This window comes from Protopterus annectens, chromosome 2.part1 (genome assembly GCF_019279795.1).
Source record: "Protopterus annectens isolate FY-2018-M chromosome 2.part1, PAN1.0, whole genome shotgun sequence".
Lineage (NCBI taxonomy): Eukaryota > Metazoa > Chordata > Ceratodontiformes > Protopteridae > Protopterus > Protopterus annectens.
The window spans coordinates 456,514,832-456,586,920 of NC_056729.1; positions in this window are offsets into that span (position 1 = coordinate 456,514,832).

Sequence of the window (72,089 nt, forward strand, 5' to 3'; positions counted from 1 at the left end):
ATAAATAAATAGATACAATCTATTTAATAGCTAACCATATTATCTCCAAAGCCAGAAGAGCTATTGCTAAAAATGTGCTTATACCAAGACTGGAATATGGATTACCCGCACATACAATGCACTCAGCTCAGCACATTAGCATAATGCAGGCAACACAACCTGTTTGCTCATCAGCCAAGCCTCTCACTATGAACATTACTGCATCTCCCTTCATAAAGCCAGTTGCCTGCCTGTTTAAGCCAAACCTACTCTTTTCCTCTTTGTACTTCCCTACAAAATTCTCGATGAACACCATTGACCCACCCTTAGAAACAAAGTAGAAATTATACACTCCTACTATGCACTCAGAAGCCAAGATAATAATGTCCTCGTACTAGTCAGGCCCTCAATCAATCTGACACTCAGAGAAAGATGCTTCAGCAAAACTATTCCTACACACTGGAACAAAATCCCTCTATAAAGCAGACACCTTACTGATCTAAAATAGTTCCAGGGAAGGTCTGTGACACATAACATCATTGAATATTTGGCATGTTGAAAGCCTGATTCAGATGTCTGAATACATCTAGGATTGCATTGCAGTACACATCACAGAGTGGGCAGAAATTACTATGTACCTTGTTGCAGAGTATGATAACAAATAAGCTTGGTAGCTTGCTAACTGAAGGTGTAGGTGATCTACCCTAACAACACCCAGCAGCTGAACAGGAACAACCAGAGGCACCACCAGATGATCAGGAAAATACAGGTGAGTTACCACCATTATATATATATATATATATATATATATATATATATATATATATATATATATATATATATATATATGTATATATATTTATATGCATGCACAGGCAAAAAAGCAGCATCTACTTCAGAATACGTTGTCCAGTTTGGGGCTGAGAACAACTTCCCCACGCAATGTGTACTCTGTGATATAGATTGTGCCCTGTGTGACTGCCACATCATTCTGTGCTGCAAGGTCAGTAGAGAACCTTGTAGAGAATGCAGTGTACAGAGGAGTTGAAATGTGGGAACACACGATATCAATTACAAATGTGTGGCATGCATTACAATACAATATGAGTATACAATGCAGATTTGTATAATCAGAAAAGGATTGTGTACTTACATTGACTGATGTCAGCAGATATAGCAAGACTGTAAGGGTTTGAAATTAAATATATGTTGGCATAACAGCAGCAAGTGTACACTGCTGTTGTATTCAGACAAGTAGAACCACATTACCTCGTCTTTCTTCATCAAAGTATATGTCATATGCTACTGCACACACACTACTTGTAACATGAATAATATGTGCATAGCATATGCACATTAATATCACAATAGCCAGGTAAGTCAGTTTGAGCTACTTAAGCAACTTTATTGATTGTCTGGGGACAGTAACCTCAATGCCCCTGTAGAAATTAACCTGTCTACTGACTAATAATGAAGGCAGGCCAGATACTCCCCTATGTACGATAGAGTCAGTTGTTTTGTATCACCACCAGTGGTGTCCTGGTAATTTTTGTAGATATGCAAATGCCTTGCTGCTCAGTCATATTCATACATCTTCTTGCTGCAAGCTTATACAGTCCTGCCATGGTCACCCACTTGTGAATGATGTCCTCCTGTACATGGTACCTCCAGTTGGCATCACCCTCTCTTCCAAGCAACACACAGCCATGTTGCTGCATAGCCTCTACAAAGACTTCATCTTTTCTGATAGTAAAACTGTTCTGCCTGTACTGAAGGCCTAATGTCTGCAAAATATAAATTATATGTACAATGTTATTACCAACAGCTTGTGCAATGTACATGATGTTACACAATCCAATATCCGCATTTAGGTATGTTTGTGTATGTAGCAATGTAAAACAACTATGGCATACACACCCTTACCCTGATGTGCAGCTGGTAGTCACTGTACAGTAATGACATGACAATGTGTTTGCTAAACTTACTGCAAAGGAAAGCACAGATAAGACATGCATATGCAGGGCAGCAGTTATGTATCTTGCGGTATTGAACTCTGGCCAAAGATTAGGATCTTAGATGATATGGCATTGTATGGACCCATTATGCATATACTGCAATGTTATGTCTCTGGAGAGCAAGATGCCCCATGTATAATGGACAGATATGCAGCTTTATACAGTGAGGCTCAGATATTCTACACACATACATATGTGATAGGATAGAATGTTGGCATAGTATTGTTATCATGCATGTTAGTAGAATGCCATCATATAACAGACACACAAATGTTTAACCTGTGGGTCTTAGCATTTACATAGACACATACTGGTATGTGCAGGAAATGTAATGGCACAGCATTACCTATATAAAAGTACCACCCATCTCAAAAAACTACATGAATGTTAATAAAACTGTAAACATTGCAATATGGTTATGTAAAGTAGTGGCATATGAGTGGGTATTGTAACTACGGACACATATGAGAACACTGACACATGCATTTTCAGATGCTTTGCAGATGTGCATGGATAGACAAGTATCACTACATACCAAGGGATCCCACAAATGCATGCATACTGTAGAAACAAAACAATACAAGAACAAGAGACAAACATATGTGGATGAAGAAATGTATGCAGGGACACATATAAACATAATGACACATACATTTGTGGATACCTTGCAGATGGCTATGGATAGAAAGTCATTCCTACATGCCTACACAAGGTATCTAGAAATGGATAAATGTGCTTGGAAAGTAATATACATAAGGATACATAGGAGAACAGCGATATACACGTGTGGGCACTTTGTAGGTATCCATCGACAGTCAAGCATTCCTGCATGCTTATACAAGACATGCAGAAGTGAATGTAAACAGTAACTGGAGAAATGAACTGGGAAGGTATCACATATATTTGCAGACTGCAATCACGTATCTATTGGTGAGCATCCATGCTTAGCCAGGATACTACAATTATGTGAATGATATGTACATAAACATACTAACCTATCATGAAGCATTAAAAAGAAAAAAAAAAACACCAACAGTTATCAATGGACAAACCTACATAGTAAAAAAGAAAAAAAATGAAAGTACTCACAAAAGCTGTAGTATCACAGTATCCTCCACAGCTGTAGTATCACAGTATCCTCCAGTATCCTCCACAACTGTAGTATCACAGTATCCTCCACAGCTGTTAGTACCACAGTATCCTCCATAGCTGTAGTATCACAGTATCCTCCACAGCTGTAGTATCACAGTATCCTCCATAGCTGTAGTATCACAGTATCCTCCACAGCTGTAGTATCACAGTATCCTCCAGTATCCTCCACAGCTGTAGTATCACAGTATCCTCCACAGCTGTTAGTACCACAGTATCCTCCATAGCTGTAGTATCACAGTATCCTCCACAGCTGTAGTATCACAGTATCCTCCACAGCTGTAGTATCACAGTATCCTCCACAGCTGTAGTATCACATTATCCTCCACAGCTGTATCACAGTATCCTCCACAGCTGTAGTATCACAGTATCCTCCACAGCTGTAGTATCACAGTATCCTCCACAGCTGTAGTATCACAGTATCCTCCACAGCTGTAGTATCACAGTATCCTCCACACCTGTAGTATCACAGTATCCTCCACAGCTGTAATGAAGATTGCCAAGGTTCTGGATGTGGTAAAGCTTTGTTTACAGATGCACTAAGCCAATCAGAATTCATTTATGCTAATTAACATGAACAGTTATGAATTCACATCAGAGTGCAAAATGTTAAGTCTTTTAGTGAACCTGGTCGGTGCCAGGTAAGATGTACATACTTGCAGGTTTGTTTGCTAGGTGAATGCACATCTGTTTGATGTCTGTGCTGAGGCTATGCCCCATTAGAAGATCTGAAATTTAAACACTGGTAATCGGAATAACTCAAAGTAATTTCATACAGTATGACTATGTGGGAAATATTTTTTCATGAACTGAATGATAGAAACTGTGAGATGAGTGTGCTGAGTCATAGAGCTCAACTGAACATGATATGAGACCCTGCATATTCCCAATGATTGACCAGTTGCCAAGTATCTTTGATGTTATATAGGAATCTACCACAGGACCATCAAAGTGAGGCACAGATATGATGACTTAGAGTGGGGGCTTCATCGGGAGTAGGAGTGGCTGGACAAAGTGCAACTTGGACAATTGGATGGGAAAAAAGAAATTCATCCCTGTTTTGGCATGTATGTCTCTGATGCAAACAGGTAACCTGTAAATGGTTTATCTCCCAGGCCTATGCTTACACTTATCAAGGGCATCAGAACTCATCAGAGATATGGGATGCATGGCTAGGCTTAAAAAGGCCCTTGTGGTCATTAGCCTAGTAAACACTTATGAACCTATGAACCTAAGTGTGGTGCACTCCCCCCAGAGGAGTAGAAGAAGTACAATGATTCCCACCTGAACACCTGAGTTTGATGCATATAAATATGTTCTGTAAAAAAATGTATTATGCTGGGAAGTATGTGTTCCTTTTTAGATACATGACTACATAATGTAGCTTTGTCTACATTACACACATTTGATTACATTCATTCTAAAATTGTCATATACTTGTTTATGTAGTATACAGCTGAGGTATAATAAATGAAGGTCTAGTTATAGACTGAAGGCTTAGTTATAAATTGTAAGGTCTGCAGTGACTGGAAGAATGGCAAAATTTAACATAGCCAGTGATATATACTCACATATATACAGTGTGTGTGTGTGTGTGTGTGTGTGTGTGTGTGTGTGTGTGTGTGTGTGTGTGTGTGTGTGTGTGTATATATATATATATATATATATATATATATATATATATATATATATATATATAGGCAAAGGCTATATGTGGCTAGCAAATAACACATATTTACAGTTAAGCAAATATGGATGGTAGGCTGCAAATACACTCTGTATGTGCATGATGCAGTGTGCTATAATGGAATGGGATGGCATGCTAATGCTGTAAATGTAATTCATTAGATTCAGATGTACAATAATTATGCTGTTTTTGGCACTATAATATGCTTTTCAGCAATAAGTTCATGAGGCATGTATTCTGCCTGCTTATAAATGCTAGTTCTATGTGAGCCCCAGCTACTACTGCAGTATCATGTTTGCTTCTAGATATATGGTCACTGCCATATGAAAAGCCAAGCTGACATATATTCACTATAATTACACGACTCCCTATAAATATTCAAAAACATGCACGCTGACTGGCCCAGCCCAACCAGTGTGCCCACTGTAAATCCCACAATATACCAACGGAAAAAGGTCCGGACTTTTTTCTGTTGGTATAAAGTGCCCCGAAACCTTTTTTTTTTTTTTTTTACAATTAAAAAAGAAAAAGAGAACACAGAGCAATGGAGATTTTCTTTTCTCCGTTGCTTCCATTTCAAAGCATTGATGTACTCGGTATTTGTGGGAATGCAAGTCCCATACACATACGCAGTACATCAAAACAAAGAAGCAGTATACCACAACCGGCAGAAGAACAGTAATCCATCGTTATACAAAGACATTATTTAAGAAAAGTAAGTATTTTTTTTCTTAAATAATGTCATTGTATAATAGTAATAATAGATTCCGTGGTTGTGGTATATTGAAGATTTACCCATGGTTGTCTTTGTTTAATCACTCAGGCTTCACCCTCGTGATTAAACCACACCAACAGTGTGTAAATATTCAATATACCACACCACATCATCGGTTATTGCTTAATTATACTCTGCCAACTGTAATGTCAGTAATGTCTATTGCTTGTTACAGTCTAATACAATACTATGTGCAATAACAAACACCTGAAACAGGCAGCATGGTAATTGGCTGATCCCACATCAGTATAAAGAGTGACAGTTAAAATGTTCAGTCATAAACAGTCACAGCCTGTGACACATGGGAGTATGCATGACTTACCTACAATTATTAGCAGTCCTTAGCCTACACAATGCAAACATCCTGATGATGCTTGCTGATTATAAAATGTTGCAAAGAAATGTCAGTTTGTGCAAGTATCCACAAACACAGGAGACAAGCATATTGTAACACAAATGCCTAGTGTTGTCAACAGATGCAATACCATTGTTAAACTGAAGGGCATGTCGCACCGTCTGCAAAAGACAGTGAACACTATCTCAGCAGACACCCATTCAGTTTGTGAATAGGCAGGCTATGCACTACAGATTAGTCACTGAGAAACATCCACACATAACAGTGTATCAACACATAGCCTGTGACTGCAAGACTTGGATTGCTTCTAAAATCATATGGCCCACAAAGCTGATACAAGTGTATATATATATATATATATATATATATATATATATATATATATATATATATATATATATTGTTTGCATTTGCTCTGTTCCAGTGATATTTAATACTTATGTGCTGCATTTATTGATTTATTTGAATTTATCACTGTTTTTCAGTCTGTACTTGTTAAAGAAATGCCATCTGTTTGTTACTGCACTCCAGATTGTTTTAACAATAGTCTGATATTTTCAAACCTCCTCTGATACTGCAAAAGCTGTTCTGAGTGACTCTGCCAAAATATTTCTAAGTTTTGCAAAGTGTTTGTGTCTTGTGAACATTTCTCAGGGTTAGTGAACTTATTTTCAAGGATTCCTCATATTGCAGGAATTCTTACTTCTGTTGTGAAGCATTTGTTACCGCACTTGAGCTCAAAGCCAGTTTGGTTTACATAGGAGGGTTCTTTTGCACTCTGGTGGGAGCAGACAGCTAAACACAGCCCATCCAAGGTGGGAACTATTGGTCAATAGCTTATTGTGTTTTTAACTGAAGGTGGGAACTATTGGTCAATAGCTTATTGTGTTTTTAACTGAAGGTGGGAACTATTGGTCAATAGCTTATTGTGTTTTTAACTGATTGGCCTGAGGGTTTAACTTTATAAAAGTGTTTCATTCTGCCCGTATAAAAGAATTACATTTTTCTGTGATAATGCTCATTTATTCAGATCTTCTTTGCGCCTAGGTTATGTTTGCAAGATCTGGATTGCTGTTAAAATCATCTGGCCTACAAAGCTGATATAAGTATATTTTTTGCATTTGCTTTGTTTCAGTGACATTTAAGACTTCTGTGCTGCATTTATTTATTTGGTTGGATTTATCACTGTTTTTCAACCTGTACTTGTTAAAGACAATCCATCTCTTTGTTACTGTACTGCTCTTAGATTGTTTTAACAATATTTTGATATTTTCTAACCTCCTCTGATACTGCAAAACCTGTTCTGAGTGAGTCTGTCAAAATATTTCTAAGTTTTGCAACATTTTTGTGAGTTGTGAACATTTCTCAAGGTTAGTGAACTTATTTCCAAGCATTCCTGATATTGCCGGAATTTTTACTTCTGTTGTAAAAATGTGTTACTGCACTTGAGCTCAAAGCCAGTTTTTTTGTCATTGTGAGGGTTCTTTTGCACCCTGGTGGGAGCAGAAAGCTAAATTCAACCCATCCAAGGTGGGAAATACTGGTCAATAGCTCACTGTGTTTTTATTTGACTGGCCTGAGGGTTTAACTTTATAATAAAGTCTTTCATCCTGCTCATATAAAAGTCTTGTGTTTGCATGATGTACAAATGCAGTTCCCTGTGCTTGCATATAAGCAAATCTCTATAGTTTAAAATCCTCTACAGGAAATGTTGTCCATAGTCTCCCTCTGTTCACAGCTGCTTGAAGAGCTGCCAGTTTGTGCAGATGGTGGTACCACTGCAGGTCATCTAATAGTATACTAATAAAAACTCTCACTTTGACCTTTATGTGACAATCCCTTACTCCTCCCCATTTAGAAATTGTGTTATTTGCCTTACATGGCATAGGGTAGATTCAGACTTGCTGTGCTCTTCGACCAGCCATCATACATTAAGAGGGCCTCTCTGCACCCTTGTGGCAGAAGTGTGTAGCTCAGTACCCATCTGAGTTGGGGATTGCTGGAGAAAGGCTCAGTTTGGAGCTTTCCCATTAGTAGTGGTGTTAAAACTGTTTACATTTGCCTGTATATAAGCCTTGCAGTTGCAAGGGTTTATGCTCAGTTTACAGGAGCTGCTCAACCTTTGGCAACTTTAGCCAGAGGTTTGGAGTGCATCTGCTCTGAAATCCAAGGTGTTCACTGAAAAAAATGAAAAATAAGTATATTTTAAGCCAGCACTGCACTTTGTTAACTATATTTAATTGAATTGTTTCTTTTTTGCTGTTTGTGACTGAGTCCAACTAGCCCACGTCCTTCCCAAAGCACATTCATAAAACTCCTGCCACAATGGACTGGCAGTTTCCCATCAATTCTTCTTTCAGATTGATTGATATGGGCATCTTGAGGCAATGGAGCAATTGCTTCATGTATACTGACAACCATTCACTCCTAAAGCAAACTAACACACTATGTGAGAAATGCAAATACATTGTGAAATTGGAGTCAATTCTCTCATGTAAAAACAAACTAGACATCAAACAGGTTGTCAGCACACAGTCTTCACCTTTCACACAACCTTCATCTCTCATACAAAATAAGGTCATGACACATAAACCCATATACACAGAGGTACTCACTAAAAGCCTACCAAAGGAACAGAGACCTCCCAAATGCACACCACTCACACACTCACCACTAAGCATAAAGAAACTACTGCAGATATCAACACACACCTCTGAGTCTCAATACATAAGCCCCTAAGCCAAAACACATCAAATGTTTTCGTCATAGGCAACTCCATAGTGAGGCACACAGATGTCCCCCTCATCAGACTGGACAAGATCACAGTCAGCTGCCTGTCAGATGCCAGGATCCAACAAATCACACATGCACTCAAGTCACTCAACAAGTACCGTTATGACACTGTCATAGCCCATGTTGGAGTGAATGACTTGAGATGTACCTCTCTGGACTATATGAAGAAAGACATGACAGAACTCTCTGATTATGTGTCCCAGACAGGCATGTCCCTAGCCCTAAGCAGTGTCTTACCCTCACCCAGGATGATGCCACAATATAAACAAAAAATGATTGACTTCAACAATTGGCTCAGCTTCTGGTGTCAGTCCTGGGGGATCCAGTATTTGTCAGCCTGAGAAAATATGGCAGACAGACTTCGCTGCTTTGTTAGAGATGGTCTGCACCTGTCCACCTAGGCTTTTGGATACTGGCAAAGGCCCTTGCCTTCTCCACAGTGCCTTTTTTAGGCAATATCAAAACATCAAATTTTCCAAGGTAACAAAATCTAATTGAGACAAACTCAGGGTCGTGCTGCTTAATGCTAGGAGTTTAAACATGAAACTGCACCCCAGGAAGCACTCCTCACTGTGGAGGATGCTGACATCTGTGCAGTTACCAAGACATGATTTAAGGCCACTGAGAGCACTCCAGCCATGCAAGACTACAATGCCTTCCACATGTTCAGAACTCAAAATGAGAATCAAGGAGCCAAAGGTGGAGGTGTATCCATCTTCATTAAAACCAATTACACTTTGAGACTGGTCAAACAGCATGACTCTCTCAAACTACGCCATGCCCAATTAACTATTGGGAAAGTACCATACCACATCATTGCTAGCTATAGATTCCCCCACCATGAACCAGAATAAGCACACCACCTACCTTTATTTACTGGAATCCCTTGCCATACAGCCCAACACCTTAGTCATGGCAGATTTCAACTATCCTTCCATAGAATGGGGGACATACACAAGCAAAAACACACTTGCCCAGAGGTTCCTGGACTTTGTTAACACAAATGCACTGGAGCAGATTGTCTTCACCCCCACTAGGGGCTCTAATGTTCTGGGCATAGTACTCACCAACATGGGGGGTTTACTGTACTTCCCCAAGCGTGATACCCTCCCTGGTTAGGTCAGACCACAAATCATTCTTGTTTGAAGTAACTGCTGGAACTGTCACCCTCACAGGAACAAAAATGATAAAAAACTTCACCAAAGCTAACTACAACGTACTAAGCAATGGCATAAAAGCTTCATACCACCAAAAATCATAAATACCAATGATCACTATGCAGAAGTGTACACAAATGTCCTGTACCAATACTTATGTGACTGCATAAACTCTGCTGTACCTGACAGGATCAAAATTAGGTCTTCCTGTAAAAACAAGCCATTGTGGTGGACTTCAGGTATAAACAGATTATATAATCTCCTGTCTACTTCCTTCTCTTCCTAACCCTTATAGACCTACCATTGAACCAGTTGAGACATTCAGGTACTCTCGCAGCCTACCTTAATATCATACCACCACTTATATCTGCAACAATATCTACCAACTTTGCTGATTCCTGCAATAGGACTCGTATAGCCTATCGCTCAGCTATTACACCTCTTAAATGTGTGAAAAGTTTAAGTACCCAGTCTCTAATTAATTCCTATATCTGCTTTGCACCCACTTCATGAGGTGTCCTATATAAATTTTGCTAGCTGAAAACTGCTCATATGGAATGTTCTCATGTATATACTCTGTATTGCTTGTACAATATCTTTGATTTGAGAATGATTACTTATGTACTTTTTTTTTCACCAATTGTATAAGCTGTCAATAATATGTACTAAATGTCTTTATTAATGTAAATTCTGTATTCTATGTGAAATGTCTTATATGTGGAGCTTTTGTCCCTGGGACTCCACTGAAAATGAGCACTTCTTGCCCAGCTGGACCATCCCGGTAAACAAATGCAAAATAAAATAAATAAATAAAATAAATATAACAAGAGGAAGAAACTGTTGTCCAAAACCAAGAGGGATATCACTCTGCAGAGGACAAGTTCCCTCCTAAGCTTAAAAAGGAAAATCAGAAATACCCCTGCATAACAGGGGACCATCAACTGATCCTGGGACTACAGACCCATACATCTAACCAGCCTCATCTGCAAAGCCATGGAAAGAATTATCATGGACCTTATCGACAAGGACATAGGTGACCTCCAAATGCTGGACACAACCCAGTTTGGTTTTGTTAAGGCTGGATCATGCTTATGAAACCCGGTAGACTTCTTCGAGAATATCACTAAAGCCATGGATGAAGGTAAGACAATGCACACAGCCTATCTCAACCTTGCCAAGGCTTTGGACACAATTCCCCACTCTGGCATCATTAAGAAACTCTCCCAGATAGGGATTATCCCTTAAGTTGCTAGATGGGTAGCCAATTATCTCGCCAACAGAACACACTCTGTCAAAATTGGTGGCTTCACCTTCACCAGTAGAACCGTCACCAGTGGAGTACCACAGGGGTCTGTGCTGAGCTCCTAATTGTTTGGCATCTATTTCTCAGAAGTCCAGGGTAAAGTAGATGGCCTTTGGCTCAACAATTTCGCTGATGATTGCAAACTGGGAGCAAATATTGAGTCCCCCAACGATGTGAACATATTACAGGAAAGGCTAACATAAACAAATAATTAGCGCCAAAGCCATAGTTTAAAACTAAATGCAAAAAAATGCATCATTATTCCCTTTGGCAAAAAGGAATTCCCTACAAATTACAATATTGACAGTAACCCCTCCCCCCCCCGAGTTCCAGCCCAGTGGTACGAGAGATGGGAACACAGGTTGATAGCAATCTGAACTTTGACCACCAAGTTTCCACAGTGGTAAGGAAAGCCTTCTACGTAGCATCTTGGTCAAGGGATGTTGTAACTCCACTGTACTTGACCCTCATCAGACCACTAGTAGAGTATAATGCATCCTTTTGCATGTATCTCATTAGACACCTGCAGCAGCTGGAGAGACCTCAGAGGTTTCTCACTAAAAAAATACAGGAACTCCAAACCATTAACTGCATGGACAGGCTGAAAACCCTGTCACTTCACTCTGCATCTTATAGGCTGCTGAGAGGTGACTTTGCACCTGGCCTATACTTGATTCTGCAAACTACACAAATAAGAACAAATGGGGATATTTGCAATTAACAAGGTTAAATTTATAAAGGCATTATAGCCACTAGCCTAATAACCTATGAATTACAACCAACAGTCAAATCATTACAGACTTGTATATAAATCATTAACCTTAACATATATATAATCCGACTGTCATTTAGGTTGTGTGCTACATTTCAAAAACTATCCTCAGAAAACATGGCTTGCTGGTAATGATACTTCAACAGATTTATATTTCAATCAGATCAGTAAGCACAGGTATACTGTGATAAATGCACTTACCTTACTGATGCATGATGGGTATTCTGGCATTCTAAGCAATATACATGGTAATAGATGGGCCTGTAACAAGGATCAGATACATTTTATTTAATAAAACAAAAAAATTAAGCAACTACCTCTAGCTCTCCCTGCTCTTCAAGCCTGTGCATCTACTAGATGTACAGTGCATGATTTCAGGTCAGATCCTCATAGCCTGGAAAAAGAAAAGAGCAACTATGAATGATGTTGCCCTCAAATAACACAATATACATTGCACAGATCAGGTTCTAAAAAATGTACTTTAGAAGAACATGAGAGAATAACCATATATATTTTTCAGTGTTGCACACACACACAGACCTTTACATCCTTGAACAAGATTGGAGGACATGAGATTCAAACATGCAATTCTAATCTATGCCCACACTCTATCCCTGATACCTCCCTGCCTAGCTAAGCCATCTTGCCTGCAAGTGCATGTTATGAATGCAACTTGGAGTTATGAATGTGCAGGGATGCGATACTAATGGATCATGGCTTAGGATTTCAAAAAATGACCACATGCTGGGCATGGAGATAAACTTGTGGATTTGTGCAGCAAGAATTAATTCATGTCAGCACCTTGGTCACAACCAGTAACAGCAATTGAAAAATGTTTTTCCGCAGACAGTGAGACAATGTCATGTATCACATAGCTGCTTTTAAGAGAGACATAAAAGGTGTTGTACACCAGGGACACAGTAAGGAATGTGGGAGGACTACATTTAGACATATTCCTTGGCAAAGTCCACACCACATATCAAATGCATACATCACTGTATCCCCCTGATCTGCATTTCACCTGTAAGTGTGACCATCTGACTCCCTCAAAAGATAAGATGTGGTTGCTGAAGTGAATGTAATAATAACTGACTAAACCACACTTGACAGCACTTTTGAAAATACCATATTCCACAAAACTGTTTATTTTATTTTATTTTATTTTTATTTATTTATTTGAAATTTGTTTACTGAGAAAGTCCGACTGGATCATCAGAACTTGTTTTCAGTGGAGGCCCAGGGAAAAAAGCTCCACATACAGTAGCATATAAAACAAACATACAGTAGTATAAATCATGTGTGCTATAACAATCTGTTGCAAGCTTTATGCATAATCCTGTAATTAGAGAGATGCTGTTAACAAAACATTATGGATTACAAAGATATTTGGTGGAATTTGATAAATAACTGAGTTATTTGTAACACTGCACAAAATAAATGCTAATATCAATAAGCAGTTATGTATAGAAGAATATTCGGCAATATGCGAAATACACAAAGGTAACAATATAATGTTTCCACTATGTGGAGTTGTACCCCACAGCACTCCAAAACATAGGCATGCTGGCCAGTTTCTGTACAGAACAAGCTAACAGGCAGCACATTTCTTCTTAACAAATAGGCACTGTGTGCGTGTATCTGTATTCCTGTGGATAATGGATGAACACATAAACTTCTTACACTTTATTGGCCATTATATTCTAAAGAAATAATAGCTATCAACACATAACTGAAAACATATGTGTAAGCAGTCAGACAGACATTCCTCTTGGCTTAAACAAATGGGACTGTAGTAAGAATGTTCACTTTATTAAGCAGAATGAAGTAAAGATGTTATTTATGAATTATTATTCACACAAATACAGGTAGAGTAGGTGAAACTTTTGTAGTATAATGGATAACTATGAAATGCATAGTGATCAGCAGCCTGGCGCTATGGACTATAATGAATGTGTGAAATTATGTCATTATATGTTGAAAAATAGCTGTACATCTACAACGATTAGTATTATGAATTTTATAAACATTAGTAAATAAACAGCATGGGAGTAGAACCCATATTTATATATGGGAAGCATTCACCATATCTTCTTAATTATCCAGATGAACTAATTGTCAGAACAGGTACTTAATGGTTAAAAAACCCATATATCTGATTTATTTGGGAAACAGCTGGATCACAAAATTCTGTAGGAATGCTTAGGTTTACATTAGTATTATGATACTTACTGTATGCATTCACCGGCTGCCTCCACACCTCAGCTACCCTCCGATGAAACTCCTCTGTGTCCCTCCAATGCAGGTCATGGTAGCAGTTGTGTACATGCAGTTCAGTCTGGTAGATCTGTACATTGTTGCTCCCTTGCAATCTGGTTCCAAATATCAATCATTGTGAAGTTCCTTGGCCTGGCTCTCATCCGTTGCTGTACTCCAGCAGAGACGGTCAGCCTCTGGGTAGCCTCCACTTCATCAAATAAGCCAACGGTGTAGATAATTCCCAATAAGGTCCAGACAAGATGTTGTAGTATAAATAACACTTTAATTAAAAAACAAAAAATGGTCAAGTGCTTTCGTTCCCCAAAGGAACTTCTTCAGAACCATTTTACAAAATAAAACCATCATTTAAATAGCATTTAAAATTGTCATGTGACTTATTCAATGTTCCCTTAAAGAAACAGTGGCATTTCACTAAATAGATCATAAAATCATTGCTTTTTTCTTTAAAACAGGCAAGATAGATATGTTCATGAATACCAGGCAAAGTTGTTGCATTCAGCCCTAGTTGCCATTTAAGTTCACATTCCTCTATCCTATTCTCCCAAAAGCCTCCCTTGTCATCCCTTTTAACTTTTACCAGAATGCCAAATATGAATTTTGAATCAGCCACAATATTTTGTATGCTTATATAAAGCGTTTTCATCTCTGTTTTTAATGGCATACAAATGCGTGTATATACGTATACGTAAACTGCTAACAGTTTTCCCAATGTAGACATCATTACATTTGGAGCAAGTTGCAATGTATACCAGACCAGAACTGCCACAATTTCCTGTGTCCAACCTAACACGCTGTTCCGCATTGCCTACAGACACTGTTTTGTTATGTAAGATTTAACTACAATAATTACAGCTTCCACATTTTTAGTTCCATTAATCATTTTACTGTTCACATTTGTGGGATGTTCACAATAGTTTTTACAAATTCTGCCCTGTTTTACACACAAAAGTAGGATTTTGACCCAAAATGTCAAGGGTCTCAGCATTACTTCTAAACATTGCCCAATTTTTTGTTATAATGTATCTCAAGGTAGTGGAATCCCTACTGTATTGTAAAACCATAAAAATTGGAAATGAAATGTCAACAGGAGTAGTTTTCACTGTATTTTCTTCATTAGCACCCAACAAAGCGATGTAATCACTCACAATATTTTTTCCAATATCAAATAACAAACTCTCTGGATATCCCCTTTCTTTGAACATAGTAATCAAATTTCCTAACTCTATTTTGAATAAGGAAATATCGGAACACATTCTTGCTGCACGTACAATCTGCCCTTTCAGTATGTTCTTTTTAGTATAGAAAGGGTGCTGAGTTCTGTAGTCCAGGCAACTGTTGGAAAATGTTTTTCTGTAGAGTTTGGAACCAAACATTTTTTCTACCTGTTTTTTAAATATAGTTACATCTAGATAGTTCGCACAATCATCTGTATGGTCACAGGTAGACTTCAGAAAAGAGTTGTTGTCCAGATTGAGGTAGGCTGTATGAACTACCTTGCCCTCATCCACAGCTCTGTTGACTGACTCAAAAAAGTCAGCCAAGTTGAGCAGGCATGATCTACCTTTCACAAAACCAAATTGCGGGGGATCTAGTGTTTGGAGATTCCCTATATCCTTGTTAATTAGGTCCATGATGATGTGCTCCATAGCCATACATATCAGACTCACCAGGCTAATGGGGTGATAATTCCCAGGGTCTGTAGTCGCTCTTCCTTTATGGAGAGGGATGACTGTAGCAGTGCACCATTTGGTAGGGACAAAGCCTGAAGTGAGGCTGTGATTGAACAGGGCATACAGATGTGGTGCCAGTTCACTTTGTAGTTCATGTAGAACACATCCAGGGATATTGTCGGGTCCCGTGGAAGCTGTTTTCTTGGTCTTGGACAATGCAGCTTTAACCTGTGCTGCAGTAATGCTGGGTACCTGGCATTCTTCCAGTATTGTGATTGGTCCTTTGGGGGTGGGCTAAAGTTGGCACTGAAGCTGTTGGCCAGTATGTTGGCAATATCTGTTGGCTCAGTATAGGAGGTACCATTGTACAGTAACTCAGAGCAATCCTGGGTATTGCCATGGAGATTCTTGATATAACTATAGAAGGCTTTGTGGTTGTTTTTAGTGTGTGTCACAATTCTGCCTTCATACCTGACTTTAGAGGATTTGATGAAGGATCTCAACTTTTTGTTGAAGCTAATAAGGGAGTTTTTCCAGTCTTGGGATTTCATCTTTTTCTGCAACAGTTTCTTCCTTTTGTTGTAGAGTTTATTAATGGGGACCACCAGATTGGCTTCCTTTTTTGGGAGGAGACAGCCTTGGTTCTGTTGGATATGGCTAGTTCCATGCATTTATGTACGTGTTCGTACAGTGCATTGGTGTATGATTCGGCTGTCATGCATCTATTTTCCATTGACATGGATGCCATGAAGTTAGCCACCTCTGTTTTTAGGAGCCCACAGTCAGCTTTGGAGAAGTTTTTCATGGTGGTTACCTTTGCAGGGAGTGTGGGTGAGATGTGGATTTCTATGGTGATTAGTTTGTGGTCGGATCTAACCATGGAGGAACTGACTATTGGTGTAAAGCAATGGTTGCACATGTTAGTAATAACCAGGTCAAGGATGTTGCTTCCTCTAGTGGGGGTAAGAATGACCTGGTCCAGGGCATTGGAAGCGTTGGGCCAGTGTATTGGTGCATGAGTAGTTTTCCCAGTTGATGAAGAGGTAGTTGAAATCACCTAGTATGAGAGTGTTAGGTTGGACCCTAATAGTTTCCAAGGTGCTTAGGAACATGGATTGAAAGTCTTGGGACATGGTTGGGGACCTATAGCAGGCTGTATCACCGTCTTACCCAATGTTAGTTGTACCTGACGTACCTCGGATGCGTTATGCTGGGCTAGTAGTCTGGAGGTGAGTATATCTTTTATGAATATGGAGACACCACTGCCTTTGGAGCTTAGGTCCATGTTCTGGGTCCGAAAGGTGTGGAATGAGTTATAGCCTGGTAGTCCAAGGGTGCTTTCTGCTTCTTTAAACCAGGTCTCCATTACAGCACAAATATCGATGTTCTCCATTTTGAGGAGTGCTTCAAGCAAGTGCATCTTGAGATTTAGACTTCTAGCATTGAGCAGCATGACCCTCAGATTGCATTTATTTATAGCTGTTACAGTGTTAATTTGGTCTTTGGCACATTGCCTAAAAAAGGCATTATACGGGTGGTAATAGCCTTTGTCAGTATCAGGAAACCCAGGGGTAACAGATGCAGGCCATCTCTGGCAAAGCATTGAGGTCTATCAATCATGTCATCCCAAGCAGACAGATATTGGATCCCCTTAGAATGACACCACAAACTTAGCCAATTGTTGAAGTCAATCATTTTCTGCTTGTACTGTGGTATCATTCTGGGCAATGGTAGGATGCTACTCAGGGCTAGGGTCATACTTGCCTGGGCCACATAATCTGAGAGCTCCTCCATGTCTCTTTTCATGTAGTCCAGAGAGGTGCATCTTAGGTCATTCACACCCACATGGACAGTGACAGTCATAGTCATACTTGTTGTGGAGTGACCTGAGTCCATGTGTTATGTGCCAGATTCTAGCACCTGATAGACAGCTGACTGTTACCTTTTCCTTATTCAACCTAGTGAGTGGGACATTAGTGTGCCTCACTATCGAGTCACCTATGATTAATGTATTGGGCAAGCTGTTTTGCCTTAGGGGCTTAGGTTGAGGGGCACACTGTGTAGGTGAGCTATGTGTCTTCTGATTTGTGCTGTGTTGTGATGGTTGAGTGTGTTTCTGCCTTGGAGGTCTCTGCTGTTTGGGTAGATTACTATTGAGAGCCTCTGCGAAGGTGGGTGTGTGGTTTGTGTTTTTATGTGAGAGCTGTGATAGTGGGCATTCTGGAGGGCTATGTGTTGCATGTGGTGTGATGCAGGTGTTGACCTTCTCCTCTTGACCAGCTATTCCGGTCTTGGCTTGAGAGTGCACTGCTTTCAATTTGGATATATAAGTGCATCTCTTACAAGTCTGAGTGTTGGGAGGTAAGATGAGAGGGTTGTCTGTGTAGATGAGGAAGTTGCTACCTTGCCTCAGAATGCCCAAGTTCACAAGGTTAATAGGAGGAAGCACAGGGAACTAATGCTTAGACATGCCAGGAGGGATGGTCATTATTACTAAGTACCGGAGCTGGTTTCTTATATATTCATTTTACAGGAAAAGGGTGTCTAAGTCTGTACAGAGCACTGCCAAACACTTGAGTGGAAACTAATATGCAGACCATGAAAATTTAAGGATGAAGTATTTAGGCAGATATTCTGAAGTTAGGAAGAAATCAAGCAGTACTTACTGAAAATAAAGAATTAGCTTGTCAAGAATGATAAAAAGAGGGGAGTCACATGAATGGCTACTACTAATGCTGGTCTCAGCACAGCTTCACTCTGTTGGGATACAATAGTCCTTTGCTTCTTCTCTCACCAGAAGCAAAATGTTAGTACCGATCCCAAGAAGAGAAGCAGGCCATGCCCTGTTGGTGATCCACAGTCTTGTCCCAGATGATGCAAGGGTTTGCAGGCTTGTAGCCATTGTCTGGTAGATACCTCAAATAGCAACCAGACTAATCAGGTATGTTAAGCACAGACACTCACTCTCCAACCAGAAAGACTGGGGCTCTTTCCATTTATCTGCACAGTGCATATATGGAATCCCTGCTTGCCGGTGATGTAGATGTATCCACCTGTATTCATAGTGGTCAAGCCTACAACCCTCCATTATGTCACAGATATATTGTATTGCAGACAATTTTGCCAAAGTGACTGCCAACATGAATAAATACATTTATAAGGAGTAATAACACGATAGGTCTTTAATAACAGCAATGTATCCTATTACAACAGTAACGACAGGTGCCAAATTACCTTTGAAGTTACCTGTAAGTCAGGTATACCTTAAAGACCAGCTATGTGCACACAGCATTTAAGTACTACTTACACCATACATAAATAATGAGGTTCATTATCATTCAAGGTTTTGGACTCCTGTTTGCACATGTCCATGTAACTTCTAATTTAGCGCATTAACCAATAGCATGGTGTAAAGGTGAATGTGCTCAATTCAACTGCCTGATAGGTATTGTTAAACAAAACCATCTGCAGTATGTTCCTGTTACCCTTCAGTGATCTGTTACCATCCTATAAGCTGGACTTTAAAATATGATTGTGATACATTTACTGCTCGTACGATTGCTGCCTGCAAACTGAGTGGGATCAGTAAACAATTTTCTGAAGACTTTTTTCCTGATCCGCATCAAGTTAAATAACTACTACAAGAAGGCTTTGGTGTGTCCAAACATCAAACTGGATCAAGGAGGAGACCACTCAAATACTCACCGTCTATGGTGGACTTAAGCAACTATGTGAGCATGGCCCATGAACTTTGCAATGATCAACATTTTCTTCTGGATTGTGAGGGAGCACCAACAATGGACAGGGATCTACTGGATTTGAGTGCTGATTCTCTACATCTGCAATGACCTACACTGGAGGGATGTAGAGGATCTTCAACATAAGGTCACTGAGGTGAGCAGACATGTTTTTCTTAAATAATGTTTGTTATCTATATACTATTAAACATAAGACTTATGTTTGTTTGACAAGTTATACAGTACATTTATTTACCCATTCAACATGGCCTTGTTTCACTGACACCTGTACTACATAAGCTATGGATGACTACCATTTCTCCATTATCCATAATAGTCCAAGTCTTTCACACAGTATACTTCTGTATGTGTGAATGCTGAGTCGTACATACCTACATTATTCTTCTCTGCTTTAGAAAACATACAGCATCATTAAATACATGTCTGTTGTACACATGATCATGAATGTAGGAACACTGCAGGTCAGCATGTCTACCAAATGTTAGATTTTGTAAAATGCAATGTAGCCTGTGTGTTACACATCCTGATTGTGTGTGGAGCATGAAGGCCTATAGTGCTTAGGTGTTGGATGGGTGCATATTCCTCCATTATCTGCAGGAATATAAACACATTCAACAGTAGTTTAGTAAGAGGGAAGGCATTGAGCTGTCTCTTAGCTCAACATGTTAAGCAAGAGGCCCATATGCATCTATCATGGATACACATGGGTTTGAATCCATATATGGGTAGCTTAAATTGCATTTTGATATGTCTGTGTTAATGTTTGTAAACTGGCTGTAGAGATACTTGCTTGTTAATGTATACAGTTAATTTGTACACATGCAAACCTATAGCTTTTATTTGTTGGATTACTATGAATATTTCTATTATCCGTACATTTTCTGGAAACAGCATAGCAACGTCAATATAACTATATGTGTAAGTCTTTGACCACAGAGGTATCCAATCAGGGATACATCTCAACATAATCTCATCCAATCAGGGATACATCTCAACATAATCTGAGACAAATCCAGAAATTCTCAGTGACAATCAGGGGCACATTTTCTGTGTTAGTACAATTAATCTGTGACAGGGACAGAATTCAGAAATGTGAAATAATATACATTTGCTGAAGTTAAGGTAGTCTATACCTCTGCTTATTGTGATTAGTTAAGTACAATTCAATCCTAGTGTTATTGGGAGGGAGTGAGAGGGAGAGCTATATTTTGAGTCATGATCAGGGACATCACTGAATATCAGGGACATTTGGGAGGCAGGATTTGGTAAGTCACAATGCATTGTTGTTAGACATTGCCTGCCTTCCTAACTAACCTACATTTTGATGTATGACCTACTAGTGATGAACATGAAGTCCTGTTAAGTGCAACCACGTATTATATTACAGTGTTTGAGAGTCTGAGCTATGAAATGTTACTGTTGTGTATTATTGTTGTGACCAGTGTGCTGACATGCAGTTAGGCTTGCATGTTTTAGTTTACAAATGCTGAGCACATAGGACACATTGGACTTTAGTTTACAAATCTTGTAATATGGAAGCCCTGATCTGTGTTTTTACTCCTTCCCTGTACAGTCACACCTTTGAGTTGTTCAACTGCAGTTACTCCATGCAAACATAGACAAGATAGGTTAGCTAGGCAGGTAGGTGTCAAGGTTGGGTCTATATCAGAAGACCAAAAAATCATAACTGTGGATGCTAACAATGTTGAAAAGACATTGAAGTGCTTTGTGTCTGATCGCGGTACAGTGAAGATTGGAATATTTACCCTTTCCTCACTGTAGTGCAATCTCAGAGTTGGAATATATATTTAGCAGGGGGTATGGGGGACACAGCCCCCCACAATAGCAAGTTTGAGTTTCTGGATTTTTCGATGTTTAAGCGTTCGTGGTTATGATTTTTCGGTCTTGTAATATAGACCCATCCGGGTTATAGTGTGAATGTAGTTGTGAGTCATAGATTTGAATCTCATGTCCTTCAGTTTGCATTCAATACTTTTCCAATGTGCAAATTATTTAGTGTGGTACAGCAATAAATGAACAGGTAAAATCTGCAGTAGTATTCCATGTCAAAGCTAGAGAACATGTGCTGCTATCTGAATTTCACTATTATGTTATAAATACCTATCATCATATATTGACCTTACACAATCTGTCTGTGGCATTCATACATGCTTTGTATTCGCAGGTGATGAAAATCACACCAGAAATCAGGTACTGTGCATCAAGCTGCAGCAAAGGGGTAGCGGTATGAGTTAAATATTTTCACATTATTTTACCTAGAATAGATCATAACATTGTTAGAGGATTGGTTTGGCTTGCAACTCCATGCACAGTAATATTAATACAAGACTACCCATCATGCATCTGCAAGGTAACAGCAAAAGTTATACGTTTCCTGTACTTAACAGTATATATTTAACTAAAAAGTTTACTTTTGAGTTCAGAGCAGGACATGTTTGCTGAGGGTAATGTTTTTGATTGCATGTCACAACATAGATGACAGACAATTATGTCTAACTGTCACAGTGCTTCTAAGTATGATAATTTATAAACAAGTTAATTGTATTGTTATTGTAGTTTGTATAGTAGGTGGTTCTCACTGCTTGTTTTGTTGTGCATAATCTGTCTTTTCTCATACTGAGTTGGTGTCTGCATTTGGATTGCTATTGGCAGGCTATGTTTACTATGTGCTTCTGTTCAATGTGGCTAGTGTTTTTATCTACAAAACTGATAATACATTGTTTAAAACACACTTGTATTCTGTGTTTAGCAATTGTTGTGTTGCATTTGATTGATGTTGTGCCAGCCAGTGACTATGCTACATTGTTCATCTCATTTGCATATATATTTTATGTTTCCCACTGATTGTTCCTCTCACTATATCTTCACAATATACATAGGTTATTTGGAGGCTGTTAACATGACTCTTACTTACACAGAACTTTGGATTACAGCTGTGAGGGATTCACATATTGACACCTCAACGTAAATGTCTAAGGTACACATACAAGATAGGGAACATGAAAGTACTAGCATTCTTTCAAATAGTGTGCTTGGCAATGTAGGGAGGTAAATTGTCAATGTTATTCTCCGGTTTTCTCCCACATTCCCAAAGACATGCAGTAGGTGGATTGGCCACTCTAAATTGGCCCTAGGTGTGAGTGTGTGCATGTGTGTGCCTTCTGTGGAAGGTTGGGCACTGGGCTGGCAACTCGACACTGTAAAACTCCACTGCCAATCATGAGTGGACGGGTGATCCGTTGTGGCGACCCCTAACTGGGAAAAGCCAAAAGAAGAAGAAGAAGATTCATTACTGGCCATAGTTGTTATGTTGTCAGTCTCACTGTGATGCATATTAGTACTGCATGCTACGGTGTTACGATATGTATGTGAGCTATCTGTACCCATTTTTGTTGGTTATGCATTATGATGGCTGTTGACATTCTGTGAGAATATAGTGCTCCAAACATGGGCCTCTATTGATGTCATCTGTACATATTGATGAAAGGACATTGGGAATGTATCATGATCATTACTGTCCATTTGTTATCCTTACTTGCTTTTATTATACACACTCTACATACTCATTAGCTATATCATCTGAGAAGTAGGTTTTAATGACACATGTAATGTATGTGATATACTTTGTATCTCATATGCAGGGATCATGATAATGGCATACTAAATGCTGTCTGTAACTATGCAACATTCTTCATGTGCACATCAGTTTGTGTTTAATGACAGCCATGTCTTGAACAGGAATGTGGGACTGTTAGAGAAGCTGTTTTCCTCAGTATGCTTTGGATTCATGATGTACATTACATACATAAGGGGACACATTGCATTGCCTATGGGCATACCTTACTGTATTATGTCATACTGAAGATTTTCTGCCTGTGGATTGCATCACAATGGGTATGTTAAGTACTCATATAGTTGCTGAAATATGTATTATGTACTGTCTGTCTTGTTATGTGTTTCACTTTCACAGAGTGTGGGACTTGTGGCTACTCTCCTATCCATCACTGGAAATGGGAACATGTGAGACCACATCCTGAGTACTCAGAGTCCACGAATGATTATGATGGGGCAATGATGATGATGCTAAGGACAGACCTGAACCTGTATGTGCCATCAGGGTCGGCCTTAGGTCAAGTGTTGCCCTAGGTAAAAGGGCTCCACAGTGCCCCCCAACACCACCTGGTGCCCCATCCTGGTCTATTTACACCATTCAGTTTACTGGAAAAGCACTCTTGCTACAGCAGCACCCTAGGCGGACACCTAGTTGGCCTATGCCTAAGGGCGGCTATGTGTGCCATCATCCCTGCTGCTCCCCATAGGAGATGTTCACCACCACCACCACAGGGAGATGATTTTTGGGACTAGATTAGAGAAGTTATGACTGATGTATTTCAGACTCAGATGAGAAACCTGATGGGAAATAGTCAGTGAGATCATTCATGATGTTCAGCCCCATCAGTCTCCCCTCAGGACCGTAAGTCTTATCTAGTTATCCAATTGTGTACCACTGCCACCAAGGTACTTGCAATATAACCAATTGTACTGTATAGGCACACTTGAGCATGCATAGCATATTGCTGTCATGCATGTTTAATACACAACTGGCCATACAATGCAAATGCCATGTGACATTTTGCATTATATTGTACCAGGAGCATGGCACATTACCACATTAAACAAGCAATACTCATGCTGATGTCCATGAAATGCTGTACTTGATGCATACAATGCTCCATGTGGGCTGATGTTTTACTCCTTAAGTCTAGTGTATGTATGTACTACTATGCATGCACTGCAGCAAAGTTTTGTTATAACCAATTCATTGTGGCCCTGTATGTCACACTTATGAATTTTGCAGTTAGCATGCTGCTACTGACACAAGACCTCCACTTCATATATTTTTTTGGATGACAGCAACTCACAAACAGCATTTCCCCCATAGATAACAAATAAGTCAATGAGATGGTAAGTTTTGTGGGTTACTGTGTCATGTCTCTTTACCAACATGACATGTCCCTGCCCCTGTGCTTTCTATGACACTGTTGTGTCGTGCTATCACACTAGTATACTGGCTTTGTGTGTGGCATGTATTGACTATGGTGGTGCCATGTTGTATCATATTACTGTGGCTGCTATATATGGGCAGTCTTCCTTCACATACTGCATACTGCATAGACTGCCACTGTATCATTCATGTATACACCATGGAATTACCACTTTATGTAGTGACATTCCAGAATACAATCTCTGTCCTTTTGTTATATTACAACATGCATCAATATGTTTGCCAACATGCCGATATTTTGGCAATTGGTGTATATATGGAATGATTTATATACATATACATGTCTCTGCACATATTCTGATCACTATAGAAACCACACTGTACCTTGTGAGTGTGTTCATTCATTTAATCCACAGGATAGTCCCTTGCTCAGTCATACCCATAGTTATTTTAATATATATATATATATATATATATATATATATATATATATATATATATATATATATATATATATATGTGTGTGTGTGTGTGTGTGTGTGCGTGTGTGTGTGTATATATACCACCACAGATGTTTTTGCCTTTTGCAGTAAGTTGGCATGACAGTATATGTGTGTATGTGATACTGGTTCTTGTTTTGTGTATCTATGCCTCTTGTTGTTCTTGTTGTTTGATGACTGCACATTATTGTATGTACAGAGCCATGTTTAGTGCCAACAGCAATACAGTCTGGCCATGTGACATACATTTGGGTTTTGCTTCAATGCAGCTTATGGGGATTTCCACACCAACCTATGTGGTGAACACATGAATATGCAATGTACCCCCTTAGATATTGTTGTCCTGCTTTATTGTTTATCTACTTTGCTTTGCTGGCTTATAATCTTTGATGTGGGCCTGTATTGTCCACCTCCCTTCCACCTTTGTAAGTCTGGCATATATCTTGCACATATGCATGTTATACATTAATCTTCCTTTGCAATATCATCCATTACCATATAGTTATATTATTACAATGCTACCTTCTGCTAACTCTTTGGCCATTATACACATACAGGACATAGGCACACAAGTTGCTCGCTATTGATTGCATTACATCCTTGTTTCTCTTATACTTGTGTATTATATATTACCTGGAGTATTTGGTGATAGAACATCTACACAACCTGACATTCATTATATAGCATTGTTTGTACATTTTCTACCATTTATTATTCCATGTCATTGGAGTGTGTGCGTGTGTATGTGCATTGACATTGCTTTTTGTTAGGTTCCTGTTAAGCCACTGAAGGTCATAGATATATGTCAACACCTCTTTGTAGCCTTTGACATGGCATATGTGTTCTATTTCATGAATTTATTTGGGTTGTTTACACTTATTTGAGTAATGAGCAGCCACTTTGCTACAGTACTGCTGTTTGGCACTCTCCTTGGTTGTTTGCCTGGTCAGAGGTTCTTTTCTGTCTTCTGCTGCTCTTCTCCAGCATTTCTGTGGCTGTATTTGGTCATCTGTGTTGTTGCTTGGCTTACATTTGCACAGCTGACAGACCACTTGGGGATTGGATTCCATATTCAATGTGTACTGTGACACCTATTTCTTCCCTTACAAGATGCACCTGCCATCACTCATACTCATTCAGGTACGACTGTCACATAGTTTGCAACACATCAGAATGTAATAGTGCATAGGTACATAAGCATTTCTGCATTTCCCCATGGCTGGTATGCATCCCTACCCTTTTTATCTATTTTCCATTGCCTATGTTGTAGTGTGTGCTGTCTATGTACCTTGCTTCTCCTTTATGTTTATTTCCAGCCTTTGTCTGTCATGTTTTTTTGATATTTGTTATATATTTATACCTGCTGTTTTGTCCTTTTATCCTCCTCTTCTCTTTCCTTTCCTTTCCTTCTCCCATAAACAAAAAAGGAGGCATGTTTTCATCCTAAAAAAATACCCATGCCCCTATGACTATCCTTCAGCACTTCCTATTCCAACATATCTCTTGTGTGTCCTTGTTCTTCACCCGTACCCCACATCTGCTTTTCTATATCTCTGCTTCCTTGGGTGTGTGCATTACCTGTGTTCCCATCACATGTTCCGCACCTATTGTTAGCTACTGTTAGCACTGGTGATGTAGATGTGATTGCCCTTCACATTCATTAATTTTTTACTGGAAATTTTATGGATTCTGTTGGATTCTGTATTTTCAGTGAATGCATTTTATTGGTGCATGACCTAGCATCTGTAGTTGATTGTGGACCTTCTGGATGGATTTCTACTGCCTATAAGGAACTGTTCACAGAAACCCTACACAAGAATGTTAATAGCTGCATAGAGACAGCTGTACCCACCAGGAAGAAGTACAGAACTAACTCAAAAAACAAGCCACCCTGGTGGGATCACAACATCAATAGGCTGTATAACAGAAGGAAAAAGTAATGACAATAATTAGGAGGTGCAGCAGCCAGCAGGATAAAAGCACTCTCATCAAGCTAAGCAAACAATTCAGAGAACAAATAAAGTCTACCAAAGACAAATTTGAGGTAAATTTGGCCAGCCATGCCAAGGACAACCACAAAGCATCATTTAGCTATGTCTGCAACCTCAAAGGAAATACACAATTGTGTGCGGAACTCATTGTTAATGGTGCCACCTATACTGAGCCAGAAGATATAGCAAACCTACTGGCCAACAAATTCATCTACAACTTTACCCCTTTCTCCCCCCTTAACCTTCCCTCAGGAAATACCATCAAATATCACTCCACCTGCTATCACTCAGGAGCAGGTGTTTAATGGCCTCTTTATGGTCAAGAACACTGCATCAGTGACGCCCAATGATTTCCCAGGATCCCTTTTAAATAGCTGGAAACATAACTTATCTGTCTTTCTGGAACTGTTATTTAACTATAACCTCCAAACAGGCTTCATGCCTTGTGAATGGAAAACAGCTACGGTCACCCCTTTGCACAAAGTTGGGCCATCTAAAGAACCTGGAAACTACAGACCCACGAGTCTTACTAGTCTCATATACAAAAGCCATGGAATTAATTATCATGGAAATGATCAGTAATGACATAGGAAACCTCCATGCACCAGACCCAACCCAATTTGGTTTTGTAAAGGGCAGGTCATGCCTACTCATCCTTGTGGACTTCTTTGAGAATGACACCAAAGCAATGGATGAGGGTAAAATGGTTTACACTGCCTATCTTGACCTAGCCAAGGCATTTGACATAATGCCCTACTCAGGCATTGTTGATAAACTCAAGAGGTTAGGTACAAACCATTATGTGACCTGGTAGATATTTATCTGGATCACAGACAGGATCAAGAAAGTTAGAACTGGGGAGTCCACCTCTACAAAGAGGCCAGTGACAAGTGGAGTCCCTCAGGGACAGGTCCTTTGACTGCTCTTTTTCAGCATTTAGTTCTTTGAAGTCAAGGACAATGTCAATGGCATCCATCTGAATAACTTTTCAGATGATTGCAAATTAGGAGCAGTCATAGAAACCTCCACTGATATAAATGTTGTCCAGAAAGGGCTGATACAGACAAATAACTGGTGTTAGAGTCATGGACTAAAACTAAATGCCAAGAAATGCATAATAGTATCCTTTGGAAAGTCATCCACCCCAGTGTCTATCATATTGACAACACACCGTTAACAGGTGACCCAATAGTCTGGGACTTGGACACACACATAGACAGTAATTTAGCATTTGACCATAATGTGTTTACAGTAGTGAGGAAATCATTCTATGTTGTGCAACTTATAAACAAAGGTATGGTATCTAGTTTCAAGGATGTTCGTGTTCCACTGCGGTAGGCATTCATCAAACCTATTGAGTACAATGCCCCCTTTGGTATGTACTTAACCTGGCATATTCAACAATTGGAATGTCCACAGAGGTTCCTCGCTAAAAGAATACAGGGTGTAAGTAAAATGTCCTCGCGTTCTGTCTCCTACAGGCTGTTGAGGGGAGATCTATGCCTGGCATACAAGTCATTGTCAGACACCAGTGTGATGGACCTCCTGGGTATCCACAAAACAAACACCACCAGAATTACCTGTTCTAAAGAGTTAAATCTTGCCTGTTATATAAATAGGACCTGATTTACAGACAGGTATGTTTCCCAGAGACTATCCATTCTCTGGAATAGGCTTCCTATCCATATGAAGCAGATTTCATCATTAACTCAATTAAATACAACTTCAACAATTGGATGTAGAACAAGAAATGTATCCCTGGTTTGGCACCTATGTCTCTAATAGACACAGGCAGCCTGCAAATGGTTCACCTACAAAGCACTTGCTTGTAAATGTTTCATCTCCCAAGCCCCTGCTTACACTTATCAAGGGTACCAGAACTTAATTTGGGATGTATGGCTAAGCTTAAAAAAGCCATTGCGGTTATTAGCCTAATAAACACTTATGAACTTATGAACCTATATGTGTTTCTTTAAATGCCCTGCAACTTGCACTGGGCTTGCATAATTTCTGTAGCTTTGGCAATGCACACTATGATTTATGATACACTTTTCTTGAGTTATGGATTTGCTCTGACTGCTAGACAGTGTGCTGATTTTGCTGGGCAATTCTGTTTTGCTTTGAGATATTTTCGGTTCACTGAGGCATATTTGCATATTATAGGTTATCATCACCATTTGCACAGATATCAGTGAAATGCACCAGAGTCTGTGAATCTTGCAGAATCCGGCTCATGAGGTCCCAGCTGAATCCTTTTTAAGTGAGATTGTTTTCAATGCCAAACAAAAGGAGGTCTGAAATTATTAAACCCATGTTTTAGTTTCACTGAGTATGTATCATTTGTCAATGAAAGTATTTAAGGGGGAAAATAATTAGAAATATGAATGAGTATGAGAAGGTATTAGGGTGTTTAAAATGAAAACAAAAAAAGAATGGAGATAAATGTAAAATAACATTTTATCAAAAATAAATTTTGCAATGGAAGATACAAGTACTCGTGTCAATAAAATAAAGAATTTTAACAAAGAATACTGACAGTTTTGGGGCATATGCATGGTAGGTGAGGGAGTCACAGAAAAGTATCAAAAGAAGAAGAACTAGATCTGAGACAAGAATACAAATGAATAGACATTCTTTGGGTGCTGTCCATAGATTTAAAGATAACATGAAGTGTCAGTGTCTCAGAGAAAGATTATGTAAAGATGAAGGGTGCAATGTTGAAGAGGCAACAGCACGTGCATTTTAAAATGTAAAGACAGACATAAGATGGAATGTTTAAAATGTGAATATGGATATATTACATAGAAGGGGTCTATATTACAACGTCGGACTCACAGGAGTTCGAACATTGTAATATCGAACCGTAAAGTTCGAAACCCAATAACAACGAAAACACAGAACAGCGATTTTTTTTCCCAGGGAAAAAAATGCTGTTCCTTAACAAAACAAAAAAAAAACTTACACTTTTAACTTAAACTAAAGTGGGGGGCTGTGCCCCCACACCCCCCTACTTAAATATACCAACTCCAAGATAGCACCACAGTGGAGGAAATAGCTAAGCCCTGAAAACGGCCCACAAATTTTTTTCCCTGGGGAAATAAAACAGTGTGCCATGGCTTCACTATTTTCATATTTTGGACTTTTGGGTTCGATATTACAACATTCAAACTTCTACAAGTTCGACGTAATATAGACCGCATAGAAGTAATGAGGTGGAAGTTGAAAGGAAAAAAGGATACTTATGACTTCCTTGTGTTTTTTGTAGAAGGAAAGATACCAAAAAGTACTGTATAATAAGCAATGGGTATTTGAATAGAGACAGAGTCTTTAGGTGATCAGTATAAGACAGGGTATACATGCCCTGAATTCTTCTAGTGAGAAACCTTTGTGGGCATTCCAGCTGCTCCAAGTGTCTAGTTAGGTAGATGTCAAAGGGTGCATTGTACTTAATGACAGGTCTGACAAGTGCCAGGTAGAGTGGTACTATAATTTCCTTGGACCTGAATGCCATACCCTTACCTATAAGCTGGATGACATAGAATGATTATTTTACCATCTTAGCTACATGTTGGTGAAAGGCCAGGTTACTGTTTACATCTGTTCCAGGATCCTTACTACAGGGTCAACTCTTAGGGGTTTTTTTTGATGGCATAATTAACTTGGGTTGATAGTTTCCCAAGGGACATTATAATGCATTTTTTTCACATTGTGTTCTAAGCTACAGCTTTGGCACTAGTCCTTTGTCTATGTTAAATCCTTGTGCAAGATGTTGGTATCTTGGAGGAAACTATAATTGCTCCTAATTTACAGTCATCTGTCAACTTTGTGATCCAGAGACCTTGAATGTTCTGAAAGGTAGATGCCAAACAGGAAAAGGCCCAGCACAGAGCCCTGTAGTACTATGCTGGTGACCAGTCTCTTGGTGTAGGTGGTCTGACTGATCCTGACTTATCGGGTCCTATCTGTGAGCCAGCTGGCAATCCAGTGAGTTATGCAGGGATTTATGCTTATCTTGGAGAGCTTGTCAATGATGTCTGTGTGGGTTATGTATTGAATGCTTTGGCCAAGTTAAGATATGCAGTTTGCACTGTTTCTCCCTTGCCTGTTGCCTTGGTGACTATCTCAAAGAAGTCTATCAGGTTAAGTAGGCATGACCTTCCATTAACAAAGCCATATTGGGATGGGTACAGTGTCTGGAGGTTGCCAATGTCCTTGCTTATCATTTCCATGATAACTCATTCCATGGCTTTGCATATTAGGTTCCTTTTGTAATTCTAAGGACTCTTCTGGAGACCCTGAGAACACTGAGACTGAAACTGCAAATAAAGCCAATATATATGAAGTCCAAGACTGCAGTACCTCAGAATATTTCCCCTAGTTCAAAGCACAGTTTTTTCAAAGCTAGTATATTTACATAGCAGAAAGGCAGGAGACGTAGCTCCCAATTACAGGGAGAGGTGTAGGAGTTTAATGGCATTATATTTTAGTGGGTCTCACAATTACATGTCTAAGATTTCTTGTAGGGGGCCAAGTTCAAACCTGTTATGTGGTTCTACGTTGTCAGTTCTGGAAAATGAATTCAAACACCTGCTGTGGTGATGGAACTCTCAGTCTTCTTATTTCTCCAGAGTCAAAGACCAGAGTGCAACATTTTCATGAACTTGTCCCCTCCATCACAGAGAACATTTTTCATTTATTTTTGGGAGATGCTGCACATTTCTTAGCACTGTTTTAATAGTAGCACTTAAGTTTCTGCAGATGCATGCATCTCTTGATTTGCATTTTTAAAACTTTGGCAGCACACTACAATGTCTTCACAGAATGTTATTTTAGGCAGCGCTTCAGCAGCTTTCAGATTTTTAGATCCCATTCTTGTCTTGTTGTAACCATAGAGCATAGCTCTGGCCTTACAAAATTTTGGTTTGCCACTTGATCTTAGTTTTGTCTTTGCTTTTGTGTCTTTAAACTTCTCCATCTCCTGTGAAAATACTTATTTGGCCTCTCCCTTTAAGTGTCATCTTATTTGTGGCAAGAGAAGCCAAATCTTTGGCTGCCTTGGCTATATTCTGTATATTTTCAACAGAATAGTAGTTCTGTAATACTTTTGACTAGATACATCTGGAAATAGTTTCTTGTCCTCTTGTATAAAAATTATAGATTCATATTTTTTTACCAGGTAGTTTAACTAGTAGATCATTTGCAGCCTAGCCACTGTAATTCCTTCTACATGTGAGCCCTTTTCATAAGGGACTGTGAGGCAAAAGGGGTGTGTTTGTGGTTATTAATACAGTAAACCAGCTTGCATTTGAAGATGGCAAGGGAGCCACTTTGTTTAACGTGCAGGGTGAATCTGTTTCATAATAGAAGAATTCTTTGAATGAAGCATCTGTCACAACAGCAGGTTCTAGTTATGTTTTGGTGATGGTCGAGGTCTTGTGCAGGAATCCATGGTGTTTTCAGTTTTGCAGATATGAAGGAGGTCATTCAGGATAGGATCATGTGAGACCTTGTAGGGTAGATAGACAGTGATCAATCCTAAGGAGACTTTGTGTCACAGATAATAAGAATAGGCTATAAGACATTTAGAACAGATGACAGAACTTATGTTCCTGACTTGTTTTGTGAGAAAGTATTGGGGTCTTTTGAGATGGATCACGTGTTTGGTCAGTTACATGCCAAATGGATTATTGTATTCAAAAATGGGTCTAATAGGGAGGAGTAGATATGTATGATAATTTCCTAGAACCTGGAAATACACCTTTGGAAATCAACTGGATTAGACAGAAAGATTTTTCTAGATGTCATGGATACATGGCTTTCGAAGGAGAGTGTGTTGTCAAAAAATGTGCCCAGGTCTCTGATAACTGTGTCATTGTTGAGGGGAGTACTTTTTGTGTCAAAGAAGCATTAATGTGCCTGTTTCTCAAATGATGCTATACTGTACTGAACTGTCCTGTACTGTACTGTACTGTGTTGCATTATACTATACTGTACCTAACTGTACTATCCTGACATGTACTGTATTATACTGTACTGAACTGTCCTTTACTGTATTATACCATACTGTACTGAACTGTACTGTACTATTCTATACTGTACTGCACTGTACTATACTATTACTTTTTGGAATTTAGCTTTAGGCCATGGCCTTAGCACCATCTGTCTGTATATGCAACTCCTTGTATGACCTGATAGTCCTCTAGGTAGGTTATGATGGCACCAAGTCTGCAATTATCAGAAAACTGGGTTAGCCAAAGGATCTTGACATCAACTTTAACAGCTAAGAAACATAAATAAAAAAGGAGTGACCTAGAACTGAACCCTGGAATACACCACTGATAATGGGACTTCTTTAAGAGAGTAAATCCCCTATCTTACTTTGCTGGATTTGGCTAGTAAGCCAGTAAGCTATCCAATGGGTAATGTAGGGATTTACTCTATGATATATCACACCACAAAGTCCAATACTGAATGAAAAAACACAGAAAAAAGGCCAATGTTCAAAAAAAGTACCAAAAAATATTTTAATTAAAAAAAGCACAAGACAAACACACCAACACAGTATTCTCTCCTCTAGCGCTTCAGCTGTAAGCCTTTAACAGAGTACAGTTTCCAACCCCACTACATATTTATACATCACTAAGAAATTAATACATCCTATTAGCATTAATTACAATTAATTAAACCAATTTAAACTTTAAGGAGATGTTTCACAAAAAATATCTCCAATTGCATTCTCTATTCATGCCCTTAGGCACTATGATACCTAAGAATGGAATGTTGTAAAGGCCATAGTTAGGTTGAGGTAGGCATTATGTACTGATTTACCTTCATCCAAGACTCCCTTGATGTTTTCAAAGAAGTGAACCAAGATAAGCAGGCAGGACCTACCCATCACAAACTTAAACCTACCTAAATCAAGGGATTTTAGGCTATCAATGTCTGTGTTTATAACATTCCATTTCTCAGCAGATAAGGATGCATTATCTTTGTCATGTGTGCTAACCCTAACCCTGATACTAAACCCAGCCTAACACATTAGGATACAAAGCACTCTTTCTCCAAAAGTACTACTAAGCAAGACACATGTGCACACGAATGTGCACACATACATACACACACACACACACACACACACACACACACACACACACGCACGCACGCACACACACACACACACACACACACACACACACACACACACACACACACACACACACACACACACACACACACATCCCACCAAAGAATACAAACATATCTGCCTCCTTTTCTAGTCTTTAACCCTAACCCACAAATATGTGCGCACACATATTTAACCCAATACAAAAGTTTTGGCATTAGTACCCACTCTCATTTACATAACATTCAACATTACATGATTCGACTCTTCCTGCACTCGGCAAAGCATGTGTTTGATTATTTCTGATACCAAGAAACCCTTCAACCAACTGAACACTCGGCCAGTAGTATGGAACCCTATAGGGAGTGTAACTTTCTTTTAAGCTGCTCTTGCCTTAACATTCCATAAGAAATCCAGTGCTGTCTCCTCCAATCTTGATGAAAAAAATAATATGGTGCGTCTGCTGGACAAAGTATATAATATATGGGACAACGTTGATACACATTCACTGAGGAATGACTGAAAGCAGATTTCTCCAATGTGCAAAACCTCTTTACTAAATTCTCTATATGAAAATAGGTGTTTCGAGAGGGATCCATACTTAATCTCTTCAAATAACTTATCTAGATCACATTTCATGTTCCCAAATATATCAATAAGTTGTCTGCAAAGAAAGAGACCTTATAGTCAATTCCATTTTATCTACAGAGATAGGAACCACAGTAGAGAAAACAGCAATATTGGCATATACAGAGTCTGAGAAAAATATAAGGAGTTATTTGTACATTGTAATAACCTAACAACCCAATACTGATATTCCAGTTTAGGGGCAGATGGCTGCCTAGGACTGATTTCATGGAGATGCCTTACCATTTCATCCAGGCAGCCTTCAGTTCTCTGAGTCTGGATTTTATGGCCATGAAGATTATTGTAAATTCTATCTTTGGCTAGCTGTTGCTGGCTGTTCTATCATGGTCAAAGGAATCCATTGTGTTTAGATCTCTCTGTGTCATACGCCTGTAATAGTGTTACTTTGTTACTAATAAGTTTCACATTTTGCAGCTGGTGTTCTGGGTGGTCCTGGGATTTTACATGCCATGGCACATTGGTTTTGATTATTGCACTAGTACTGGTTGTTCCTGTGGGTGTGTTCACTACTTGGAATTGGGACACAGTGCTCCAAAGTAAGTCTTGTTTGGGATCTGGAGAGACAGAGAGTCCAGTCCCAGCTCTGGGGCATGTTCCCTGTGTGCTCTTGGGGAAATTGTGCTTGATGCAGAGAGCTGCATATAAAAAATACTGTTCAAATCAATTCCTGTTTTTAGTGACCATCTCTCACTGGTGTCAGTGGTGAGGATTGAGGATCCTTGATTAATGGCCTGGGGTAAAGAGAGGCCATCACACACTGCATAGTTAAGTTGTTGACACATTAGTGGACAAGTGTCTTTAGTTCAAAAAGGCTGAATCCTGTAATTAAATCAAAATGTGCTTCAACAAATATTAGTTTAAGGAGTGTGCATACACAGCAAAGTATTAGTTTAAGGGTGTGCACTCTTATGCAACCAGCATATTGTATGTTTTTTATTTTTTTATATTTTTCCCCTAACAGATTTGTTTGTTTTTCAATTAAATTGTACAGGTTATAGGTCACATTAAAGGTGGGAAAAGTTTTTAAATTATTTATTGTGGTCTCATTTTTTATATCACAAAAACCTGGCATTTTAACAGGGATGAGCAAACTTTTTATATCCACTGTATACATGGGAGGGAGGATTGGCGTAATGGTTAAGGTTTTTGCCTCATAAACCCAAATTACAGGTTTGATTCTGACTTCAGGTTACTGGCTAGGCTTAAAATAGCCCTTCAGGGTAGTTAGCTTAGTATTCTTTTACAAACCAATGCATATACTTATTGATTTTTTTAAAGATGAGTTTTCCTGATAATATATCACTATTCAGTATTTTAATCTTTAGTTCAATTTTATATTATATGTATTAAATGGGGGTTGCAGTACACAGTGGATATTGAATCCAATCATCCAATCATCAACCAGTCTGGCAGCACTGCAAGTATAAGCCAAGCAACAGCAGAGATGAACAAAACAAGCCAAGGGAATGCAGGAGACATGCAGAGGATTGATTAGAACCTACAACCCTCATGTGAAAGGTAAACAACCAAGCATAGTGCTTAACAGCAGACCCACAGAAAAACAAGAATGTGTCTGTCTAATACTCAAGTGTACACAACCCAAACATAGGTCAAATGGGATACACATGTTAAAGACATGTGCCGTGTCAGAGGCAACACAGATGGGTTGTCAGGTATACAATGTGTATGTGTCCCATGCAATGGATTAACATGATCCTATCAGCAAGAAATGTCAGCACACAAACACACACCAGTGACATGGAATACTATGTAAATGGTGAGCTGTATGAGTAATTACAGTTAAGGAATGCCAGCTTGTGCTTAGCAAGGAAGAAAACCTATTCCTGGGTAATGCTTGATATGCAAATATAACACAAACAATGATGGAATCCAATAATTTGCCACCATTTTGTGTGAATATGCCTTGCATGTGTAAGTTACCCAATTCATTGGCACAAGGTACTATAGTAACAGTACAGTTACATGACAACAATGATAATGCAGAAGAAGGTAAACATACACATAACATACATATCAGCCACAGCAAAAAAAGGGAAGGGAGATGGACAACACAGGCCCACATCAGTGAGGAAATGCCAGCAACAAAAATAGACACAGGACAACCTTCCCTAATGGGATATTTTGCATACAGGTAAGTACTAAGATACATGCTCTTGTGGGTAAATTTTTTTAAGCCTAGCCAATTTTCTGTTCAAAGGTGAGAATCAAATGTTGTATTTTGTGTCTGCAAAGTAAACACTTTAACCATTATACCAACCCCTAACCCACCAAACACAATATCGCATTTTGCATATTCAGTCATTGCTGTGTCACTTTCAATACTGTGCATACATGAGGATTACTGTAGACAAACTAGAAGAACTGAGACTTAAACCCACAAAATATGCTCATACTACAAACCCGAACCCTACCTGTCTAGCTAATTGATCTTCATGTGTTCATCACATAGGGTGATGTGGAAGTCCCGCAAAGCTACATTGAAGCAAATGGCAAACATATGTCACATGGGCAAACTGGATAGCTGATAGCTATAAACATGTCTGATTACAAATGAGAAAAACACAGTAGTATACAACTGTTACACAGCAAGATGCATATTTTCACATACAAAAATATTTCATTATCACATACACATATATAGTGCCATGCAAACATAATACAACAGGTGTCACAAACACCATTATTGATATAAATAGTACTATCCATGTGTAGGACTGATCAAAGGTTGGTCCTGTGGAACAATGTTATAGCACATAAAAATGGAATAATGATATGTACACAGTCACATATTACATGGGCATTTGTGTGTTGATCATAATACATGCATACAAATGTACATGTATGTAAATCATTGCACATGTTCTACAAATGCATATACATGGGCATGTATGCAAGTCTTGTTTATGCATGTCCTAAAATAAGGTATTCTCAAACAGACTAACTATTCATATAAGCAATATAATGGCAAACAAGGCATTCGGGAATGATGCTAAATAAAGGATCACCTTGTCTGTATATTTACTAATGAATAAGTGAATGTCTATGCAATTTGTGAAGGATACCTGCTCATTTATACCAATCGCAGTATTTTGATATAACATGGCACAATATTTGCCACTACATGACACACACAAAGCCATTGTGCTAGTGTGACAGCATGAAACAACAATGGTACAGAAATCACATAGGCAAGGACCTGTCATAACAGGTGGAAATAGACACAATGTGCCAACATCACTGTGTTATATGTGAAGTATGGGAACAATGTAGTTTGTGAGTTGATATTATTCCATCTAAGTATAAACTCAAGAAACACAAGCAGAACAATTGTGTCTCACTTGCATCAGGGTAACTGCAACAGTCATATCTGTCACATACAGGGCTAGAGTGTATTAAGCGTATTATATATAACAACATTATGCTGCAGTGCATACACAGGAGTACACACACACACACACACACACACACACACACACACACACACACACACACACACACACACACACACACACACACACATAAGGAGTAGCATCCCTGCCCATGTAGAGCAAAGCGATCTTTGCAGTAATTGCAGCATATCATGTACATATAATATATTACATATTTTTACTCTCTGCTTAGTGTAGGACACTTGCATTGTTCCATGGATGTGGGAGCACTGATTGTGGAATTTATGTTTCTTACATGTTTCAAGCCAGTTAACATCATGCATTTCTGCAAGCTCCATACCTGAGTGATAACATGCTTAGTGGCTTCACCAATTCAAAGGCACATTTGCAACACAGCAACTGCCCTAAATACATAACTTATGTTTCAAGACATTTAACATCATGCATTTCTGCAACCTCCACACCTGAGTGATAACACATTTAATGACTTCAAAATTCTGTGGCACTTTTGTGGCACAGCAACTGCCCTAAAAACATAACTTATGTTTCAAGCCAGTTAACATCATGCATTTATGCAAGCTCTAGACCTGAATGATAAAACACTTAGCGACTTCACCAATTCATTGGCACCTTCACGGCACAGCAATTGCACTAAAAGCATAACTTATGTATGTTTCATATTCAAACAATTTATAGCACTAATTGTGTGACCTATAATCACCCCGCTGCACATCACTGAGACATTCTGGTATCCCCCACCCCTTTCCATTGTTCTCTACCTCCTCTCTCTTACCCTGTATATTAAAGTGTTTTCACCACATATTAGCAGTAGCATTGGCTAGTTGCAAACTTTCCCATTAATTCCGAATGGCTTTCAGCTGCTCCCCTTACCCTGCAATTGCAAGTTATCTGGTTTCAGTTACCAGCATTATTTTTCTGTTACATAGTCAACTACAAACATTTATCAAACAACAGCCACAGCCTATCTTCTCCCATTATACAAGTTCAGTATTCTAGTTAACAGCATAATTCTTGGTTAAATAGCTTACTTAAGTATCTTAGGTAATAGCTTACTGATTGTTTTTGCAGACAGCTGTAAACAAGTTCCAGGTCCAGCCCAGTCTGTTTGCCCTTGCTTCGCTTGGGCTCACTCCACTCCTCTACCCTATCCCCAGTTTCCACCCACCCCACTGCACCTAAACTTAAATCACATAACTCAACCCACTTCTCTAAATACACAAGCCATTTTCATTACCTGCCCAACCACTCCAAGTCAACTTCCTTCTTTCACATATTTCCTTCTCTAATTACCCTAACCACTCCACCCTCCTATCACTTTATCAGAAGTGAAGTAGAAACCTTCAGCTTACATCTCATACCCAAAACATAGCCTCTTTCTACTCCTAACTCACCCTGTTCATAAACCCTTCTGTATCCCATCCATTCATCTCTTATCAGTCAACCTCTTCTTCCTGGATTACTCCTAGCTAGTAGGACATTTCAATTGCATCTTAATACCGAATTGTACTCTAGACTGTTACTGCCCTCAACTATAATCCATTTATCTCACTTGTATTGCTTCATACAGTCTTTTCTTTCATGTCTCTCTCTCTAGTACAAATGTATTTCTTCTTTCTCATATCACCCTGTTTCTCATTCTGCTATTAAATTTCACAGCACTCAACTCTATCTTCTTTCCCTCTGAACCCTCACCTGCTACAATATTCCCATTGAACCCATCTGAGAGCTACACAGACATATATTTCAGCATCTATCAAATAAACCCACTATGCATCCCCAAATTGAAAATTATTTCATTAAAAACACTCTCCTTTATATTCCATCAAAAAACTCCACCCTCTCCCTTCTATTTTACTTTGGTAGTTCAAAGAGAAACCAACTACAATCATTCTACTCTTCCAAATTTTCTATCATACTCCAATAAGGAGACATCTACCCTAATCCAGGACCCACTTCCACTAACCTACCTTCACTATCTAACACCAGTAATTCTTGCAGATCCTTACATATTGTAACATTAAACTTACAAAGTATTTGTAACACAATTACTGACTTCCATACCTGGATAGCTCTCCATTAACTAGATATCATTGCTGCTACTGAGACCTGACTAAAATATAATATAAAGACTCTGAATTCCTCCCTCCAGGCTTCAATACAATAAGATCTGATAGGCTTCACAAAAAAAAAGGAGGTGGTATTGCATTTCTTTTCCCTAATAACTATAATATAGTTCCATACAAAAATACTAATCCACAGTTCTCTAATGCTGAAATTCTTATTTCTTTCCTAAAAGTAAATAAGTCAGAAAAGCTGTGTATCATAGTTATATACATATCCCCTAGCAATAACATAACTAAAATGGAAAAGATACTTTCTACGCAATTAAAAATGAAACCATCATTATGGGTGATATTAATATTAACTTACTAAATGTATGTTTTAAATTCCCATCTTTAAATATTAACCTATTTAATTTTACCCAACTTATTACCACTCCAATTAGATTTACTAGGAGTACTAAGGATGGTTCCATACTAGACTGGATATGGTTACGGATTCAAATAAAATCTCCTCAGACAGTAGTCTCCCAAATGCCATTAGTGATCATCTCACCAGCTTTGCTCATCAAACAGCTCCCTCCCTTCAAAAGCAAAATCATTACAAACAAGTAAGAAATGTGACCAACTTTAAACCACAGACATTCACCAATAAACTAAAAAATATGAACTGAAGCATATTAGAAATTCTAACTCTAGATGATGCAATTGATTACTTCAATATGTTTTTAGAAACACTAAACAGCCTTGAACCCCCTCAGGTAAAAAGGATCAAAACCAACCATGCCGCATGGCTAACTAAACCTACTAAACAACTGATACTAACAAGGGACAAAACCTGGAAACAATGGAAAAAAAATAAAAAAACTTTTCAGACCTGTTGAGATTCAAACAGCTTCACAATCAGGCAAAAAGAGAAGTAACAAAAGACAAAAAAGTGTATTACCTAACGTTTCAAACCAACCGTAAGCAGAACCCCCCAAAATTCTGGACATCCATAACATCACTCCTAAACTCAGGTACAAAAAGCAACCCATGTCCACATCCTGATAAAACAACACAACAAATAGACAGCCTCTTTAACTTTCACTTTATCAATTGTATAACAAATATCACTGCTAACTTTCTCCAGCCTCACTACAGCACAAGGTATACTGGAATAGCTACGCTATCCCCCATCCCACTCCACTTCCTCTACATCCCCCTTTCACTCCTAAGAATCAACAGCCAACCCTTCACTCACATTCTCACTTAATTGCATTCCAACTATTACAATAAATTGACTACTACTTCTCGTACTAAACCTAATGCAGCTGATAATCTACCCACAGAATATATAAAACTAGCTGTCGAAGCCATTGCCTAACCTATTAGTATACTCATCAACAGATCCATCTAAGAATCATATGTCCCAAAAATTTGGAAAATGGTATTTATTCTACCATTTCACAAAGGAGGCAATGGGATCGATCTTTCCAACTACCATCCTATAGCCATCCTCCCTCTTGTCTCTAATCTCCTTGACAAATGTGTACACATGCAACTTCTAAACATTCTCCTTAATAGCCAAATCCTATCTCCTACTTGACATGGATTCAGACCAGGTCATAGTACTATTACTGCTTTGATATCCTTTATGGATTCAGTCAACAAAACCCAAGAATCCAGCAAAATTGTTTCCACCCTATTTCTTGACCTATCAAAAGCTTTTGATACAGTCACTAACTCCCTATTTATAAATCAACCCTCAAAATTTAGTCTGTTACCCCCCTCTCTTAACTGGTTTACAAATTACCTATCAGACAGACAATAGGCAGTTAAATGACAACATTCCCTATCTCCTTATATTCACACCTCTACTGGGGTTCCCCAAGGATCTATATTAGGAACCCTCCTATTCAGTATCTTTATTAATAGTCTCAAGTCTTCTTACAGTCAGGGATCTGTCATACAATACACAGATGACTCTAGTGTTACTCTATGTCTGATCTTCAACAAATCACTCAATTGTTTTTTACATCCATAGAAACCAGGTTACAAAATAATCAGCTGTCTCTTAATACAAATAAAGCTAAACTTATTATATTTACCCCCCAAAAAATACCCTCCTAAAAAAAAAACAGTTTACCATGCTTTCTCAAGAGTAACAGAATAATTGAAGTTATTACTCACACTAAACTACAGGGGGTGATAACATGTAAACTTCTAAAAATGTTTTCCCAGTATTTTTATTAAGGATAAAATAAGAGAATAAACACTGTCTAGCACATTGATCATACTGAACAGACAACTTTTAACAACAATGAAACTAAATCAACTATTTACATTATTTACATAGGCCTGAAAAATGTTTGAGTAGTACAAATATTTTAAGAAAAACACTTTCAGTGAAGCAAACAAATAATGATTAAACAGGGTTAAAAATTGTTTCAGAAAGTCTCAATTAGGTTTGAAACCTATGTCCATGGATTGTTAGTAAAACTCCTCGGATATATTCTAAGTTCTTTAGTTCTGATTTCCTTGTTTATGGTTTCTTCTAGTAAGGAGGCAAACATTCAACCATTTAATACATTATCCAACAAACCCCACCTACTTTCATTTATCCACACTCTTCCCATCATAGCTTAACTCTATCCTGCACCTCAACAGCTATGTATCCTATATCTACAAAACCAACATTATCAATACTTCTTATCTTCTCCCTACTATACTACCTTACCAAAATTTGTTATTTTCTTTCTTTCTTTCTTTCTTTATTTATTTATATTTGTTGACCGGGAAAATCTGACCGGACACAGGTCCTTTTTCAGCGGAGGTCCGGGGAGAAAAGCTCCACAATAAAAACAACAATTAAAACGAATTACAAGTTACAAGAAGTATAGGTAGGTTTTAACAACAGTAGTAAACAGTTATAGTTCAAAATGAAATTATTTAGTTAAATGGTACAACACTTATATCATTGGTGCCATAAAGACTAGCACGTATTTTAATAGCTGAGCTAGCAGCTATTACCCTTGAATAACACTGGCTAAGATTACAGCTGAGATATGGGTTTACAAGCAATGTATTTGGCTGCAATCCGAGGTAGTTAGAGGGGTGGAAGAAAGGGATTAGAGAGGTTGGGGTAGAGATGTTAGAGAGGTTTGTTACACGGGCATGTCCAGTGCTCTTTTAGATGAGATTTTAGAGCAGCTTTGAAGTTAGTGCGTGATGACACAGACGTTATAGTGTGAGGAAGGGTATTCCATAATTTTGGTATGGAGTAGGAGAAGAGAGCTTCTCCAGCAGAGTTCTTGGTTTTAGTTACCTGTAATTGAGTTTTGTTGCTGGAGCGTAATGGTCTGATGGTATGATAGGGTTGGAGTAGATTTTCGAGGGAGGGGACTTTTAGAGGATGATTTAGTATTTTGTGAGCGAGTGAGAGTTGGTACCATTGAAGGAGGTGAGGGAGTTCTAGCCAGCCTAGTTCAGTAAGTGAGGTGCAGTGGTGGCTACAGTAGTTTGCACTAGTGGCAAACCTTGCTATTTTGTTGTAGCAAGCTTCAAGTTTACCTAACTCACTTTGCCTTAGGTTTGTAAATATTGGAGAGGCATAGAGTAGGGTGGAGATAAGGTGGCTATTTGCAACTGAAATCTTGGCTGTTTTGGTGAGGAATTGCTTATTTCTGTATAAAGCTCCTAGTTTTTTCTGTACCTTTTTTATGGTTAATGAGATGTGGATTTCAAACTTGAGGTTATTGTCAATTTCAACTCCAAGTAGTTTGTTGTGGCCTGTTGGGGGGGTAATGGTGTTGTTGTTGGCTTTAATATTAAATTGGTGGGTGTTTAGATTGTGTTTGGTGAGTTGGAAGATGAGGAGTTTGGTTTTGTTTGGGTTAAGTATTAATTGTGCATCTGAAAGCCAAGTTTCAAATGAGGAAAAGGCTTCCTGTGTGGTCTTTAAGTTCAGGTGGGGAGTGGGCTAAGCAGATGATGGTGGAATCATATGCATACCGTATGAGAGTGGCTTGTTTGGTAGCAGAGGCTAGATTATCAGTGAATATGGAGAAGAGTAAGGGTCCAAGGATGGATCCTTGGGGAATACCTACTGAGACAGGGAGTTGAGGGGATATATCATTATACCAAACAAAGGATTGATGGCAGTCAGTCAGGTAGCTCCGGAACCAGTTTGTGACAGATTGGGAGAAGGATAGAGTATTGAGGACAGTGATGAGTTGTTTATGAGAGACCATGTCGAATGCTTTAGATAGGTCTAGGAAAGTTGCAGAGCTGAAATAACCATTGTTTTTATGTTGAAGGACTGTATTAGTGAAAGCAAGTAAGGCAGTGGTTGTGCTGTGGTATGGTCGGAAACCATGCTGTGTGTTCGATAGGAGGTTGTTAGCAAGGAGGTAGCCTAGAACCTGAGAGTGAATGCATCTCTCAAGTATTTTTGATAGAGGAGACAGAATTGCTGTGGGCCGTTAGTTGGTTAATTCTGTGGAGGGCCCACCTTTGTGGAGGGGGATAATGTGTGATATTTTCCATTGTGAAGGGACATAGCTTTCAGATAAAGATCGGTTAATCAGGACTGCAACTGGGTAGGCTAGGGCTTCAGCTGCAATAACCTCTACATATCTCATAAGTGAACCATCCTACTCTGGCTCCATCTGCCCATATCTCTTCCACACCTATGACTATCTCCACTCTAGTAGAAACCTTCTAGTCACACCTAATATACTTCCCATCTATCACAATATTCATCCCTTTCTCTCCCATGCCAGCACTCTCAGCTCAAAGAACTCCACAAAACAGCTATCCTTTCTTCTTGATATAATCTTCATACTCCTGACTGGAGACATCCACCCAAACCCTGCCCCCCCCCCCGGCAAACTACAATTCCAATACAACCATGACCCCTCTGCCCTCTCACCACAAATCTCTTCTACCTTACCACCATCAATGCCCAAAGCCTTTGCAATAAACTACCCTACTTCCATGCCAGGCTCACCCAAAACCAGCCTGACATTGTATCTGTCTCCAAAACATGGCTTAAGCCACACATTAAAGACTCTGACATCACCCCCCCAACTATGAAATCATAAGACAAGATAGATTACATAAGAAAGGAGGAGGAGTAGCACTACTTTTTTCTTTCTCCCTAACATTGACACCCTATACCAACCCTATACCTCAATTCTCTACAGCCGAATTAACCTTAGCCCGCCTAAAAATCAACAACCACAAAAACATAGTTATAACTGCCCTATATAGTCCACCAGGTAACAACATCCCTATTCTTGAAGATATCCTTTCCTGGTTCTCATCTAACATAAGTAATGAATCAATCATCCTTGGGGATGTTAACATTAACTGAACCTCCATTCACTCAAGTAGCACTTCCCAAACTATAAACCTTTATAATTTCTCCCAATTAATCAACTCTTCTACTAGGCCCAACAAACATAGCTCCTCTGGCAGCATCCTTGACTGGATATTAGTATCCCATCCCAATAACATCTGCTATAACGGCACCTTACCCAGTTCACTTAGTGATAATTTTCCCACCTTCATATGTCGCTCACCTTCCACCCTTCACCTACAACATAATTATGTTTTAACATGTAACCTCACTAATTTTAAGCCTGAATCCTTCTCAGACTGCTTAAAACATATAGACTGGAACCCACTAAAAACTCTTCCACTAGACGACGCTGTGAAGTACTGTAATACTTCTTTCATTAATTTACTTAATAACTTGGCACCTCCAAGAACTAAAAGAGTTAAATCAAAGACTGCCCTCTGGCTTTCTAAGGGAACAATAACCCTCATGCATGCCTGTGATAAATCCTGGAAAGTCTGCCTAAAACACAATTCTCTTACCTCCCTTGCAGAATTAAAAAAAACTCTGCAATACAGTTAAAAAAATAATCACTTTTGATTGCAAATCCTACTACTTTAACCTTCAAAGTGGAATCCTTCAAGGCCCCAGGGCCAGTGGAAACTACGGCCCAAACTGCAGAATCCTATATAAATGAATTCTACGGACATCTCCAGGAATGCATGGATCATGCAATCCCAAACAAAACCAAGACCCAATCATCCAAAGGCAGGCGTCCAGTCTGGTGGACCCCTGCCATAAATAAACTGTACAACAGAAGGAGGAAGCTACTACATGATAGAGCAAAATCCCTAATAGGGAAGGCATCTCTGATCAGTACTAGCAAAAAATTACGATCCCTCATAAAATCCTCCAAGGCCAGCTTCGAGAGAAAAATTGCACAGGACACCAAAGACAATCATAAGGCTTTTTCAGTTATGTTAGGAACCTGGGATGCAACTCCCAGACTTGTTCTGAGTTGATTCTAAATGACAAAAATACACTGAACCCACAGACATAGCCAATATCCTGGCAGACAGGTTCAGTGCAAACTTCTCCACCCCTCCCCCAAAAGAGCAAGTATCTATCCCGGCAGAGGGCTGCCTCCCAAACATCTCTGATGCTCAGGTGAAGGCTGCCTTCTCCAAAGCAAAAAACACTGCTTCCATGGGACCAGATGGCGTCCCAGGTTGCGTCCTACATGAACTCCAAGAGGAACTAATCCCTCAAATAAAACAGCTATATAATCTCAGCCTCACTACAGGATATGTGCCCACAGAATGGTGTACAGCAACAGTGGTCCCACTCCACAAAGGTGGAGCCTCTACGGACCATGGAAACTATCTCCCCACAAGCCTGACTAGCTTAGTCTGCAAGGCTATGGAGAGGATCATCATGGAGCTCATAAACAAAGACATTGGGGACCTACAGACACTAGATCCTACCCAGTTTGGCTTGGTCAAGGGCAGATCCTGCCTTTTGGACCTGGTTGACTTCTTCAAAGCAGTCACCAAAGCCATAGATGAAGGGAAGGTAGTCCACACAGCCTATCTGGACCTTGCAAAGGCATTTGACACAATACCCCACTCGGGCATCATAGATAAGTTATCCAGCTTAAATATAAACCCCTATGTCACAAGATGGGTCGCAAACTGGCTCAAAGACAGAACCCACAGAGTGAGAGTTGCTGGAGCCATGTCAGACTCTAAACCGGTCACAAGTGGCATCCCACAGGGTTCTGTCCTGGGACCACTCTTGTTCAGTATATACTTTTCCGAGGTACAGGCAAACGTTGGAGGACTATGGCTCACCAAGTTCAGGCGACTGCAAACTGGGCGCCATAATCAACTCTCCAGCTGACACAAACATCCTTCAAAAAGGTCTCACAGAGACAGATAACTGGTGCCAGTGCCATGGTTTAAAGCTAAATGCCAAAAAATGTATAGTCATACCCTTTGGCAAAAACAATGTGCCCACAAATTACCACATAGGCGGAAACCCATTAAGTACAGAGAAAGTTATTAGGGACCTGGGGACCCAAGTTGATAGCAATCTCTCCTTTGAAAACCACATTGCCAAAGTGGTTAGAAAGACCTTCTACATAGCCCACCTCATCACGAAGGGTTTCACATCTAGATCAAGAGAGGTAATCATGCCCTTTATTCATCCCTCATCAGGCCCATCATAGAATACAATGCCCCTTTTGGGATGTACCTTACCCGACACCTGCAGCAATTAGAAAGACCCCAAAAGTATCTCAACAAGAGGATCAATGGGCTCAAACAGATGCCATATGCTGCTCGGATAAAAAAACTCCATCTCTACTCAGTTGCATACCGCCTACTTCGAGGCGATCTATGCCTGACATACAAAGCTATGTCAAATCCAGAATTAATGGACATGCTCCACCTCAGTAAATCTAAATCCCTTAGAGCCACATGCTCGAGGGACTTGAACCTCAGCACAGAAATAAATAGAACTTGCTGGAGGGACAGGTTCATAACCCAGAGGCTCCCTTCACTCTGGAATAGAATTCCAGTTCATGTGAGGCAGAGCACCTCACTGAATCTCTTCAAGAAGAATCTCGATAGGTGGATGGGGGATCATAGGTTTGTCTCAGGGATTACTCCCGTGTCACTATTAGACAGAGACACAGTAAACTAAACCTTAAAAAGGGCACAGTATACTCAAATTAAGGGGTGGCGTAAGCCATACAGAATCGGGCTAGGCTTATAATTGCCCCAGGGCAGATAGCCTAGTATGAACCTATGAACCTATGAACAACCACAAAACCAACTCCAAGAAATTCTGGAGTATCTCAGCCCTCCTTAGTCCCAGCAAAAAAGTCAACCCTTGCCCTGACCCTAGGTCCCAATATGACATTATAGCTTCCAAATTTAATTCCTTCTTCATAGACTCTATAGCCAAGCTCACTACATTCTTCCATAACAACTCACTACCTCCACTCACTTCTCTCATGCTTAATTCTTCTCCCTCTACCTCCAGTACAAACCTCCCCTTCCCTTCTCCCTAAAATCTATTCCTGTCAATACCATAAAGAAACTTCTCCAAAAATTAACACCATGTTCCAATGCCCCTGACAATCTACCATCTAACTTCCTAAGGCTAGCTGCTTATGGTATAGCTCTCCCTGTCTGTATTCTAATCAATCACTCTATATAAGAATCTTACGTACCCCTCCTCTGGAAAAAAAAAACTTCATTATTCCCCTACACAAAGGGGGCAACAGTACAGAAATATCAACTTTTGCCTCATAGCAATTCTCTCCCCTATTTCCAAATTTCTTGAAAAATGTATCCACCTGCAGCTATTACCTTACCTCCTAGACAACCATCTGCTAATGCCAACACAGCACAGTTTCAGACCCGAACATAGTACTACCACAGCCCTTATATCCTTCTTCAGTAACATCAACCAAGCTCACAACTCAGGAAATATCGTAGCTACCCTCCTCCTTGACCTTTCTAAGGCATTCAACACCATTTCCCATAGCCTATTATTGTCTAAACTTTCTCAACTCACTCTCTCCTCTCCTTCCATCAATAGGTTCTCCAGTTACCTCTCAAATAGACAACAAGCCATCAAGTGGAATAACTGCACCTCTTTTTACCTTGACACTCTAACAGGTGTGCCCCAAGACTCTATCCTGAGACCTTTACTATTTAACATTTTCATTAACGACTTTCATCTCTGTATCCCAAACACTAAATTAGTGCAATATGCAGATGATTCTACTATCATCTGCTCAGCTGACTCTCTCCCCAAACTCATGCATGCAACTCAAGTCACCTTTAACAGCACTGAGACATGGATGCTTAATAATCACCTTGCTCTGAATGCAGCTAAAACAAAAATTATGATCTTTACCCAATCTAAGAATGCCAAACTAGACATACACTCCTTCTGTATACTAAGCCAAAACATGACCCCCATTGAAGCAGTTCCCCATACTAAGCTTCTAGGTGTTCACATCAATGAACAAATAAAGTTTGACATTCACGTTCAAACAATATAAAGAAAACCCACCAAAAGCTTGGAATGCTTTATCGCCATAATCGCTTCCTAACCCTTTCATACAAGCTTGCCCTCTTCAACACCTATATCCTTCCCTCCCTCACCTATGGTGCCCCCATCCTTACCAATCTTCAAGCCACATTTAAGGCTAAACTGTCATCCTGTTACAATAAAAGTGCCAAGTTTGCCACCAGTTCCAAATCTTCCTCACACCACTGTGTCACCTTACAGTCCCTGAATTGGCTAGAACTCCCTATCTCTTGTACATTCAGCTCCAGACTGTTCACACACTTATCTTTAATCCAACTCTATGCCCTTCTCTCTCATCCATCCTTACCATGCATCTCCCTGATCGATCTCTTAGGTCCAAGAATCAGAATCTCATCAAAGTTTATAAACCCATACACTTTCCAGGGCAACTTCTACTATCTTTCTCCCTAGCACATAATTGAAATTCACTCCCACCTCATATCCGAACTACCCAGAACCTAACCTCCTGCAACTACTCTACTCTCATCTTTCCTCTACCTGGGAATGCTCATGCTCCCATCCCTTACTAATCTCCTCATTCCCCCCCCCATATGTATTTCTAACCCTGCCATATGTATTTCTAAACCTCACTAAATTGAATTCTCACCACCTCAGGTTGTTCTGAACTTATTTACCTTTGTAAACTACAATAATACTGTAACACCGCCTATGATACATAAACTTAATTTTTGTAAATATTAGATCACACCATACACATGAAATCTCTAACACACTCTACAACTTCTGACAATCCTACTCTACATTCACTCTGTACGATATTCCATATTTACCTCATAGTGATGCTTATTGATTTTGGCATTAATTTCTGTTATTGTATATATTGATTGAAGTAATTATATTAATTGTTGCTGTGTTTCATATTCCCGTATATAAATTGATGCTGTGTTATATATGTCTGTACATGGAGCTTTGTTTTTTATTTTCCCATTCATTATGTGAAGTTTATCTGGGAAGTTGTTTTGTGATTTTAAAGGGGATTATCAGGTCAAACTAGGATTTGATATCTGCATTTGAGTATATTATTTTTCTAAAGTTGTTAATAATGTTATTCAGATGGTTTAGTTTCATGGTTTTTGTCACATTATATTGAATAGTGTGACTAAGAAGAAACCAGAACTTATTGGAGGGATGTTTGGAAGGAATTTTACATGACAGTGAGTTTTCATGCTGTATTATAGCTATATGGAGATCTTTCCAATTCGAGTTGTAATTTGAGTCAGTCCAATTTAATGTGCTTTTAAGTAATAATGTTTGATATATGTTTCCAAGTCAATGAATCTTAAACCACCACCATCTCAAGATCTAATATGATGCATATAAGCAATCCTATTTTTGTTTGGGTACCATAGGAAGTTTAATGACATTTTATTTATGAGTTTGATATAATTATTCCCAGGATGGGTGTCTAGAGCCAGAACAGTATATAACATTTTTGGAAGGAGAGTCATTTTTAACAATTAAAGTCTGTCCTTGAATGAAAAAAACATAATGTTCCAGCTACTTATGTATGTATTTATCTGCAATATTATACTTTTATAATTTGTTTCTCTTGTTTTTTCCAAGTTTTTGCATAAGGTTATTCCTAAGTAGTTTAGTGTATTAACTTGTTCTCCAATAATGCTTTGGTTAACTAGCTGAGATTTCCCTTTATCATTAAGAATAATATGTTTAGATTTTTGCTTATTAAAGAGGAGGCCTGAAATGTATTTATTTTTTTATTATTGTGTTTAGTTCTAATAATTCTTGATTTGACTTAAGTAAATTGACCAGAATATCATCTGTAAATAGCACTATTTTAGAATTGTATTGATTATAAATATTAAGGTCTTTGATTTCTTGATTATTTCTTATTGATGTTGCTAATATTTCTATGACAAAGACAAATAATATTGGGGATAAAGCGCAAACTTGTTTGGTAACTTTGGTTATGGGGATCTATTTTGAAGTGAAGGGGCCTAATTTGATGTATACAAATTATCTTTATAAATAGCCTTTATCATGGAGAAGAAAGATATTGGAAACTTGAATGCTTTTAGAGTGTTTCCAACAAAAAATCCCAGTTTACAGAATCAAATGCTTTTTCTATGTCTTGACTCACCAACATGGCTTCTTCATTTTCTTTGTTTAAGAATTCTATTAATGCAAATATTCTTTTGATATTATCATAAGTGTGCCTTTTATGAATAAACCCGGTTTGGTCATTATGAACTAAATGTGAAAGTGGAACCTTTATTTTGTCCACAAATATAGACATAAAGATTTTGTAGTCATTATTTAATAAGGAAATTGATCTATACAATTTACATAGCTGCAAATCTTTGTTGAATTAAAGAATAGGGGTAATCAGGGATAATCTCCAAGAGAGAGGGATCAATTTTTTGTTGTTTTACTTCAACCAGGGTCTTATGAAGTAAAGATATAATTGAATCTGGAAAAAGCATATAAATCTCTGTTATGATGCCATCTATGTCAGGAGTTTTCTTAGGTTTAAGGTTTTTGATTTTATTTTTGATTTCATTTAGAGTTACTCAAGAGTTGTACTAAGATTTTCTGGGATGGCATCCAAATTTAAGGTGATTAATTCTTGGGTTGTAATGTTTTTATTTATCAAAGTAACAAATCTGCTAATGAAAAAAGGAAAAAAGGAAAACGGACAACCCAATCTGTATTTTAAACGTTTTTGTTCAATTTAATATCACTGAACTTCATCAGAAACGTACCCAAATCAATTCACACAGTTTAAATATCTTACAAAACAAATCACATGTACTAATTATCCAATAAAACAATATGTCCAAGTTCACCTCATAAATAATGTATGGAAAATATTGTACAAATGTATCTAGCTCTATTTCTCCGTAACATAATTTAAACTAAAATAAATTCAGTAAATATAAACACAAATACTTGTATATATAAATATAAAAAAAACATTACTTATAAATAGTGTGTATATTATATTCATGTTTAAAACCTTTGTAATTGTAATTGTAAAAAACATTTAATGTTGATCATGTCATTCAAACCCGGAAGCTGGTCAGCATTTAACATGTTCTGCCAGATTGCTTCTCTACACTCTAAAAAGTTTTAAAATCACCACTAAACAAGGAGTTATTAACTCTTTCCAATACAGAAAAAGTGAACTTTTTGAACAAAGGGCAGTGTAAAGAATGCTTGGCTAAGGCATTTAAAATATCTTTTTTCTTTATGGCCAAGTTGTGTTCATATTGTTTTATTGTTTTATTGGATAATTAGTACATGTGATTCGTTTTGTAAGATATTTAAACTGTGTGAATTCATTAGGGGGCAGTTCTGATGAAGTTCAGTGATATTAAATTGAACGAAAACATTTAAAATACAGATTGGGTTGTCCGTTTTCCTTTTTTCATCAGCAGATTTGTTACTTTGTTGGATTTATCGTTTGTATGTTTTTATTTATATTATGAGAGTTATAATGTCTGATGAAATTATATCTAAAGGCTTCTAATATATCTCTGATATCAGAAACTGTCTTATTAGTACCTTCATGTAATAATTTTAAGATATGATTTGCCTTGGAATGTAATTTGCTGTTAATGACAAATTGTGCATATGTTTGGGAGTAAGACCATAAGAGTTTAATTTCATTTTTTCTAGTGCTAGTTTTTTTGTGTGTGCCAAAATATCTAGATATTTCTTGTTTACTGTGTCTATTTCTTTTTTGTTATTTGAGTTTAATTGTGATGACTTACATCTCAGGGAGGTTAATTGAGATTGTAGGTTTCAGGTTGTAATTCCGATTCCCATCCCTTAAGTATTTTCTTATACCCCACTATAGTTTTACTATAAATATATGCTTTTAGAACATCCCAAACCATAATAATGTTTGTTTCAGAGGTATTATTTGTCTCTAAGAAGAAGTTTAATTCTGATAATAACCATGGTTTAAAGTCTTTTAGTTTGGTGAATATAGGCAGGAATTCTAATAATAGTGTTTAGTTTCATGAAGTCTATTTTTATATCTAACATAAGACAATCATGGTCTGATAAAGGACAAAGAAGGATAGTAAAAGATGTAAGCTTTAATTTTAAATCATTGGAGATAAGGACTTTATCGATTCTGGTTTGAGTTTTAAGTTTGTGATCAGTGTGTGTGTATAACAGAGTGATTTGTTATTTTTAGAGTTATATGTATCATACAGATGAGAATTTATCCATTTCTTAAGAATTTTAGCAGTGGATGTTGGTCTAAGTGGATGACTACTTGTATCAGAATTATCTAATAAGCAGTTAAAGTCAAACCCTAAAATCAGATTCCCTTTTGATATACTATCAGTAAGACCGAGATGTTGCTTAGCAGTTGAAAGACCCAGTCCTGGGAACCAGTAAATGTTAGCAAGCATCCCAATTCTATGACTGAATTTTAGGATAGTGATAGCTAGTAGTCACTTGGGGTCTTTATGCTTATATAATATTTGAGGGCAGATAATATTATTCTTTCATAGGGTCATCACTCCTAACCTTTTAGACTTAAATGAAGCATGAGCTAGTACCATATAAGTGTTTGGTTTAGAAACATCCATCTCTGCATTTTTAAAATGGGTTTTCTGTAGGAATACTATTTGTGGTTTGCTTAAGTTAAGGTATCTCAAAAGGTTTGACCTCTTCTTTGAATTATTAATACCATTTATATTAAGTGAAGCTAAAGACAAAGACATGCTAAGTTATAGGAGTAGTTTATCCAATGGTCAGTAGTAACTGATTTTATTATCTCAAAGCATTCAATGAAAAGTTAAGACATGCAAACTTTGATTTGTTTAAGTGACATGTTTGCAAGAATCATGACTGTGACATATGATGTGAAGCATATTGTAATCAGGCCTAAGTGCAGAAAGAAACAACAAAATAATCATATTAAAACACAGAGAAACAAATAATGTAATTACCCAACACATATATGGAATAAAAAAAAATTCCCAGTTTGAAAGATGAGATAAAATCAATTAAACTGCTTTCCCAAACCATCATGAACATATCTATCAGCTATAAAATGTACTAGTAAAGAGACTTGTGCTGTAAACATACAATTGCTTGAACAGTTTCCACTAAGTTATTAAAATGCAGTGAGGAAAAATGAGAAACGCACATATATTAGCATCTTAAGTTACATATGTAATACTGGATGTTGAGGTTCCTATCATTGACATCAATTGCTATATCAGATCAAATGAGTTTAAAACAAGTACAAAATCTTTATTTATTAGCTAGAGTCAATAAGAATTAATATTTTAATTATGTTATCCAAAAATGAAGAAGTAAAAAGGAAGTTGGGCTCCCCTTTTATAATATATATATATATATATATATATATCAAAAGACTGGTGCACATATATTAGAAAGTATTGTGAACAACAGTAATGGACATCAAAGGAGGCTATAGCCTGGCTCAGACATTTATATCTAATTAGAGTATATGTCAGTCCAACTGAAATTCTCTCATTTTGCATTTAAAAACATGTTAATTAACCAACAACTTTGAGACAGTGTAATAGATATATAAAAAATGCATACATGATTACTTGAGCATAGTTATTCATCAACACTAATATTTTGTTCATCTATATTGTTCTAATCAAGAAAAAGCTGGATCTAAGAGTAAAAGTTATCAAAGATTTCTCTTAGATTTACATTAAGTGGCTTCACAGTTATCTCGGTGAAATATATTAAAGTACATTTTGTTAGGATGAATAGATAATGTTGAATTGCATTTATTTTTATAGGATTAAAAGTCTGAATTCACTGTTATCTATATTATTTGTAACAAGAAGTAATGAATGACCAAATCGATAAAGGGAAAGTGAGCTGACTACATTAAAATGTGCTTGATGCTGACTGTTCACCAACATTGCAAAAATAAAACCTCATGTAGGCTGTTCTTATAATGGTAATAATGCAGCATCATATAGCTACTCAGCATTGTTAAGTAAAGGTTAGTGATGATTATTACAATTCCTGTATTATTAAAACAAACTTCTTTACATCACACTATTTCATCTTCTGTTCAGATGTAGATAATTTATTATGTGTCATAATCTATCCATTCATTTTACATCTATTTATTATTTATTTTACTTCTGCAAGGTCTTCTTAACTTGCAATCGAATTCTAAACAATCACAGTGGGAGTGTAGCCACTTTAGATATTTTACATATAATTATTTATTTTACATTTGTTGACCGGGAGTGTCTGAATGAGCTAAAATCCTTTTTCAGCAGAGGCCCAGAGAGAAAAGCTCCAAGTGATACAAACAATTTACAATTCCAATGTAGTTTAAGAAAACATGCAGTAGTACATAATGCTAGAAAGACAAAGGTCAAAATAAAACGACAGCAGTTGTTGTTCTTGTTGTTGTGTCTTTTGGCTGTTAGTTAGGGGTCACACAGCGGAACTCCGGTCCGCTAATGATTGGCAGTAGATTTTTACATGCTGAGTTGCCGGCCCTGATGCACAACCTTCAACAAAGGTATGCCCATTCACGCATGTCTCCACACAGAAGACGCTCTAGCTGAGAATCGAACAAGACAACATCTTACTGTGAGGTGACAACTCTACTGCAGCACCACCACCGCAGTACTGTGTTACAAATTTTAAGATACAAATGTATAAGAAGTTTCATGATAAATTAGACTATTAATTATGTAATACATGAACTGTATCAGTATCTTAGAAGGAATTTACAGATAAAGGAATGGGAAAGAAAGTGAAGAGATAAACAGGTGAAAAAAGAGGGGGTAGATTAAAAAGGATAGAGTATGATTATGAGATGGGCAACTAGTTTGTATGATAGATGTATTCATGGAGGCTGAGAACAGTGGCAGGTCCACTGTCTTTTAAAGTACTCTTTTGTGGCTGATTTAAATTGCTTAGGATGTGTAAGATAGATAAGATATAATAGAAAATTTTCAACTAACTTTGTAATAGAGAAGCAAGTTATATGTTCATTAAGAAAATGAACCTTATCATTAAATAGGTTGTACTGATGTAACAATGCTTGCAGTTTTTAAGTTTACCACCAGAGGTCAACTCATGTATTTTAATCTATGCTAAATCTAGTTGTTTACACCTTTTATTCACCTCATAAAATACAGATGATTCTTAGAAGTTTTTCTTGCTCAAGATTCTTAGTTATAAAAGCTTTTATATAGCCAAACCCTGCTGACTGGACTAGACCTGAGGCCACTAACTTAGTGCAGCTATGTACAGTATCATAATCATATTTAATTGTGTGCTTATTCACCCTAAGATCTGTCAGCAAAAGATTCTGAGAAGTACTGTTTCACAGTGGCATTCAGGACCATCTCACACATGTTCTTGTCCCCATAGTAATAAAGCATGTGATTTTTTTATTTTTTTATTGTTTTGCATGTAACTGCCTTAATGTCTACAATTAGCAGGGCTACAAAACCTTTTTTGCATGTAACTGTCTTAATGTCTACAATTAGCAGAGCTGTAACACCTTCAAGTCAAAAATGTTATTAGATGACACCCATATAGACCAGCTAGTTTTATGCAGCAATATGAAAAAGCTGTTAACCAGGTTCTGTTGCACAAATACTCTGTATTTGTCTTCAGTCTAATAGAACTTTCTTGGCATTAAAGCTTGAGGGTACAGTTATAACAAAATGTTCTCAAAAGCTTGTACAGTTTGCTGTCTTCAAGTATTACATAATCAGGAAACATTACTATAGACTTTAAATTGTGTGTATATTTATGTTTCTAAGTCTGGACTGATTCAAGCTTATACTTGTTTTGTCAGCTTTAATTTAAATTAGTAATCACATTAAACTGTTATTTTCCAGTTTCTAAACATCAGCTTGAAAACAGTAACTTTTTATATAAACAAAAGAATCTAACTTACTTAAATGCAGCAGTCTGAGTGTTTTTAGCTTTACTTGGGAAGTTTGAAGCTAAGGGTGCATCTCCAATACTGTTCCCAACACTTCCTGTAGGATGCAACATAGCAGAATGGAACAATAGCTTCCAAAAACCTTAGGGAAGACAAGGAAGTTTAAAAACAGCTCAAAGGTCATCTCAAGGTAAGAAAAAGCTTCACCTCAAATTTAAACAACATTCTTTAAGTAAAAAAATGCTTAGTGAGGTAAAAAAGGGAACAATAAAGCTAAAAAATGGTGCCATGTTTACTAGTGGATGTTAGTGAAACAGATACTCTAAGAGTATTTAAGGTAAAATAAATAAAAAACAGATTATCTAATGTAATTAAGTTATTGTGACACTTTATATTATGTAGTTGGTTAAACAAGCTATATTAGAATTTTAATAAATATTTATACACATATGCAGCATGGAGCCCTCCCCCAACTCACTTAAAGAAGCAGCTGAATATACTAGATTTACCAATAGTGCCTTATTTGGAAATCAACTCAGTTTTGTTTTTGTTTTTTTTGGCTATAAATTATCTCATAATGCAATGAGATTAAACTTTTTTAAGCAATTCCTTAATATTATTGCAGTTAGTTAACTATTTGTTCTGTTGTGTTAAATGATATAAAAACAACATTTATTACCATAATGGTGCAGTAAGTATGAATTGAGACATTAATCACTGACAAAAAAAAGAACAAGATTTTATTGTTTATTTACCAGTTGATTCTTTGACAGATGAATTTGTGTGACAGCTGAAGTCTCAGTTTTTTGTTTCTTCTTTTTGACATCATTCCATCTATTTTTCTCAGATGTTCCCTTTAAAGAAGACAGGGAAAAGCTCATATCCTCTGGGATGGTCATTAGCTTACTGTTTGTTATAAAGGAGATAGCGTCATCCAGCTTATTAAAGATTCTTGTATCAGAAGAAAGGTGAATTTTGATTTTTGCTGGATACAATATTTGGGATCTGATGTTGTTTTGTTTCAGATGTTTAACCAGTGGCCAACATTTCTTCCTCATTTCCAGAAGTCATTGTCAAATCTGATGGGGTGTTGGTTAAATTTTAATGGGGCTTTCCTCCAAGCTGTTTTTAACACTAGTTCCTTATCAAGATAAGAGAGGAATTGTACAATACATCTCGGTGTTGCTGTGGGGGATGTGGGCACTGGCTTACCAATTGCCCTATGAGCTCTTTCTCAACCAAATGAGAGCTCTTCTTGCAAGTCTAAAATTTTAGGAATCCAATTATTCAAACATGCTCTCACCTTCTGTTGTCTCTGGTACTCTGAAAATTTGAATATTGCATCTTCTCTCCCGATTTTCAAGGTCATCAATTTTATTCATTAGCCATGTGTTTTGTTTGAGAAGAAAGTGTGTGTGCAGTTCATCCTCCTTTAATCTTCCATCTATTTCAGTTATGGCTGTCTTTATTTCCATAATTTTATTTTGATGTTATTAAAAAAGGTCTCTAAAAGCTTCAGTTTGTTTAGAACTATTCTCACTTAAATTGTCCAGCTTTTGTTGGAAGTCATCTATCTTCAGTGATAGCGACCACAGAGTGGAAGACAGAAGATGTAGTTCTTCCCTCAGTGCAGCATCAAATTGTGAAGACTTGGAGCTGTTAATTTTCCTTCAAGTTTAGTCTCAAATAATTTGACAGGAATTATTTGGAATTAAAAACTTCAAAGTTTGTAAAGTTAAAGTTTAGATTATTAGTAACTAGATTTTATAAAATTTAAGTATATATATTAGTCTAATTCCTGTCTATTATATTAATTTTATAGAGGTCAGAAAAAGTGCTGTTCTTAGCGGGCCATCTAGGCTCTGCCCCCAAATTTCTAAAATGACCTGCACATACAGCATAACATCAACAAAACACACCAAAAGCTAGGTACTCTTTATAGGCACAAACACTTCCTTACTTCTTCCACTAAACAAATACTTGCTACCACTTATCTCCTTCTTTCTGTTGTCTATGGTGCCCTTTTACTTACTAACCTGCTGTGCACCCTAAAACAAAGCTTGAAACCTGTTATAACAAGATTGTCAGGTTCACTACAAATGCCAGACATCCAACTAACCACTGCACAGCTCTACACTCACTGAACTGGCTTGAACTCCCACACTAGCTATCCTACCTGGAATTAACTACTGTGCATAAAATAATTTAGAAACCTTTAGACTGTCCTGCTCTTAGTTCATTATTTACCTACTTTCTTCCCAAAAGGTCTCTCAAAACTGAAAAACAACACCTTTTACAAGTTCACAAGCCTAACTTACCTGTGATCCAGCTTCTTTATTCTTGTTTTGTAGCCAGAGCCTGGAATGCCCTTCCATTAATAATCGGGTCTACTTTATAACATCGTATGATCAAAAGATTGAATGCTGTTATATCAACTCCAAAACATCAAAAACTAAAAAGAGCGAACAACCAGAACAGCAATTTCTTTTCCAAGGAAAGAAATCGCTGGGCCGGCTGTCCGGGTTGTGCCATTTCCTCCACTGTAGTGCAATCTTAGAGTTGGTATATTTAAGTAGGGGGGCAGGGGGCGGTGGTGAAGCCCCCTACTTAAAATATGTTTAGTGTGTTTTTTTTTTTTTTTTTTTTTTTTGGGGAACAGCAATTTTTTTCCTTGGGGGAAAAAATCGCTGTTCTGGTTGTTCGCTCTTTTTAGTTTTCAATGTTTTGGGGTTGATATAACAGCGATCAATCTTTTGATCATTTGCTGTTATAATATAGACCCTAATAATCAGGACCAATCAAAGTCATGCTTCATTGAAAACTTCTTTATGAGAATACCTCTCTTCTGTCTGGAATTGTACATGTACCAAGTCTCCTCCTTTTAAAATCTGACTGCTGTTACTTCATGAATATACTCAGATTTCAAATTCCACTATCTACAAATTGTCTGAAGATAACCTAATGACACTTAAAATCTTTTACATAATGTTAGCCTTTTTCACTTTTTCTTATCTATTTTGTAATTTAAATTTGTATTTAATTGTACCCAACTGACAATGTCTGTCCTTACTTTAACTAATTGTTAATTATTTACCTATGTACATATTTTTTGTGAAACTTTTCATATTGTTAATTCTGTTATATGTTCAATGTTTTTGTGGAGCTTTTCTCCACGGGCCTCCATTGAAAATAATCTTTTAATGGCCCAGTAGACTATCCCGATAAACAAATGGCAATAGATAAGTAAATAAATAATACTGCATGTGTGATGTGGTAATGTGTGCAATACTGCAGCAGCAGTATAATGTCACATATGACATGATAAGTGCAGTGTACAGCAGGACATACATCAGACATGCATGACAGCAATATGTGATGCTTGCACAATTGTACATATTCAGCACATAGTCAGATGTGGGAAACACCACAGTGGCAGCATTACATAAATGGATCACACAGACAATACTTATGGTCCTGAGGGGCCACCCTAAAGGGGTTGAACATTACAAACAATCTCTCAAGAAAAGAATTGTGCATGGCTGGGACCATGTCATGAAAGAAGTTGCCCATCAGGTCCCTCATCAGTATCTGGAAGACGTCTATCATCAACTCCTAGATCTAGTCCCAAAAATCATATCTCTGGCATCTTGTGGATGCCTTCTATGGTGAGCAGCAGGAACAATGGCATGTGCAAATTACAGTCTGTCATCATTGACCCCATTTTGGTTATCACCCTGTTCATCAGAGTCCGAATTGTGTGGCAGTGGTCTGACATGGTTGTCTTCCAGATATGATAGCAGATCCGCTATGGGTCCCACAATTTGTCAAGGTTCAGAACAATAAAAAAAAAACATACATACAAAATATAGATTAAAAAAAGATTTTTTAGAAAGACTGCTTTTTATTGAGTCACTCTAAAAAGTAAAAAATTAGGAAGAAGAGTGAAAACTTTGCAAAAGAAACACAGACAAGCTGATTTCAGAAAAACATTTGAGGTTGTTTATGCTGATTCCTACTACTTCTTCTGGTAACTCATTATCACGATCAGCAAAACCAACCTCGGATGCTTTTCTGAAATCAGCTTGTCTGTGTTTAAAAATATATATTTTTATTTATATTTTTATTTTATTCCTTTTTCATTTTTCGTAGTTTTATTTTATTTAATCCTTCTCTCAGGAAAAGACTCAGACGTCCACTTCCTGGAAGTCAAAACTGACTTGACAAAAGCAGCTTGTCACCCTTTTTATTAACCTTCTGTAACTCTGGCTTCTTGCAAAGTAAATTAAACTAAATAGCTGTCAAGTACTAATGAAGCCTTGTCTATTAGAGACTCACTTGAAAGTTTTGTGAAACTGTCAGTAAAAATGACCCATATATACATATACACACAAACACACACATGTAAATATATATATATATATATATATATATATATATATATATATATATATATATATATATATATATATATACATATATATATATATATGTATATATATATATAGTTACACTTTGGAATATATATATATATATAGTTACACTTTGGAATCTCGAAATACTGAAATGTCGAATTTCAGTATCTCCAGACCAAAGTGTCAAAACTGCTGTTGCATGAAACTGCAGTATCCCGAAGTCAGAAATGTCGAACCCGTGGTTGTGATGGCGCATTAGGTAAGTGTTATTTTTTTAAAGGGTTTGGGGTAGGGTTTGTGTATATGTGAGTGTGTTTGGAGTGTGTAGTGGTGTGTTTTCTGTATTTTGGTGGTTAGTGCGACCTCGAGTTAGTATATATAAGTAGTGGGGGTGAAGGGGGTTTGCCCCCCTGGTTCTAGCTAGAGTAGGTGTTTGTGTTTTTTTTTGTGTTTGTGTGTTTTGTTTTAGTTTCTTGTAGTGTCGGGGGGTAGGTGTGTTTGTGTTTGTGTGGTGTAGTATTTCACGGTTTTGACTTTCGCAATTGTGGTGTTTTGGGTTTGTAAAGTTTCGGCTTTATAGTCTTGAGATACTGAAATTCGACATTTCAGTTTTTCGAGATTATAAAGTGAATCCTATATATATATATATATATATATATATATAAATATATATGTATGTATGTATTTTGCTTGTGTTGTTTACATGATTTGTAGATAAATCCAGGTTGTTTATGGTTTTAGTTATATTTATCAGTCCTAAGTTAACACAATGAAAATGGACTCACTGACTCAAATTCATCAAGTGAGTACTGTTGGCTTCACTTAAGACTATATATGATGTCATACTTACTGCAAACACCCACAATGAAGATGCGGATAGCTATGATATAAGATAAATTGTATACAAGGAGTAGCCCCATCATGTAGTGCAGTGACCACACTCAGTAAAAGTAGCCACAGATAAAAGTTTAATGTAGCCTTACATTTAAGGCATTTTCTAGCCTTAAAAATGCCATGTTTTGTCTGTGCTGTTCAACAGAGAAATGGTTTACAGTGCATATATTCATTTTTAAGATGTTTTTTAACACATTAATGAATGCTAAATCATAATAAATCTTTTTTGCAAGCAAGAAGAAAGTTTTGACCATGTTGCGACCTTTCAAGCTGAAGCTGATGTATTAACAAGTGTTTCACGTTTTGCCATCTGTTCCTCACATTAAGAAGTGATGTTTTACATTTTAGAAACAGGACATTGAGAGTTATACATGTCAGTTATTTCCAAAGCCAGTCATAGAAAACTTGTTACTAATTTATATGTTTCAGAAAAATACTTTATTTGGATAATATCACTGAAGTTGTATTTCCTGACCTCTCAACCTCCAGATATTGTCATTGCACTGACTATTTAAAAACATAGCTGATAGCCAGAAAGAGAAGAACTTCAGTATTTTTAAATATTTGAGATATTCAGTAGTAGATTGCATAAACTTACAATTGATACGGTATCTTTGCACAGGCTTAGTTTAGTTATTTAATAAAGTCCGTCCCAGGATTTACTAAACATCCATGCAGGACTAGTTTAGTCGCCATGCATATTAAGGAAGGTGCGCTGTCTGAACTCCCAATCCTACATGGAGTGCAGCAGAAAATGTAAATAAATGAGCGAGACTGCTCATAGGTGTCCGCATATCCCCACCAACAGTCCCCCATGTGTACAACAGCAACAGCAAAACAAAAAAATAGAGCCAGCATACTGTGACCTAAAAGAACTTTTATTAATAAATAAACATGGAAAATAAACAAATAAACAGACCGGTTTCGGCTGGACAATATCACAGCCTTCCTCAGTGTAGAACAAATAAATCAATTGTTGTTATTTAAATATACCCAACCAAGAGCTCATTGGTTCATCCTAGAATTGTTCATTAAGACCAGGTGGGAATAATCCACCTAGTTTAACAATCCACTTCTTTTCTTTAGTATTTAAAATAGAGTGCCGACCTGTCTTGTTGGATCGGTTCCCTTTTATAATATCAATAACCATAAAAGAAAATTTGGCAGTTTTATTGGCCTTTTGTTCTTGATATTACTGATATAGTTCTTAGTCTAAATGAAGTTTGTCCAATGTAGAATGAGCCACAAGTAATCACTACTACAATTGGCAAAAAGTTTAGGTCATACACCAGAGCACAATTTCTGCTAGAAAATTGTTTTGATTTACATACATGATCAAGGAAAACAACCCATCAAGGGTTCACCAGTCAGTGTAGTCTGTAAATATTGTAGGTGATTGTTCACATTACTATGTTTGTAGTGACTGAAACAGGAACTTAGATTTTAAGAAAATAAACATCTGTCTGGTATAATGCTAGCCACCTCATGATCACATTGTAAGATATTCCAGTGTCTGTGCACACTTTGGATCAGAGTATCCGAGTTCCTGGCATAGGTAGTTACAAACCTGATGGGTTGTGGTGTGGTAGTTGTGTGATCTTTATAACTCAGTAATTCCTGTCTATCAAGTCCATTGACATAGCTACCCTGGATCTAAACCTGCTGGTCAAATCCTGCCTCTGTTGCTGGAAGGAAGAATCATGAGAGCAAATCCGCTTTATTCTGATGAATTGTGATTTGGAAATGTTGCGTGCAATATGTGGCGGGTGAAAACTGGAGGCATGGAGGACGGTGTTGTACTGGGGATACTTCCTGAATACTTCTGTACCTAATGTATGATCAGGTAATCTGTTTATTAATACATCCAAAAAAGTGATAGTATTCAAAATATGTTGTTATTCAAATAACATCCAACAATCGCCCAGATAACGCCTCCAGATATCAATATATTCAAGAAAAACATTGTTTTGGTCGTATAATGTAATTTTTTTTTCAAAGCAGCAATGAATAAATCCACATAAATCGGGGCAAATGAAGCCCCAATTGCTGTGCCTTTCATTTGCCAATAACAAGAATCTTGATAAAAGAAGACGTTATTAGTTAGAACATGTTTTACTAAACCAACCAGAAAGGAATTAAAATCTGGTTGATATAAATACCCTCAGTTTCAATAAGCCATGCCTCCAAAACCTGCTTGATGGAAATGTTGGGTGTATAAGGTTACATCATGATGTTTAGTGAGATATAAAGACAATGGTTCGTAAATTTTTCCTGATACAATAGGTCTGCCAGGTGGATATACAGGGTCCTTATGGATTTTGGGTAGAAAATAGATGTATTGAGATGCCGAATCTTGAATCATAAGCTGATGCATAGTATCATTAGTAATGATGGATTCATTTCTAGCCCAAACCAAGAACTCCTCAATATGCTTTTTAAACCTGAAAGTCGGATCAATGGGCATTTCCGTGTAATATCTCTGATCCGAAAGTTGTCTTTTAGCCTCATTGTCATAATCACACCAGTTTAGTAATACTACAGCCCCACCTTTGTCAGCAGAGATAATAACTATGTCTCTGTTGTTCTGTAGTTCCAGAATAGCTTGTTTCTCAGCTAAAGTGATGTTATTTGATTTACAACGTATATCAGAGCTGGAAAAATGAAGATCTTTGAGAATGCCATTCTGGAACTGATGTACCATAGGATGCATAGGAGGAGCAAAACTTGATTTGTGATATACAAATTTGTCTTTACTGTAATTGCTATCTGTATCACCAAAATATAATTTCAGATTCAAATTCCTACAAAAAGACATCACAGCTTGGGCCAATATGTCTTCAGGAACCATGAAACCCAGTATGAAAGTGAGACCTTTATTCAGAACTGACAGATGGATGGGTGACAAAACAAAATCAGACAAATTTAAAACATTCACATTTGTATTAACATTCAATTCTGCATTGCCATTTTCAATAGACTTTGTATATTGTGTATGCCTTCTGTGTTTGTGCCCCCCACGCTGATATCTGGGCCTAAAGGGATTGGTCCAGATGTCCTTTTGGGGGACGGTGAGCCTGATACTGCCTGCAACTCATTGTCAGTGCAGGATGAAATATCATCTGTCGATGAACCAGTATCTGCACTCCGTTTCCTAAGAATGGATCGGGGTCTTTTCCTTTTCGGAGTTTTGCTGGTACTTTGGTTTGAGCCGTGCATTTGCCTTCATGCAGGAGGTTTCTTTTAGATGTTACACTTCTGTTTACATCCTGCTGGGGGCCTGTGATCCTGATACTGACTGCTTGATTTTTTCTGCAGTCATTTACCCTTATAGTTTTATATATTTCTATACCATTTTTTGGGACATTGGTTTTCCATTGGAATCGATCAGTTACTGTTTATGCTATCCTGTCTGTTGGATTATTATACCAAACACGGCATATTTGTGGATTATTATGACTAGTTGGCGTTATTAGTGTCAGCAGCAGCTGTATAGCGTCTTTCTAACACTTTTGCAGGCGGCAGCAATACGACATACTGCTCTATGGATATTTTATCTTAGTTCTACAGGACGGGTTATTTGGAATTGGATCCTGAAGGGATTTTCCATCTACCACTGTGATCTTTTGGAAGTAGCGATGAGGTAGCAAGGCACTGTTCCTCTGTTTCGCATTATCTACATGTGATGTATCAGGGTCTAGTGAATGAAGAAGGGAATCATTCAACCAGACTCAGTGTGAAGGTTTCACTTATAATTCCAGTTGTTTGGCTTGGCGAAGACTGAAGGGAATTGTTTTTTATACATGCAGCATTGTACTTCATTGAACTCAGGTTCTGTTTCTTCCTTTTTTTGAGTCCTGGTGCTTTTTGGAAGAAAATATCCTGTTGTTGATATACATCAGCCTGGGGGACGTTCGGCCTTTTTTTGATGGGGACATATCCATGAGATTGTGTTCTATCTCATTAGTGAGGCTGTGTGGATTCCCTTTTGGACATTTTTTCCACATAAGTATATTTTGGTGTCTTCACTCGTTCTATAGTGGACAATTTACTTGGATATGAGGAGTCTGGACTTTTGTAGACTTGTTACTGGTGTTAATTGGTCACCTATATTTATTTAAGATTTGCTTTTTCTTCATTCAGTTGTTGTTGTGATAGCTAGTTTTTGTCGGTCTATTTATTAGACCAACATAGAACAGGATCTTTCTTTTGGATTTATATATAGCACAACATATTTTTGTGTCTAATTTTCAGAATAATATAATACTGAATAATCAGGTTGATTGGTTTTTCAGACTACACTGTTTTGTCAACTATTTTGATGCTGAATCCAACCAAACAGTAGAATTATTTGTGGTTTATATAGGTAGGCTCTAGTAACAGCATACCCAATTAACAAATTTTATTTTGTACATTTTTAACCAATGTCAATATTGTTTGGTTTGTAGATTCATACATTTGATTTTGTATACATATTTACATGCACAGGTTTCCTGGGATGCAGATAGGGAAACTATTTAAAGTATTTTGGTATATGTGAATATTCCCATTTTTTTATCATTTAGGCACAGGATATATTTGTATAGACATAAATATATTGTGTATTTTTTGGTAATATTTAGGTCTATTGACCAGGGGACTAGATTATTTATACAACAAGATTGTGGGGGCTATTATTATTTTTCATCATGTCATGCTCTGCTGGGTTTGGCAAAAATACTGAATATCCAGCTTTTGATTGCATTCATTAACAGCTATATTTGGTCCCCCACCCCATTTATTTCTTGCCCTCTGAATCCTTCTACATTAACAATCATATCACCATATTGGTTTTCTGACTGCATTTATTATCCTGAGGTCATTTTTATTATTCTAGTTACTGACATCGGAGCCTGTACATTGGCTATTGACGTCTACTTATAACCAAAAACGTTTTTGTTCTTGGAGTATTGAATTTAGATCATTTATAATTTTGGCCAAATATTTTCTATTGCACAGTAATTTTTAATAGTGAGGATTTTCCACCCAAATAATCTACAAAAGGACGCAGCCCTGAATACATTTTATAATTTGTTTTCTTTCTGAGCTGTTATTGTCCTTTTATCAGTATCACCAATTGTTATTAGGACCGATCTTGCTGACATAGCTATTTGTATTTGGCTATTATTGTCAGCAGTATTAAACATACCACAGATAATTATTTTGTCTTTATTAAACTATTTTTGTTCTTTTTGAATAATAGATCTCTCCAGCTTGATCACTGGTCTTTCCGCTGATAGGGAGGACCTGGGAGCCTTTGGGCTAGGTCCCTCTACACAGAACAACACCAGTACTAGTGACCAATTGGGTTCTGAATCCATTTGTGCAATGGCTTTTGAAAAATTACATAAACACCTTAGATCTCTCAGATCAAATGTTTGGCATTCTAAACAGTTTAAGGCATATATTGCCAAAGGTATAACTCTAAGAGGTCTGAGAATACTTATACAACCCCATGTGGGGGAAGTTGATGAAGAACTCAATAGTCAATGGTCAACAATACAACAACAGGCCACTATGGCTTTTGTTGAAGCTTTATCTAAATTTCATGGTCGGGCAATTGACAGGGAAATAAATGCAGTCACTAAACTGGTTGGTGAGGTTAAACCATTTGAATGAGAATCTTTTTTCAACAAACAACTCAACAAGGTAGCAATTGATCTCAATAATTTAGAAGAACAACTTAAGACTAGGAAAATTAAAAATTTCCAAAGAGATCAAGCAGACTACCAAAGTGCGAATCCTTTTTCTTACACCAGTAAACATGTTAGATTTACATCGCATCCTACAAAAATACCGAAAAGGAAAAGACCCCGATCCATTCTTAGGAAATGGAGTGCAGATACTGGTTCATCGACAGATGATATTTCATCCTGCATTGACAATGAGTTGCAGGCAGTATCAGGCTCACGTTCCCCCAAAAGGACATCCGGACCAATCCCTTTAGGCCCAGATATCAGCATGGGGGGCACAAACACAGAAGGTATACACAATATACAAAGTCTATTGAAAATGGCAATGCAGAATTGAATGTTAATACAAATGTGAATGTTTTAAATTTGTCTGATTTTGTTTTGTCACCCATCCATCTGTCAGTTCTGAATAAAGGTCTGACTTTTATACCGGGTTTCATGGTTCCTGAAGACATATTGACCCAAGCTGTGATGTCTTTTTGTAGGAATTTGAATCTGAAATTATATTTTGGTGATACAGATAGCAATTACAGTAAAGACAAATTTGTATATCACAAATCAAGTTTTGCTCCTCCTATGCATCCTATGGTACATCAGTTCCAGAATAGCATTCTCAAAGATCTTCATTTTTCCAGCTCTGATATACGTTGTAAATCAAATAACATCACTTTAGCTGAGAAACAAGCTATTCTGGAACTACAGAACAACAGAGATATAGTTATTATCTCTGCTGACAAAGGTGAGGCTGTAGTATTACTAAATTGGTGTGATTATGACAACGAGGCTAAAAGACAACTTTCGGATCAGAGATATTACTTGGAAATGCCCATTGATCCCACTTTCAGGTTTAAAAAACAGATTGAGGAGTTCTTGGTTTGGGCTGGAAATGAAGCCATCATTACTAATGATACTATGCATCAGCTTATGATTCAAGATTTGGCATCTCAATACATCTATTTTCTACCCAAAATCCATAAGGACCCTGTAAATCCACCTGGCAGACCTATAGGGAAAGGGTACATTACTGAACCATTGTCTTTATATCTCACTAAACATCTGAAGCCTTTGTTATATGTAGTACGATCACGTTTGCAAGACACCACCAATTTTTTACAAATTATTTCAGATACTCAACTTGAACCTGGTTGGCTCATGTGTAAGCTTGATGTAAGTGCCTTATACACCAACATTCCACATCAAGCAGGTTTGGAGGCATTGGCTTATTGGCTTGAGGTGGCACATTTATATCAACAAGATTTTAATTCCTTTCTGGTTGGTTTAGCAAAACATGTTCTAACTAACAACGTCTTCTTTTATCAAGATTCTTGTTATTGGCAAATGAAAGGCACAGCAATTGGGGCTTCATTTGCCCCGATTTATGCGGATTTATTCATGGCCTACGTTGAAAAATACATTATTTATGATTGCCAAAACAATGTTTTTCTTGAATATATTGATATCTGGAGACGTTATCTGGACGATTGTTGGATGGTGTGGAAAGGAGAGGAACAACAACTAACCAAATTCATATCTTATTTGAATAACAACATATGGGGTTTACAGTTCACCGTACACTATGATTTGAATACTATCACTTTTTTGGATGTATTAATAAACAGATTACCTGATCATACATTAGGTACAGAAGTATTCAGGAAGTATCCCCAGTACAACACCATCCTCCATGCCTCCAGTTTTCACCCGCCACATATTGCATGTAACATTCCCAAATCACAATTCATCAGAATAAGGTGGATTTGCTCTCATGATTCTTCTTTCCAGCAACAGAGGCAGGATTTGACCAGCAGGTTTAGATCCAGGGGCTACAGTATGGGACATGTGGTGAAGGCCAGTAGCTATGTCAATGGACTTGATAGACAGGAATTACTGAGTTATAAAGATCACACAACTACCACACCACAATCCATCAGGTTTGTAACCACCTATACCAGGAGCTCGGATACTCTGATCCAAAGTGTGCACAGACACTGGAACATCTTACAATGTGATCATGAGGTGGCTAGCATTATACCAGACAGATGTTTATTTTCTTTGCGCAAAGGTAAAAATCTAAGTTCCTGTTTCAGTCACTACAAACATAGTAATGTGAACAATCATCTACAATATTTACAGACTACACTGACTGGTGAACCCTTGACGGGTTGTTTTCCTTGCGGCCATTGCACCAATTGTGATCATGTATGTAAATCAAAACAATTTTCTAGCAGAAATTGTGCTCTGGTGTATGACCTAAACTTTTTTGCCAATTGTAGTAGTGATTGGCTTGTATATTTGGCCACATGCACTTGTGGCTCATTCTACATTGGACAAACTTCCCGTCCATTTAGACTAAGATTGTAGTAGTGATTGGCTTGTATATTTGGCCACATGCACTTGTGGCTCATTCTACATTGGACAAACTTCCCGTCCATTTAGACTAAGAATATCGGAACATATCAGTAATATCAAGAACAAAAAGGCCAATAATGCACTTTATAAACACCATTTGGTACATAAAACTGCCAAATTTTCTTTTATGGTTATTGATATTATAAAAGGGAACCGATCCAACAAGACAGGTTGGCACTCTATTTTAAATACTAAAGAAAAGAAGTGGATTATTAAACTAGGGGGATTATTCCCACCTGGTCTTAATGAACAATTCTAGGATGAACCAATGAGCTCTTGGTTGGGTATATTTAAATAACAACAATTGATTTATTTGTTCTACACTGAGGAAGGCTGTGATATTGTCCAGCCGAAACCGGTCTGTTTATTTGTTGTTTTCCATTTTTATTTATTAATAAAAGTTCTTTCAGGTCACAGTATGCTGGCTCTATTTTTTGTTTTGCTGGTACTTTGGTTTGAGCCGTGCATTTGCCTTCATGCAGGAGGTTTCTTTTAGATGTTACAACAGCAACAGGACATAAAAATAAAAAGAAGAAACCCCTTTATTTTTTTTTAAAACTCCAGGTACAGCTAACCATAGGTGTGCGGGTGTGCCCATCGCTTAGCTATGGTTATAGCAGCTTAAAAGGCTGAAGAGGATAACAAGGAAGCTATATGCAAATGAAGCAACACAGCAATAGTGTAGTGGTCAGAGCATCTGCCTAACGAGCAGGCATTCCCGGTTCGTGTCTCGCTGCAGCACATACCATTTTCCATGTGAAATCTGTAGATGAACTTTCTTTTTACATTTTTTTGCTGTCTAACCTACTAAACAACATTTAAAGGTGAACTGGAGTACTGCATTAA